We start from the raw sequence: 72,089 nt of genomic DNA, 5'->3' as shown, positions 1-72,089 counted from the left end.
CCAATTATGGCCTCCTGCACATATCCGATTTTCTTCGCCGTACCATTGGCAGCCATGCCTTGAGCTGCCGAGGCCCTAAATTCTGGACTTTCCTCCCTGAGTCTCTCCGTCTCTCTCTACCTCTCCCTCCTCCTTTAAACACGATTTAAAACCTATTGACCAAGCTTCTGGTCACCTGTCTTAATATCTCCTTATATGACTAGGTGTCAAATTTGTTTGATAACTCTCCTGTGAAGCACCGTGGGATGTTTTACTACGTTAAAGGTGCTATGGAAATGCAAGTTGTTGTTGTTGTTGTTGTTGAAGGCACTCACTATTGCTGGGGTAGGATAGCAACTGCAGTCTGGTTCTTGCCCAGGTGGTTATTATTCTTGTGTGAGCTTGAATTGTGAGTACCAGAAGATGTTTGCGCAATCTGTCATTTGATGTCCGCACGCACTAATTTTCCAGAAAGATTAACCGAATGAAGATCAGAAGCAGGAACTTTGATTGATTTTCCCTTCCTAGGCTAGGAGGTAGATACTCTTGGCTAAGATCTGCTCACAACATTGACTACAATAAACAACTTTAGAACAATTTAACAATCGGATTTAGCAACAGAGAATGCCAGCCCATATCCGCAATCGCTGCAGATTCTCCACGAGGAATGAGGGGGAAAACCCTGGAATTTCTGCCACAGTCTGGGTGATGGATTTTGAGCAAAATGGCAAATTGAGTCACAACAGACCCACGCCCATCAGTGCGCTGTGTGAGTTGAGGATTGGCCGATAACTCTGCTCCCAGGCTTATGCCAATGCAGTTCTGTAACCCAACTGCCTTGGAAATGCCAGGAGAGTATACTGGGTGACCAGTGAAGCTTCTCGCTCTCTCCACGTGAGCCACCGCCTCCTCCTGCCTACCTGTACAAGGGTACAAGATGGCAGCAGACCAACACACAGGTAAATAAGCCCCTCCCTCTGCCACTGACCTCTCCGCGCCCCCGCCCTCAATACTAAAAAAAAACAATGTAAGACTTGCATTTATATAGCACCTTTTATGACCACTGTATGTCCCAAAACACTTTACAGCCAGTTAAGTACTTTTTGAAGTGTTGGTCACTTTTGTAATGTGGAAAACGCAGCAGTCAATTTGTGCACAGCAAGCTCCCACAAACAGCAATGTGACAATGAGCAGATAATCTGTTTTTGTTACGTTGATTGAGAGACTAGAGATGTAACAATATTTTTAAGCAAGTGCAGGGACAGGAAAAGTGGGGAAGGGAAGAAAGAACAACAGGGAAGGTCTGTGATAGGATGGAAGGCAGAAGAGATTAAGCGATTGTACAAGGCAACAGGAGATGGTAATAGAACAAGTTAAAAAACAAAAGATGAGTCTAGATAGGGTGTAAATGAAGATTGCACAATCATCAACAGCTGCCGTGGGAAAGAGAAAAAAAACAGAACATAAGAAAAATATTAGGGGCAGAGATTATGGTTTGAAATAGTTGAACGTGATGTTGAGTTCAGAAGGCTGTAGATGACCAGATAATCTGTTTTAGTGGTGTTGGTTGAAGGGTAAATATTAACCAAGACACCGGGGATAACTCACCCTGCTCTTCTTCAAAATAGTGCCATGCGATCTTTTACGTCCAACTGAGAGAGCAGACGGGGCCTCGGTTTAACGTCTCATCTGAGAGACGGCCTTAATTTGGAAGTAGTAGGTGTATTTTCTCACTATTTCAGCGCACTGTAGACAAATCCCAGAAAAAAAACAAGACTATCCCAAGGCAAATTCAACAGAAAAATCTTTAAAAAAAAAGATTTTCTTTTTAGCTTTGTTCGACGTTGTATTTTACTCATCAATTCATTCAGAACGCTGCCTCTCACTACCACCCACCTCGTCCACAGCCTATTTCACTCAGTTCACGACAACTTGACACTAAGCTAGCCTGAGCTCTGACAGGTCAAAGGCCAAGTTCAATTAAGGCTTTGCCAGCAGAGGTTGATTCTTCTATGTGTGACACTGTAATTGTCCCTAACCTTTGACCCGCCATCACAGACTATTTGGTAATAATGCCCAGGTGCCATGATTAGAAAAATCCCAGGAAAACAACCATATTCCTAGTCATGGACATTTATAAATAACCAGTGATGGAATGACTGAGGTCAGGCTGTTGCGAAGGGGAAGGTTTTGTGAGGCAGACATGAGGCTAATTACAAACCGAGAGAAATGAATAAAGCAGTGTTGGGTTATTTTCAAAACAGTGAGACCTAGGATGCAGATATTTAGAACATAAGAACATAAGAATTAGGAGCAGAAGCAGGCCATTTGGCCCCTCGAGCCTGCTCCGCCATTCAATGAGATCATGGCTGATCTCCTCCCTCAAATCCACTTTCCTGCACTATCCCCATATCCCTTGATTCCCTTAATATCCAAAAATTTATCGATCTCTGTCTTGAATATACTCAAAGACTGAACCTCCACAGCCCTCTGGGATAGAGAATGCCAGAGATTCACCACCCTCTGAGTGAAGAAATTTCTCCTCATCTCAGTCCTAAAAGGCCGACCCCTTATCCTGAGACTGTGACCCCTGGTTCTAGACTCCCCAGCCAAGGGGAAACATCCCCCCTGCATCTACCCAGTCAAGCCCTGTAAGAATTTTATATGTTTCAATGAGAGCACCTCTCATTCTTCTAAACTCCAGGGAATATAGGCAAGTCTACTCAATCTCTCCTCATAGAACAATCCCTCCATCTCAGAAATCAGCCTGATGAACCTTCATTGCTGAGTAACCTGTCCACTTCTTCTCTCTATCTTCATGATTCTTTGCTCATTCAGCTTTGCTGAGTATTTTATTTGAGTATTTTATATATTCAATATCTGAGTATTTTACCTGATTGTTTTTGTGGTGTATGTAGCACACAAATCACTGACTCCACACGGTCTGGTGTAAGTCTAACTACTGTGACCTTCGTCCTTTATTGTTCAGCTCCAGAGTGCCTCCCAGGTGTGGTGGTCAGCCTTATATAGTCCTTGTTACAGGTACTACCAGGGTTTCCCACCGCAGCGCCCTCTGTGGTGTGGCATAGTACTTACATTACATTTAAGGTACTGGGACGATACACACATCATTACATAACATCACCTTCCCCCCCCACCCCCACCTGGACGCAGGACAACGATACACACATCATTACATAACATCACACTTGTCCAACGGAAGGCAGGTGGGCATAGACAGTGCATTAGTATGGTACATATTATCTGGTACATTAACTGGTTATTGACTGGTAGCGGATCCTTGATTTCCTTGTTAGCCGTTAACATTAATTGTACTTCCTCCATTATTTTACACAAATACAGTGGCCATTCAGCATAAAAAAGTAATTCTTATTATAAATTCACTATCTCACATTAACATTGCTCATTTTAGACTCGCTCTGCCGAACAGAAGTACTTTGTGGGGACCACCTCTTTGTAAGGCCCTTTTAAGACTCCCGGGTGCATTTCCTTTTTAAGGCGCCATCTTTGATGCAGGAGGATTCCACGAGGCATCTCCTTGGGTGCCGCCATCTTTGATGCTCTGCAGCTCCGACACGATGCCGCCGCCATCTTCTTCTCCGCCGCTCCGAATGCCCTCTGCCGTCGCAGCCTCTGCTCCCCTCCGCTGCTACCTGACTTGCCGCCTCTCCTGCGGCCGTCGTGGCCTCTCCAGCGGCCGCACTTGCCGCGTCCCCCGCGGCCTCCATAGCGGCCTCCCCTGCGGCTGCCATGGCCGCCGACCGACGCTACCAGCTCCTCGGCGGGGCCCGCCCAACGGCACCTTCCACTGCGGGGCCCTTCCGAACTGCCGGCCCCTGGATCCCTCAGCACCCCGCCCGCCGCGCCCCGCCGGCTCACACCCCCCCCCCCCCCCCACTAGGCCCCTCTCTGCAGGGCTGCTTGCCTATGGGGGCTGGGGCTGCAGGGTCTCTGTGTGAGATCCGGGCCTGGGACTTGCCTGTGGGCGGATTGAGGCTGCAGCTCCAGCTCGGTCGGCGCTGCTCTCTGGGGACCTGGGGCACGGCAGCACCCCGGGGAGCAGCAGCCTGTGGAGTGGTGAAGTCTTCCCAGCTCCCACGGACCGTCCCCATCCACCTCCGGCCAAGGAGTGTCGGCCCATCACCTGCAACGACCCACAAAGGTAAAGCGTGCATCTTGTCCCGGTAGGATACCTGCACCATCGCTCTGCCGAGAACAGGTATTAGTTCCCTGGTGTAGGTACGCAGCTTCACCCTGACCGGGATCAGCTTGGGTCGTACAGCTGGGTTAATCCACATTTTATCAAAAGTTCTCCGACTCATCAACAACGGACCCGATCCCGTGTCCACTTCCACACTCACAGGGACTCCGTTGATTTTTACTTCCCTTATCACTGGGGGCGAATCGTCAGTACACGTGTGCAGTCCAAGCACCTCATCTTCTTCTACCTGCTCCTCACTGAACAGTGGATCATCCCCCATCTCCTCAGCCACATGGTGAGTCTGATTTCTTTTACACATACGCTGAAGGTGGCCTTTAACGTGGCAAGTATTGCACGTGTACTCCGCAAACCTGCACCGGTGAGCCCCATGGCTTCCTCCACAACGCCAGCATGGTGCTGCTTGATTGGCCCCCCTCGGCGGACTCTGAGCTCCAGGATCCAGAGGTCCGTGCTCTCTGCCCCGGGCAGAGCCACGTTTGCAGTTTTGTCCGTGGTGGGCGCAATCCTGTGGACAGTGCCTGCCGGGTTCGAGACTGTGTGGATTATTTGCTTGGTGCTGCAAGTCGAGGTCATATGTGCCTGGCTGATGGCGATGGCCTTTGTCAGAGTGACTGTGGGTTCCGTGGCCAGCAGCTTGTGAAGGAGGCCCTCGTGGCCAATCCCCATAACGAAAACGTCCCGCAAAGCCTCGTCAAGGTGTGCCCCAAAATCACACGGCGCCGCGAGTCTCCTGAGGTCCGCAGCATATTTGGTGACATCCTGGCCCTCAGGTCTGCAGTGATGGTAAAATTTGTATCTGGCCGTGAGGATTCTCTCCTTCGGTTTCAACTGGTCACGAATGAGTTCAGTCAGCTCCTCGTATGACTTGTCCCTGGTACTCCCAGGTGCCAGCAAATCCCTGACGAAACAGTAAACCTCATCTCCACAACTGGAGAGCAATATCGCCTTACGCTTCTCTCTCATTGCGTATGTGTCCTCCGTCAGATCATTTGCTGTGAAGTAGTACTCGAGCCTTTCTGTAAAGGCCTCCCAATCATTGCCCATGGTAAAATCCTTTAGCGAGCCCGGAGTAGCCATGGTTGCGTGGAGTTCGTCCGCTTCCTCGTTGCCAACGTGGTGTATGTAGCACACAAATCACTGACTCCACACGGTCTGGTGTAAGTCTAACTGCTGTGACCTTCGTCCTTTATTGTTCAGCTCCAGAGTGCCTCCCAGGTGTGGTGGTCAGCTTTATATAGTCCTTGTTGCAGGTACTACCAGGGTTTCCCACCACAGCGCCCTCTGTGGTGTGGCATAGTGCTTACATTACATTTAAGGTACTGGGACGATACACACATCATTACATAACAGTTTTGTCCGGGTTTTTCATCTGAATTGCATCTAAGTTTTCCAATGGTGTATTTTATCTTTGCATTTTGTCTGAGTATTTTATCTAAGTATTCTGTCGGAGTACTCTATCCAATTATTCCACTTAAGTATTTCACCTGTGCACGCTACTTGTGTATTATACCTGAATCTTTCGACATGAAAATTCTACCTGTTTTATCTACCTGAGTACTCTACCTTTCACCTTAATATTTGACCCAGCTGTGGCTCAGTGGATAGCACTCTTGCTTCTGAGTCAGAAGATTGTGTATTCAAATCCCACTCCAGAAACTTGAGCACAAAAAAAAATCTAGGCTGACACTTCAGTGAAGTGCTGAAGGATTGCTGTACTGTTGGAGGTGCCGTCTTTCGGATGAGATGTTAAAAAGAGGCCCCGTCTGCTCTCTCAAATGGGTGCAAAAGATCCCATGGCACTATTTCGAAGAAGAGCAGGGGAGTTAACCCCAGTGTCCTGGCCAATATTTATCCCTCAAGCTACATAACAAAAAAACAGATTAGCTGGTCATTGTCAAATTGCTGTTTGTGGGAGCTTGCTGTGCACAAATTGGCTGCCACGTTTCCTACATTACAATACAACAGTGGCTACACTCCAAAAGTACTCCGGTGGTCGTGAAAGGCGCTGTATAAATGCAAGTCTTTACTTTACTAGTGTAATAATTCTGAGTATTCTACTTGAATACCTTACTCTTAAATCTAAGTATTTCACCTGCGTGTTCCCTAGTGTGCGGCAGCTTATTTCTACGAATTCCTTGCTACCCAAAGCATCGCATTGCAACTTACCTTGGAGAGTTAACATTTTCAGATCAGTATCTACTTATCTGTATTGGTGGAGTAAAATCAGTGCCTCCTCTGGCTCTGTCCCTCAGTGCTGCTCCTTTCTCCATCTCTTAGCCCAGCTCCCTGCTCCATCCCTCAGCCCAGCTCCCTGCTCCATCCCTCAGCCCAGCTCCCTGCTCCATCCCTCAGCGCAGCTCCCTGCTCCATCCCTCAGCCCAGCTCCCTGCTCCATCTCTCATGTGCTGCACCTTGTATCTTCTCTCAGTACCATTTGGTCCATCAACTACTCTTCCCATTAACCTGATTTTCCAATTTAACAGGAGTGCTATTGGAGAGATTGAATATCTCCAGTCATTTCCAGTGGGAAGTCCCAGACATAGTGGCAGGCTCCATGTAACTGGTGGAATGGCTTCTCCCTCTCCACACACTTCCCGTCCTTACATGCCAGGCCACTGCCTTAAGCTGGATCGTAGCAGTGGGGGAGGGGGGAGGTATTCAGGTGTTCAAAGTCCAAAACTTCTAGGGTTTTTTTTTAACAACATAAGAACATAAGAAATAGGAGCAGGAGTAGGCCGTATGGCCCCTCGAGTCATACGATCATGATCTGATCATGGACTCAGGTCCACTTCCCTTCCCACTCCCCATAACCACTTATTCCCTTATCATTTAAGAAACTGTCTATTTCTGTCTTAAATGTATTCAATGTCTCAGCTTCCATAGCTCTCTGAGGCAGCGAATTCCACAGATCCACAACCCTCTGAGAGAAGAAATTTCTCCTCATCTCAGTTTTAAATGGGCAGCCCCTTATTATGCCCTCTAGTTCTAGTCCCCTATCAGTGGAAACATCCTCCCTGCATCCACCTTGCCAAGCCCCCTCATAATCTTATATGTTTCGATAAGATCACCTCTCATTCTTCTGAATTCCAATGAGTAGAGGCCCAACCTACTCAACCTTTCCTCATAAGCCAACCCCCTCATCTCCGGAATCAACCTTGTGAATCTTCTCTGAACTGCCTCCAAAGCAAGTATATCCTTTCGTAAATATGGAAACCAAAACTGCACGCAGTATTCCAAGTGTGGCCTCACCAATACCCTGTACAACTGTAGCAAGACTTCCCTGCTTTTACACTCCATCCCCTTTGTAATAAAGGCCAAAATACCATTGACTTTCCTGATCACTTGCTCTACCTGCACACTAACCTTTTGTGTTTCATGCCCAAGACCCTCAGGTCCCACTGTACTGCAGCACTTTTAAAAAATTGGACCACGCCTTCTTTTGAATGAACATGCCCTGGATCACTTGACAGAACACAGAAAAATCAGATGTTCCCGGGATGAGGGATTACAATTACGTGGATAGACTGGAGAAGCTGGGGTTGTTCTCCTTAGAGCAGAAAATGAGGAGATTTGATAGGGTGTTCAAAATCATCAAGAGTTTAGATCAAGTAAATAAAGCGAAACTGTTTCCAATGGCTGTGGGGTCGATAACCAGAGGGCACAGATTTAAGGTGATTGGCAAAAGAACCAGAGGCGACATGAGGAAAAACATTTTTACGCAACGAGTGATTAGGATTCGGAATGCACTGCCTGATAGGGTATGGATACAGATTCAAAAGTAGCCTTCAAAAGAGAATTAGGAAGGGAATTGGATAAATACTGGAAGGAGAAAAAATTGCAGGAATATAGGGAAAGAGCGGGGAATGGGACTAACTGGGTTGCTCTCCGAAAGAGCTGGCGCAGACTGGAAGGGCCGAATGGCCTCCTTCTGTGCTGTACCATTCTATGATTCTGCCTTCCAGAGATACTCGGTTCTGCAATTTGACCAGTGAAAACCAATTAGGTTAACGCTTGTGAATATTTACCGGGATATTGCAGTGAATAGCCATGGATCATTGATAGACAATCAACCCATAACTGGCACTGGAACTTCCTGCTTTAGAGTTTTCGTCCAACAAGACTGTGTTTATTTTTCATTTGCTTTATTTGAATTGTCAGATTGATGGAAGTAATAATATTTCTATTTGAGCAATGCCTATTTGAAGCAGTCTTTGTTTGGTCTGGCCAGCTCATATCCAAATACCCCCAGAATAAAAACAAGCCTGCCTACGTCACTGAATCACAATGCCATGGGAAACGTCCCCACATGTTGAACTTGAGTACTCACGGCCTGTCCCTGACAAGCTTGACCTCCTCACGAAGGTGATTAGCAATCCAACAATCCAGATCCTTACAGCTAGAGGGAAGATTGGAGATACTATCAGCCTTGGCTAGGTCCTGGAGGTGAAAGAGTACTAATCCACCCCACTGAACCAGCCAAAAGCTTGCAAAATAAGAACATGAAACACAGTAGTTTACAAAGCACCAACATTTATTGAGAACACTATAGCGGGCAGGAAACTGGAAAAACAAAGATGTATGAGTGAAGAGGTGAAGTTTAACATCCACTTTGCATGAAGTTTTGGACATCCTACATTTATGACATTGATGGTTGACCTTAGTCAGCTTTGTTGTATGCTATTGATGGTCGTCCTCAGGCTCAGGTCAGTCTTGGATCACCCACCCACCTTTACATTCAGCATTACCTTAAGCAAACAGCTTATATGGAGCACTGGACGCAATGGTGTTACCATGCTGGACATCATCCTAACAATAAAAATATAAAGAGATGACTGGGAGATGACCTGATAGAGGTCTTTAACATTAAGTAGATAAGAACATAAGAAATAGGAGCAGGTCAGCCATTCAGCCCCTCAAGCCTGCTCTGCCATTCAATGAGATCATGGCTGATCTTCTACCTCAACACCACTTTCCTGCACTATACCCATATTCCTTGATTCCCTTAATATCCAAGAATCTGTCAATCTGTCTTGAATATACTCTAAGACTGAGCCTCCACAGCCCTCTGGGGTACAGAATTCCAAATATTCACCACCCTCTGAGTGAAGAAATTTCTCCTCATCTCTGTTCTAAATGGCTGACCCCTTATTGTGAGATTGTGACCCCTGGTTCTAGACTCCCCAGCCAGGGGAAACATCGTCCCTGCATCTACCCTGTCAAGCCTTGTAATAATTTTGTATGTTTCAATGAGATCACCTCTCATTCTTCTAAACTCTAGAGAATATAGGCCTAGTCTACTCAATCTCTTCTCATAGGACAATCCCCCCATCTCAGGAATCAGTCTGGTGAACCTTCGTTGCACTCCCTCTATGGCAAATATATTGCTCCTTAGGTAAGGAGACTAAACTGTACACAATTTACCAGGTGTGGTCTCACCTGGGTCCTATATAATTGCAGTGAGATGTTTTTATTCTTATACTCAAATCCTCTTGTAATAAAGACTAACATACCATTTGCTTTCTTAATTGCTTGCACTACCTGATGTTAACTTTCAGTGATTTGTGTACAAGGATACCCAGGTCCCTCTGAACACCAACATTTCCCAATCTCTCACAATTTAAAAAGTACTCTGCTTTTCTATTTTTCCTACCAAAGTGGATAACTTCACATTTATCCTCATTATATTCCATTATGAAGGGGTTGATAGGGTAGTCATGGAGAAGATGTTCACACATGTTTTGTTGGGTGGGATGGAGAGTGCATGTATTATGATACCTAGTATCACAATTTTATGGGATAAACTGGACAGACCAGAGGGTCTTTTCCTGTCTGTCATTGTTCATATGACCATACTTGTGGGGGAGACCAAAACTAGTAGCCATAAATTAAGATAGTCACTAAAAAATCCAACAGGGAATTCAGGAGAAACCTCTTTACGCAGAGAGTGGTGATAATGTAGAACTTGCTACCACTGGTTGAGGCGAATAGCGTAGATGCATTTAAGGGGAAGCTGGATAAGTGCATTTGAGGGAGAAGGGAGTAGAAGGATATTTTGATGGGGTTAAATGAACTAAAGTGGGAGGAGGCTTGTGTGGAGCATAAGCACCAGCATAGACCTGTTGACCCGACTGGCCTGTTTCTGTGCTGTAAAGTTCTATGGGGGAAAAATTCAGTACCTTCATGCCTCCCATTAGTGTCAGGAGCTGGAGCCAATGGGGTGCTGATGCAGTAGCGCTGGGCGAGGCGAATCCAGCGAATCACGGCAAATCCAGCCCCCTTGTTGTGCCGCCAGTTTGAGGTACTGTCGGGAACTTCAACACGGGGCAGATCATGATGTCATTGAGTGTGCCGCTTGCTCTAGAAAATTCATTGTCGCCACTTACTTTAGTGCCTTGACCAGACAGCAACAGGGAAAGCAGGCGCATAGCTGCAGGAAGAGGGATGAGGAGGGACATCTGGGCTCACACCAGGAGGTCTTACCCTCCGAGGATATTCCGACAGCACTTCTCCTTCCTTCAATTAAGCGACGAGCAGTATGTTAGACGGCTCCGTTTCACCAAGGTGTTAGTCACAGAACTCCCTGTGAAATGAGAGAGACCACAAAATATTACATACTCCTTTAATAAATGTATGCATAAATATATTGCACATATCACATTCTTTCTAATAACTAATGACCCTTGTGCATGCCATAGTTGAATAGCTGTCATTGTGTGCAAGGTGTGAGATGTGGGTGTGAGTGTTGGTCAGTAGAGATTGTTGGTGGGTGAGTGCTGGGGGTCTGGTGCTTTGTGCAGTGTGTGAAAACTGTGTTACAGGTGGTGGTATGTAGCATTTGTTGGAGCATTCAATCACCCTGACCACCCAACTGAGGTGGACCTGCCATGAGCACACCTGCTTCAGTCCTCAGGCTCCTGCTCCTTGCTGTGCTTCTCCTTGCTGAGGCAGCTGCACAGCCAGCAAAGCTGAGACTGAGGTGCTGCAGTATCAGTGAACCTCCCCTTTAAGTACTGAGAAAAGCCTGTGGCAATGATGAGTTGCGATTAGACTGCACCCAACATTGGTCCACCCTTTAAGTGCAACGCCATTGAGCTAGGCCTTTAAAACCTGACTTAGCGCTCCAATCATTTCTTTGAGCAGTGAGAATGAATTTTGTGTGCAGTCTAAAGCATTAACGCCTGGTGCTATCTCCAGCTTTTCTAATGACACCACCCATTCCTGGGCTATAATGAATTTCTAGCCCATCTTAAAGGTTTAAGAAGTTTAATATTCACTCCCATTTTCAAGCTTGATTTAAGCAAATGACCATTGCCATTGTACATGTGGTGTCCCACATTGCAACAGTGGCTACACTTCAAAAGTACTTCATTGGCTGAAAAGTGCTTTGAGATGTCTGGTGGTCGTGAAAGGTGCTATATAAATGCAAGTCTTTTTTTGAAAGGATGCAGGGAGCAACACTGCTACTGTGCCATAACATAACTTCATTACATGTAGCTCATAACTTAGTGTTAGCCTTGGCTCAGTGGTAGCACATTCAGCTCTCAGTCAGAAGGTGATATGGTTGTCACCCACTACAGAGACTTGAACACACAATCTAGACTGACATTCCAGTGCAGTTACTGAGGGAGTGTTGTTGCACTGTTGGAGATGTCGTCTTTCAGGTGAGATGTTATATTGAGACCCTGTCTGCTTTCTCAGCTGGACTTGAAAGATCCCGAGACACTATTCGAAGGAGTGCAGGGGATTTCTCCCCAGTGTTCTGGACAATATTTATCACTCAAGCAACATCACTAAAAAATGTTTTATTATTGATTATTTATCTCATTGCTGATTGTGGGAGCCTACTGTGCACAAATTGGCTGCTGCGATTCCCCATATTACGATAGTGACTACACTTCAAAAGTTTGTTGCTGGCTGTAAAGTGCTTTGGCACGACCTGATATCACTAAAGACACTATATAATTGCAAGTTTTTGCTTCTCTGAGAATTCTGAGCCTCTGAGACTTGGAACACATCACTTCCTTCCAGAGCTGAAGAAAAATAGACTGAAAGTCAGCTTCAATTGTTGCTTATTATTTGACAGAAGACAGAAGCCACCACCCAGTTTATTCAGCCTTCCAATCAAATTTTGTCAGAGCAGCCATGTCATTGATTTTTGTTCCTCCACGAGGCCCGTCCAAAGCCCATCACCGTGGTTACTATCAGAAAACAAAGCATTGACAGGAATACCTAGTATCTGACACCAAAAGTAATCAGGGCTTTCCCTTGATACAGCAGAAGAGAGGCTGGTCCATTATTTCCCCTATTTGTTCGTGACTATCTGTACTTCGATAATAGTTGCTGTGAGAACAATCCTTGGCTTAGCCTGGGAATGAACTCTGGCATTCCCAAAAGCATAGCTGTGGGAAACCAAAAAAACTTGACCCAAGTATGTAACATTTGGCAACCTGTATCACACCACCACCAGTAGGCCTGCCTGTTGGTGTCCCAAGCGATCCCAGCATCCCTTGGGAGCACTGTATATAAGCAGGCCTCGCACGCTGTACGAGCACCCTGGAGTTTAATTAAAGGAGCTAAGGTCATACTTACTCATTGCATACAGTACTCAGTTTCATCCTTTATTATAAGCGTAACAATTGGCGATGAGGTAATGAACAAGCACGTGAAAATGCAAAGAACTGTTGGTATCCTGGATAAATTCTCAGAAGGGGATGATTGGGAGGCCTTTGTGGAGAGACTCGACCAATACTTCGTGGCCAACAAGCTGGAAGGGGACAAGAACGCTGCTAAATGAAGGGCGATCCTCCTTACCGTCTGTGGGGCAACAACCTCATGAAAAATCTCTTGGCTCCGGTAAAACCAACAACCAAATCCGATGAAGAAGTGTGTACGTTGGTCCGGCAGCACCTAAAGCTGAAGGAAAGCGTTTTGATGGTGAGGTATCGGTTCTACACGTGTCAACGGTCGGAGGGCCAGGAAGTGGCGAGCTACATCGCCAAACTAAGGCACCTTGCAGGACATTGCGAATTCGATGGATTCCTTGAATAAATGCTGAGAGACTTTTTTGTGCTTGACATTGGCCATGAGGTTATCCTTTGCGAACTATTGACTATTGAAACACCGAATCTGAGCAAAGCCATAACGATAGCCCAGGCATTTATGTCCACCAGCGATAACACCAAACAAATTTCGCAGCATAAAAAGGTTTCGGCTAGTACTGTGCACAAAGTAACGTCGTTTTCAAGCAGGATTGCATATGGCAGAACGTACACGCCGGCTGCTGCACGACCGCAGATGACCCAGACTCCGCCATAAATTGTTAATGCAAGGCAGTTAACACCCTGTTGGCGTTGTGGAGGTGATCATCGGGGCCCATTAATGCCGTTTCAAACACAATGTGTGCAAAGGCTGCAGAACAATGGGACACCTCCAGTGAATGTGCAGACGAGCTGTAAATCCTGCAAACCCTGCAAACCACCACGTTGCAGAGGAAAATCGATACATGGTGGATCAGGCTGAACTAGAGACTCGAACAGGGGTACACACCTTCACCACGAAATGTCCACCGATCATGTTAAAAGTTGAACTGAACGGAATTCCAGTATCCATGGAACTGGACATGGGTGCGAATCTGTCGATAATGAGCAAAAAGGCCTTCGACAGGCTGTGGAGAAACAAGACACACAGGCCCAAGCTTAGCCCCTATTTACACCAAGCTAAGAACTTACACCAAAGAGCTGATCCCTGTAATTGGCAGCGCAGAAGTAAAAGTCTCCTATGATGGAGGAGTGCATGAACTACCACTATGGATTGTACCAAGAGATAGCCCCACACTGTTCGGCAGAAGCTGGCTGGGAAAAATCCGCTGGAACTGGGACGACATCCGAGTGCTTTCGTCTGTCGACGACGCCTCATGTGCCCAGGTTCTGAGCAAATTTCCATCATTGTTCGAGCCAGGCACTGGAAGTTTCTCGGGGGCGAAGATGCAGATCCACTTGGTTCCCGGTACACGACCCATCCACCACAAGGCACGGGCGGTATATGATGCGAGCGAAAGTGAAAATTGAGCTGGACAGGCTGCAGCGAGAAGGCATCTTCGTGCCGGTGGAATTCAATGAGTGGGCCAGTCCAATTGTCCCGGTACTCAAAGGTGACGGCACAGTCAGAATTTGTGGGGACTATAAAATAACGATTAACCGTTTTTCGCTACAGGACCAGTACCCGCTATCCAAGGCAGACGACCTATTTACGACCCTGGCTGGAGGAAAGACGGTCACCAAGTTGGACCTGACCTCGGCCTACATGAAGCAGGAGCTGGAAGAATCTTCGAAAGGCCTCACCTGCATCAACACGCACAAAGGTCTGTTCATTTATAACAGATGCCCGTTTGGGATTTGTTCGGCCGCGGCAATTTTCCAATGGAACATGGAGAGCCTGCTAGTCGGTCCCACACCGTGGTTTTCCAGGATGACATACTGGTCACGGGTTGGGACACCATCGAACACTTGCAGAACCTGGAAGAGATTCTAAGTCGGCGAGATCGCGTGGGACTCAGGTTGAAATGCTTGAAATGTGTTTTCCTGGCGCCAGAGGTCGCGATCTTAGGAAGAAGAATCACAGCAGACGGCATCAGACCCACAGTCACCAAGACAGAGGCCATCAAGAACGCGCCGAGACCATAGAACGTGACGGAGCTGCGGTCGTTCATGGGACTCCTCAACTATTTCGGTAATTTCCTACCCGGGTTAAGCACCTTGCTCAAACCCCTACATGTGCTACTGCGCAAGAAAGATAACTGGGTATGGGGGAATTCACAAGAGGCTGTCTTTGAGAAAGCCAGAAATCTGTTATGTTCAAATAAACTGCTTGTTCTGTATAACCCATGTAAATGATTAGTACTAGCTTGCGATGCGTCGTCATACAGGGTCGGGTGTGTGTTACAACAAGGTAACGAATCGGGAACATTGCAACTGCTCGCCCATGCATCCAGGAGTTTGTCCAAGGCTGAAATGGCTTACAACATGATTGAAAAAGAAGCTCTGGCATCCGTTTACGGGGTGAAAAAAATGCACCAGTATCTGTTTGGTCTCAAGTTTGAGCTAGAAACTGACCATAAGCCGCTCATATTGCTATTTTCAGACAGCAAAGGGATTAACACCAATGCCTCTGCCCACATCCAAAGATGGGCGCTCACGCTGTCGGCATACAACTATGTAATCCGCCACAGATCAGACACACAGAACTGCACTGATGCTCTCAGACGGGGTGGAAATGGAACCGCTTGCAGACTTGCTCTTGGTGATGGAGGCATTCAAAAATGAAAAGTCACCCGATACGGCCCACCAGATCAGGACCTGAACCAGCCAGGATCCTTTAAGTTTGTGGTTGTGGCCCTCCAAACCGTGGTCTAGGATCCACATTGACATTGTAGGCCCATTTCTAGGCAAAATGTTCTTGGTTGTTGTGGATGCTTATTCCAACTCACCCATAATTGCATTTGTACCGAGACGATCGACAAGGGAGCGGAAAGCCCCAGATCGTCTCACCCTGTAAATAAGTGACTTTGGGAGGTAGTGATGTTATGTATGTAACCCTTGGCAACCTGTGTCACACCAACACCAGAGGGCCTACCTGTTGGAGTCCCAACGGATCCCAGCATCCCTTGAAAGCACTGTATATAAGCAGGCCTCCCACTCTGTACCAGCACTCTGATTTTTAATTAAAGGAGCTAAGGTTACACTTACTAATTGCATACAGTACTCAGTTTCATCCTTTATTATGAGCATAACAAAATACTCTTTCTTTCTTGCGACATTTGCACTTCAGATAGAACAAGAACTTAAGAAATAGGAGCAGGAGTAGGCCATAAAACCCCTCGAGCCTGCTCTGCCATTCAATAAAACCATGGCTGATCTTTTAGCTCTACTCCATTTTAAAAAGAAAGAAAGACTGGAATTTACATAGCACCTTTCACGACCATTAGACGTTTCAAATCGCTTGCAGCCAATGAAGTACTTTTGAAATGTAGTCACTGTTGTAATGTAATGTGGAAGTGAATGCCAAAGATTCACAGCCCTCTGAGTAGAGACATTTCTCCTCGTCTCAATCCTAAATGGTCGAACCTTTATCCTGAGACTATGACCCTTAGTTCTAGACTCTCTAGCCAGGGGAAACAGAGGGGGTGAAATTAGCCCTTTTCATCGCCCCGTTAGCACCTCCAGGGTCGCTAACAGGGTGCAAGGCAGGTTTTGCCCAGGGGAGGGGGCGCTACCACCTCCCGGGACATTGGCCCCGGGCCACCGCACAACTGGCAATGACATCGTGCGCGGCGACTCCTTAACGCCCTGCGGGCTACAAACCTGGCACAGGTGGATGTCAATGTCAGCGGACATCCGCTGTCGGGTGCTGTTTAAAGGGGGGGCCTGCAGCGCCCCGGGCCACCATCTTTGTTGGTCAGCCGACTTGCCGGTCGGCCCGACCATGGTGGCCCTAGCGTGCAGCCTGGCACTCCATCTTGGGTGTCGGGCTGCTGTCCCGGTCTCGCACTGCCCTGGTGGTCCAGTGGCAGCCACCAAATGGCCATGCAGAGTGCGCAGCGGCCCTCCCTTTAATCCAAAGGGAGGGGCGTTGCAGTGTGTCAGCACTACACATAGCATCCGCATAGCATTGGACTCAGTGCCGTGCTGCTGCCCCAGCACTGCCCCCAATGGAAGCGGAGTACCGGAGACAGCGCTGCGCTTCCATTATTCCAAGTCGGGGCTGGGACTCCTGGGCCGGGCAATAAAAGTCCAGAAGGTTACCGCCCCCAATCGGGGCGTGGACCAATTTCACCTCTACACTCTCTGCATCTACTCTGTAAAGCCCTCTAAGAGTTTTATACGTTTCGATGCGACATAGGCCTATTCTACTGACTATTGCCTCATAAGACAACCCTCTCATCCCAGGAATCAATCTAGTGAATGACCTGGTGAAATCTAGATATATTTTTGGAGTCTCGGGGAATCGAGGGATATGGAGGTTGGACGCGAAAGTGGAGTTGAGGTCGATGAGCAGGCGGAGCAGGCTCGATGGGCCGTAGGGCCTACTCCTGCTCCTATTTCTTATGTCCTTATGAAGCTTTGTTGCTGTAATATAGAGCTCCCCTCGTGGACAACTGTGGTAATGCAACTGCTGATGTATAATAATAAAATGGTCATGTGACCAGGTTACCTGACACATTTTCGGTAGAGCCAGCTTGTTGTCTGTGTGCTTACGATGTCGTAAAGAAGATATCACAGTCGCACCCCCCTCAAAGGCAAGTATATCCTTACCTAGGCTGTGAAGACCATTTTTCTCAATCCCCACCCACCTCTATCTATTGATTATCAAGACAGTTTTGTAACAGATATATTTTCTCCAGATAGAAAGAAAGATAACTTCCCTCATAAAATAAATAAATGAAATAAACATCTAGGGACCACAAGGCAGGGTTATTGCTGGAATCAGTAGAAGTGACCATGATACTGTCAGATTGTTGTAAAAACCCAACGGGGTCACTAACGTGTTTTCGGGAAGAATCTGCCGTCCTCACCCGATCTGGCCTAACGGCGGCTCCAGTCCCACACCAACCTGGGTGACTCTTAATCCCCCTCTGAAGTCACTCACTCACTCACTCACTCAGTTGTATCAGGCAACTAAGAATGGACAATAAATATCGGCCTTGCCGGCGACGCCCATATCCCGAGAATGAAATCATTTTAAATAAAGGATGATGAACTTCATTCATAAATTAAATGATTAATTGGAGTCTTGTGTCCAATTCTGGGCACCACATTTTAGGAAGGCTGCCAAGGCCTGGAGAGGGTGCAGAGGATATTTGCAATGCTACCAGGGATGAGACACTGGAGAAGCTGGGGTTGTTCTTGTTAGGGCAGAGAAAGTTAAGGGGAGATTTAATAGAGGTGTTCAAAAATGATGGGGGAGTTTTGATACAGTAAATAAGGAGAAACTGTTTCCACAGGCAGAAGGGTCGGTAACCAGAAGGCACCGAATTATGGTAATTGGCAAAAGAAACAGAGGCGAGATGAGGAGAATTCTTTGACTGATTATTATGATTGGAATGCATTGGCTCATCATCATAGGTGGTTCCTCGAACGAGGATGACTTGCTTTCACAAGAGTTCACAGATGTTTCAATGAAGGACCCGATGTTCCAGTCCTGAACTCCAGTTGAGGGGGTGGAAGATGCCTGTGCGTGTATTTTTTTAACGTGTGGTGACCGTTGCACACCAGCCACCACACGGGCTCGACCGAGCTAGGCCTTTATCCACTGGCAAGGATTACCCAAGACCACTGGAGACTTGCTCTGCTGCACAGACCTAGTGTGCACACATATCGCAGTGTGGGCTGGCCCCTGGTGCCCCTGGGCCCTCGCCTCTCCTGGGCCCCATACCCTCATTCGCCGCACGTCCACCACCACTACCCTCTGCGTGAAAACATTTCCCCACAAATCCCCTCTAAATGTTCGACCAATTACTTTAAATTTATGCCCTCTCGTTGTTGACCAAAGGGAAATAGGTCCTTCCTATCCACTCTATCCAGGCCCCTCATAATTTTATACACCTCAATCAGGTCTCCCCTCAGCTTCCAAAGGAAACAAACCCAGCCTATCCAATCTTTCCTCATAGCTAACATTCTTTTGTGCTCTTAGGAGAACCCCAGCTTCTGCAGTCGGTGCACCGAACTGAATGCAGCCAGAGGCAGTGTGTGGAGCAGAGAGCGAGAAGGCCGTGAGAGAGAGAGAGAGAGACAGGGGGGCTGTGAGAGAGAGAGAGAGGAGGGGCTGTGAGAGAGAGTGTGAGAGAGAGTGAGAGTGAGGGCTGTGAGAGAAAGCGAGAATGCTGTGAGAGAGAGTGTGAGAGAGAGAGTGAGAGTGAGGGCTGTAAGAGAGAGAGAGAGAGAGGGCTGTGAGAGAGAGAGGGCTGTGAATGCATTGTCTGAAAGGGCGGTGGAAGCAGATTCAATAGTAATTTGCGAAGGGGAATCCGATAAATATTTGAAAGGGAGAAAATTGCATGGCTATGGGGAAAGGGCAGCGGGGAGTGGAACTAATTGGATAGCTCTTTCACCAGCACGATGGGCTGAATGACTCCTTCTGTGCTGTATCATTCTATGACGCTATAACTGTGTGCTTTTTCGGAAGATTCAGGGGTTTGATGACAAATTCTGACTAGAAGTCAGTAAACTAAACACCATTCCGATCTGTTGTCAGGAAATAGCTCCTTGTGTTTGAATTATGTCAAGAAAAGCATGCAGACCGGTCATTAAATTGTGGCTGCGGTGATTGCTGAATGCTCGGAGATCAGTCGTGGAACTTGGTGTCAGAAAGTTTCAGAAATAGTAAAACAGCAGCCACATCTAAATGTTTTGAAAAACGAGGTACTATTTAAATTTGGTAAGTGGACAAAGAAACTGGCACCGGCAGCTTAATATAGAGAGGGAGAATGTAAACCCGCGGTTAAAATAAATTGGTACAAATCATGTCGCATGAATTATGATTTTGTAAGTAAACTGAACAAGCATTTTTTGTTATGGGAAACAACCGTTGAAGTAATCTAACTCTCAACATGATTAAAATCATCTTACATGCAGTTATAAACAGTTTGTGTCTAGACAGAGTCTAGTTCCAAGCCAAACAGCTCAATGATACTAAAAACAATACTGTGCTGAGGGAGGAACTGAGGCATATATTTGCTAACAGCAATAAACAAACGACAGATTGACAAGAGCGGATAAACACCAAGTCCTTCACTTGTGCTGGCCATGCTATGAATGATTCAAAATAATCAGTAAAGATGTTGATTTGGAGTGTTTTTTCCTCCCCTCCGGTTCTTTCCCCTCCTCTGTTGCAGGTGTTGACCCCTGGCAGGGTTTGGCTCCTCAGGCACCGACCGACCGACTTGCCCCAAGTGGCCACGCTTCAAATGCCTGCGTCAGTCTCGGCGGCCGGCTTCAACTGTGTCTCAGTCGAACGCTGTGGCTCAGCACATTCACCTCTGAGTCAGAGGGTCGTGGGTTCAAGTCCCACTCCAGGGACTTGAGCACAAACATCTAAGCTGGACACTCGCAGTGCTGAGGGAGCGCCGCACTGTCGGAGGTGCCGTCTTTGGATGGGACATTAAACTGAGGCCCGTCTCAGATGGATGTAAAAGATCCCACGGGCACTATTTCGAAAAAGAGCAGTGGGAGTTATCCCAGGTGTCCTGGCCAATATTTATCCCTCAGCCAACATCACTAAAACGGATGATCTGGTCATTATTACATTGCTGTTTGTGGGAGCTTGCTTGTGCACAAATTGGCTGCCGCATTTCCTACATTAAAGCAGTGACTACATTGCAAAAGTACTTCATTGGCTATAAAGCTCTTTGAGACGTCCGGTGGTCATGAAAGGCGCGATAGAAATGCAAGTCTTTTCTTTCTATCCCTACCCAGCGCCTACACGCAAGTGTTGCCAACTGTCCAGGATTTCCGTGGAATCTCCAGAAATTGAAGATTAATTCCCCAGACACTGCAAAAACCGAGCAAAAACCCAGGAAATAAATCAGAGGGGGCCTTCAAAAAAATTCAGTGTTTTTAAAACATTTTCTTTGAATATTTTTGTTTATTGGTTATAAAAATATTGGAGATGGAAAATGACAGTTTGACCAGTCAGGGGCAGCTTATGATCACAGGAATACGTCCAAACCAGAGTTGGCAACCCGAGACCCAGACATGCTTTTTCCATCTGAGGTTAATGAGCAGCAGGAACCCCAGCTGATTTTCCACTTTTCCCACAGGGGTGGGTACTAAGGCCAGATGTGATGTCCCTATTTCCACCCCAGCTGACAACCAGCTAGTCCACACAGTATGGAGATGGATCCTGGGATCCTCCTGCTCCAGGTTGCTCAGTTCCACACTTACTAATTCAGTCACCGGGTAATCAAGAAAATCCTTTTAATCTACGTACAAAATGCTGAAGTCTCCTGAAAAGTTACAATGGCAGATTGTTAGTGTTGTATATCTGTAAAACATGCACTCCCATGTTCCGCCACCAGGGAGCGCATCCCCTGAAGTCCCAAGGGATCCCAGCATCCCTTGGGAGCACTGTATATAAGCCGGGCCCAAAGGCCAGTTCCTCACTCTGGAGTGTCTTAATAAAGACTGAGGTCACTGTTACTTTAACCTCCCTGTGTGCAGTCTCATCTGTGTTAGGAACACAATAACTGGCGACGAGTAAATGAATCCAACGCAAAGATGCAACAAACTGTGGGCATCCTGGAGATGTTCTTGGAGGGTGAGGACTGGGAAGCCTGTGTCGAACGGCTAGACCAGTACTTTGTAGCCAACGGAGAAGGAAGCGCTGCGAAAAGGAGAGCGGTCTTCCTCACAGTCTGCGAGGCACCGACCTACAGCCTCATGAAGAATCTTCTGGCTCCGGTGAAACCCACAGATAAGTCGTATGTGTACATTGGTTTGAGAGCATCTTAACCTGAGGGACAGCATGCTGATGGCGAAGTATCGGTTCTACATGTGCCAGCGATCTGAAGGTCAGGAAGTGGGCGAGCTACGTCGCCGAGCTAAGGCAACTTGCAGGACAATGTGAGTTTGATGGCTACTTGGAGCAAATGCTCAGAGACTTTTTTGCACTGGGCATTGGCCACGAGACCATCCTACGAAAACTTTTGACTGTAGAGACACCGACCCTCAGTAAGGCCATTGCGATAGCACAGGTGTTTATGTCCACCAGTGATAACACCAAAAAAATCTCTCAGCACACAAGTGCTAGCAATGTTCATAAATTAACTGGAACTATGTTTGCGAGCAGAAATGTACAGGGCAGAAACCACGAGTCTGCAACTGCCAACAGGCCTCAGGTGACCCAGATGACTCAGAGTTTGCAACAAAGGATGAATGCAAGGCAATTCACACCTTGTTGGCGTTGTGGAGGCTTCCATTCAGCCTATTCATGCCGCTTCAAAGGGTATGTTTGGAACAATGGGGCATCTCCAACGAGCTTGCAGACGAGCTGCAAGCTCTGCAAAACCTGTTAACCACCACGTGGCAGAGGAAGATTGGTCCATGGTAAATCAAAGCAATTTCCAGCCTCAGAGAGAGGAGGCAGATGCTGAAGTACACGGGGTGCACACATTTTCGACGAAATGTCCACCTATAATGCTAAAAGTAAAATTGAATGGCTTACCCGTAGCCATGGAACTGGACACTGGCGCTAGCCAATCCATCACGAGTAAAAAGATGTTTGAGAGGCTGTGGTGCAACAAGGCACTCAGACCAGCCCTAAGCCCCATCCATACGAAACTGAGAACATACACCAAAGAGCTTATCACTATCCTGGGCAGTGCCATGGTCAAGGTCACCTATGAGGGCACAGTGCACGAACTGCCACTCTGGATTGTCCCGGGCGATGGCCCCACACTGCTTGGAAGGAGTTGGCTGGGCAAAATCCCCTGGAACTGGGATGACATCTGAGCGCTATCACATGTCGATGAGGCCTCATGTACCCAGGTTGTCAACAACTTTCCTTCCCTTTTTGAGCCAGGCATTGGAAACTTTTCCGGGGTGAAGGTACGGATCCACTTGGCCCCAGAGGCACGACCCATTCACCACAAGGCGCAAGCGGTACTTCACATGATGAGGGAGAGAATGGAAATCAAGCTGGACAGGCTGTAACACGAGGGCATCATCTCCCCAGTGGAATTCAGCGAGTGGACCAGCCCGATTGTTCCAGTACTCAAAAGTGATGGCATGGTCAGGATTTGCGGCGATTATGAAGTAACTATTAATCGTTCCTCGCTACAGGACCAATACCCACTACCAAAAGCAGATGACCTTTTTGCGATGCTGGCAGGAGGCAAGACGTTCACCAAGCTCGACCTGACTTCGGCCTACATGACGCAGGAGCTGCAGGAGCCTTCGAAGGGCCTCACCTGCATCAACACATGATAATCCTTATTAGCCGGGAAATTGTGTTGGGGAAATTGATGGGATTGAAGGCCGATAAATCCCCAGGGCCTGATGGACTGCAACCCAGAGTACTTAAGGAGGTGGCCTTGGAAATAGTGGATGCGTTGACAGTCATTTTCCAACATTCCATTGACTCTGGATCAGTTCCTATAGAGTGGAGGGTAGCCAATGTAACCCCACTTTTTAAAAAAGGAGGGAGAGAGAAAACAGGGAATTATAGACCGGTCAGCCTGACATCGGTAGTGGGTAAAATGATGGAATCAATTATTAAGGATGTCATAGCAGTGCATTTGGAAAGAGGTGACATGATAGGTCCAAGTCAGCATGGATTTGTGAAAGGGAAATCATGCTTGACAAATCTTCTGGAATTTTTTGAGGATGTTTCCAGTAAAGTGGACAAGGGAGAACCAGTTGATGTGATATATTTGGACTTTCAGAAGGCGTTCGACAAGGTCCCACACAAGAGATTGATGTGCAAAGTTAGAGCACATGGGATTGGGGGTAGTGTACTGACATGGATTGAGAACTGGTTGTCAGACAGGAAGCAAAGAGTAGGAGTAAATGGGTACTTTTAAGAATGGCAGGCAGTGACTAATGGGGTACCGCAAGGTTCTGTGCTGGGGCCCCAGCTGTTTACCTGTACATTAATGATTTAGATGAGGGGATTAAATGTAGTATCTCCAAATTTGCGGATGACACTAAGTTGGGTGGCAGTGTGAGCTGCGAGGAGGATGCTGTGAGGCTGCAGAGCGACTTGGATAGGTTAGGTGAGTGGGCAAATGCATGGCAGATGAAGTATAATGTGGATAAATGTGAGGTTATCCACTTTGGTGGTAAAAACAGAGAGACAGACTATTATCTGAATGGTGACAGATTAGGAAAAGGGGAGGTGCAAAGAGACCTGGGTGTCATGGTACATCAGTCATTGAAGGTTGGCATGCAGGTGCAGCAGGTGGTTAAGAACGCAAATGGCATGTTGGCCTTCATAGCAAGGGGATTTGAGTACAGGGGCAGGGAGGTGTTGCTACAGTTGTACAGGGCCTTGGTGAGGCCACACCTGGAGTATTGTGTACAGTTTTTGTCTCCTAACCTGAGGAAGGACATTCTTGCTATTGAGGGAGTGCAGCCAAGATTCACCAGACTGATTCCCGGGATGGCGGGACTGACATATCAAGAAAGACTGGATCAACTGGGCTTGTATTCACTGGAGTTCAGAAGAATGAGAGGGGACCTCATAGAAACATTTAAAATTCTGACGGGGTTAGACAGGTTAGATGCAGGAAGAATGTTCCCAATGTTGGGGAAGTCCAGAACCAGAGGTCACAGTCTAAGGATAAGGGGTAAGCCATTTAGGACCGAGATGCGGAGGAACTTCTTCACCCAGAGAGTGGTGAACCTGTGGAATTCTCTACCACAGAAAGTTGTTGAGGCCAATTCACTAAATATATTCAAAAAGGAGTTAGATGAGGTCCTTACTACTAGGGGGATCAAGGGGTATGGCGAGAAAGCAGGAAGGGGGTACTGAAGTTTCATGTTCAGCCATGAACTCATTGAATGGCGGTGCAGGCTAGAAGGGCTGAATGGCCTGCTCCTGCACCTATTTTCTATGTTTCTATGTTTCTACAACAGATGCCCGTTTGGAATTTGGTTGCCTGCAGCGATCTTCCAGAGAAACATGAAGAGCCGACTCAAGTTAGTACCATGCACGGTGGTTTTTCAGGACGACATATTGGTCACGGGTCGGGACACCGTCGAACACCTACAAAACCTGGAGGAGGTCCTCCAGTGACTGGATCACATAGGGCTGCGGCTGAAGAGGTCGAAATGCGTCTTCATGGCAACAGAAGTGGAGTTTTTGCGGAGAAAGATTGCGGTGGATGGCATTCGGCCCACAGACGCCAAGACAGAGGCTATCAGGAATGCGCCCAGGCCACAGAATGTGATGGAGCTGCGGTCGTTCCTGGGAATCGTCAACTATTTTGGTAACTTCCTACCAAGGTTAAACACCCTTTTAGAGTCCCTACATGTGTTATTGCGTAAAGCTGAAAACTGGGTATGGGGAACAAACCAAATAATTGCTTTTGAGAAAGCCAGAAACATTTAATGCTCCGACAAGCTGCTTGTATTGTATAACCTGTGTAAAAAACTTGTGCTAGCATGTGATGCGTTGTCATACGGAGATGGGTGTTGCGGGGAAGTTGCAACCTGTTGCCTATGTCTCCAGGAGCTTGTCTAAGGCCGAGAGGACCTACAGCATGATTGAGAAAGAGGCATTAGCATGTGTGTTCGGGGTAAAGAAAATGCATCAGTACCTGTTTGGCCTCAAATTTGAGCTGGAAGCCGATCACAAGCCCCTCATATCCCTGTTCGCTGAAAACAAGGGGATAAATACTAATGCCTCAGCCTGCATACAAAGGTGGGCACTCGCGCTAACAGCTTATAACTATACCATTTGCCACAGGCCAGGCACCAAGAACTGTGCGGAAGCTCTCAGATGGCTACCATTTCCCACCACGGGGGTGGAAATGGCGCAGCCTGCAAACTTGTTGATGGTAGCACAACCCGCACACTTGTTGATGGTCATGGAAGCGTTTGAAAATGATAAATCACCTGTCACGGCTCGCCAGATTAGGACTTGGACCAGCCAAGATTCTCTGCTGTCCCTAGTAAAAAACTGTGTACTGCATGGGAGCTGGGCCAGCATCCCCGTTGAAATGCAAGAGCTAATCAAGCCGTTCCAGCGGCGAAAGGACGAGCTATCCATTCAGGCAGACTGCCTGTTATGGAGTAACCGCGTAGTGCTACCCAAAAAGGGCAGGGAGACGTTCATCTCGGATCTCCACAGCACACACCCGGGTATAGTAATGATGAAAGCGATAGCCAGATGCTACGTGTGGTGGCCTGGTATCGACTCTGACAGAGTCCTGTGTACGGCAATGCAGCGTGTGTGCTCAGTTGAGCAACGCGCCCAGAGAGGCACCACTAAGTTTGTGGTCCTGGCCCTCCAGACCATGGTCGAGGATCCATGTCGACTATGCGGGCCCGTTTCTCGGTAAAATGTTCCTGGTGGTAGTGGATGCTTTTTCAAAATGGATTGAATGTGAAATAATGTCGGGAAGCACCGCCACCGCCACCATTGAAAGCCTGAGGGCCATGTTTGCCACCCACGTCCTGCCTGACATACTGGTCAGTGACAACGTGCCATGTTTCACCAATGCCGAATTTAAAGAATTCATGACCCGCAATGGGATCAAACATGTCATCTCGGCCCTATTAAAACCAGACTCCAATGGGCAGGCAGAGCAGGCAGTACAAACAATCAAACAGAGCCTTAAATGAGTCACAGAAGGCTCACTCCAAACTCGCCTGTCCTGAGTACTGCTCAGCTACCGAATGAGATTCCACTCACTCACAGGGGTGCCCCCGGCTGAGCTACTCATGAAAAGGACACTTAAAACCAGACTCTCGCTGGTTCACCCCAACCTGCATGATCAGGTAGAGAGCAGGTGGCAGCAACAAAATGTAAACGATGGTCGCGCCAGTGTGTCATGGGAAATTGATCTGAATGACCCTGTGTATGTGCTAAACTATGGACATGGTTCCAAGTGGATCGCAGGCACGGTGATAGCTAAAGAAGGGAGTAGGGTATTTGTAGTCAAACTAGACAATGGACAAATTTGCAGAAAGCACCTGGACCAAACGAGGCTGTGGTTCACAGACTGCCCTGAACAACCCACAGCAGACACCACCTTCTTCGAGCCCACAACACACACCCAAAGGATCAACGACACCACCCCGGACCAGGAAATTGAACCCATTACGCCCAACAGCCCAGCAAGGCCAGGCTCACCTAGCAATCCTGCAGGGCCAACAACATGCCAGCCCAGTGAGGGCACAGCCAACACACCAGAACAGACACTTGTACCGAGGCGGTCCACCAGGGAAAGAAAGGCTCCCGACCGCCTCACCTTGTAAATAGTTTTCACTTTAACTTTGGGGGGGAGTGATGTTGTGTATCTGTAAAGCATGCACTCCCATGTTCCGCCACCAGGGAGCACATCCCCTGAAGTTCCAAGGGATCCCAGCATCCCTTGGGAGCACTGTATATAAGCCGGCCCCTAAGGCTTGTTCCTCACTATGCAGTGTCTTAATAAAGACAGAGGTCACTGTTACTTTAACCTCCCTGTGTGCAGTCTCATCTGTGTTAGGAACACAATAGTTAAATGCTATGGCATTTGTCCAAATGGCCTGGAGTTTATTGGTTTTGGGTGGTGCTTTCTAAAAGTTGTGAACGAGATGAGATGATTTGCTGGGTTCCTGCACATTCTGTTTACTGCTAATTTCGATCAGACTAAAGACAGAAATTCTCCAACTTTGCGTCAAAGTCAATGGATATAAAAGTGGGGAGAGATGTAAAACAGTCTGCCGACATGCTATCACCCATCTTAGACTATTGCACAAAGTCAAGCTCTACTCCCTAGTGTCAAAGTTTGTGGTTATGTCAAGGGATTTATCAGGGTTTGATTTATCTGTTCCCATAGAAACTTGGTTACAGTCTCCCCTGAGCTCTCTTTTCTTCAGTATAAATATTTCCAGCTATCTTACAGTGTGCTTATTCTGCAATTGTGCACTTGTTACCGATGTTAAATTTTCAGGACAAAATCCAGAATTGGGGAATAACCTGAGTCATGCAGGAAGAGCGCCCCATCAGTTTACACTGACACTCTTCTCCAGTGCGCACTGGCACTTTCTCCAGTGCTCACTGGCACATTCTCCAATGCTCACTGGCACTTTCTCCAGTGCTCACTGGCACATTCTCCAGTGCCCACTGGCACTTTCTCCAGTGCTCACTGGTACTTTCTCCAGTGCATGCTGACACTTTTTCCAGTGTACGCTGGCACTTTCTCCAGTGCACAGTGGCACTTTCTCCGGTGCTCACTGGCATTTTCTCCCATGCTCACTGGTACTTTCTCCAGTGCTCACTGGCACTTCTTCCAGTGCATGCTGACACTTTCTCAGTGCTCACTGGTACTTTCTCCAGTGCTCACTCGTACTTTCTCCAGTGTACACTGGCACATTCTCCAGTGCACACTGGAACTTTCTCCAGTGCACACTGACACTTTCTCCAATGCTCACTGGCACTCTTCTCCAGTTCTCACTGGTACTCCAGTGAGCACTGGCTCTGTTAATTTCATTCCCACCAAGTCATGCTGACAACGTTCTCTGATTTGACCCTTACCGCCTGTCCTAGCAACAACCTGATACTGCTGCTGCTTTGCTCTGGCGACTGAACCCTGGTGCATACAGTTTGCAGGAGCAACAGAGCAGGTTTCCCGCCCACAATGTGCATCAGAATTTGATCCCTGGCCAAAAGAGGAAACGGTGGTGACTGGTGAATCTGAGAATGGAGCAGGACTCTTAGAACTGAGCCACCATAGCCCATGGGATGTGTGGAGTTTGAAACTCTAATGATTTTGAACTGTAACAGTGACAAATGACACACCGATTGAACACGTAGAATGCGGTCGGTCATTAAATATGGGTGAGCATTAGCGAGGATAATTGCATCTGTTGGGTAGGAATGTCCATTGGCTAGATGATGGCCCTTAGTCCATGGGGTACCATTCAGCGAGAGCTTTCCCAATCATCTGCCACATCTTTGGTGAAAGAGACACAGAAACTCCAGAAAAATGGTGTTAACTTTGTTCATGCCATTTTTACGGGTTTCTGCAGCTTCCCATCAGATGATTGGGAGATAATCGGGAGAACCCCCACAGGAATTCAACCCCGCACCCAATGTTTTGAATACTCCGGGCTGTATATAAGAGCAGGGACGTTATGCTTAAATTGTATAATACTTTGGTTAGGCCACAGCTGGAGTACTGCGTGCAGTTCTGGTCACCGTATTATAGGGCCCAAGTTTCAGGCTGCGCCCTGGACGCCTGTCTTTCGCACCAGAAAGTGCGCCTAAAAAATACTTAACGATTCTCCGGCTCCCTGCAGGTCCTCTGGAGCTGGGCGCAGCGTAGCACGAACTGTGGGGGGCGGAGCTAGGTCCCTGGGCTGAAAACAGTGCCGGGACCACTGCACATGCGCGCTACAGTGGGCGCGCATGTGCAGTAGTTCCAGGCGCCCAAAACTGTGTGGGAGGGGCCCGAAGCACGCAGCCCCTAGCCCTGGCCGAATGGCCTCACTGGGGCTGCGTGGATCAGGCTGCACCTCCCACGCCCAGCTCCTGCTTCCTCCCGACCCGACCCTCCCCCTCCCCCCTACCCCAGACCCGAACCCCGCTCCCCCCCCTCCACCCCGGACCCGACCCGACTCGACTCCTGCTCCCCCCCCCGCCCCCGGACCGGACCCGACCCCCGTTCCCCCCCCGCCCCCAGACCCTGGACCGGACCCAACCCCCATTCCCCCCCGCCGCCCCCGGACCCGACCCGACCCCGTTCCAACCCCCGCCCCCAGACCGGACCCGACCCCCGTTCCCCCCCCGCCCCCAGACCTGACCCGACTCGACTCCCGCTCCCACTCCCCCCTATCCCCATCCCCGTCCCCGGACCGGACCCGACCCGAACAGACTCCCATTCCCCCCCTCCCCCGTCCCCGGACCCGACCCGACCCGAACAGACTCCCACTCCCCCCCCCCCGCCCGCCCCCGAACCCGACCCGACCCCGACCCCCCCGCCCCCGCCCCCGCCCCCGGACCGGACCAGAACCCCCCCCCCCCCCCAACCTGCCCCCGGACCGACCCGACCCGAACAGACTCCCACTCCTCCCCCCGCCCCCGGACCCGACCCGACCCCAGATCCGACACCCCCCCCACCCCCGGACTGGACCCCCCCCACCCCCGCCCCTGGACCAGATCCCGGACCGGACCCCGGACCCGACCCGACCCCCCCTGACCCGACCCAACTCGACCCCCGGCCACCTACCTTTAAATCAAGTCTTGGGCCCGGCCGGGCCCGGCCCGTTCAGCCTCCCTCACCCCTCTCCCCTCCCTCCCTTCTCTCTCTCTCTCCTCCCTCCCTTCTCTCTCTCTCTCCTCCCCCCTTCTCTCTCTCTCTCACTTCCCTCCCTCCCTTCTCTCTCTCTCTCCTCCCTCCCTTCTCTCTCTCTCCTTCCCCCTGCTCTCTCTCTCTCTCTCCTCCCTCCCATCTCTCTCTCTCTCTCTCTCTCTCTCTCTCTCCCTCCCTCCCCTCCCTTCTCTCCCCCTCCCCCTCTCCCCCCTCCCTCCCCTTCCCCCCCACCCTCCACCCCCCCCTCCCCCCCTCCCCTCGCTGTCAGAAACACAGACACTGATAGACAGAGAGCGAGAGAGACACACACAGACAGACAGAGAGATAGAGACACTGACAGACACACTGGGCGGGGAGGGGCGAGTGTCCCAGCATGCTGTTGGAGGGCTCCCGGTGCTGCAGTTGGTAAGTAGAAAATGTTTTATTTATTGATTTTTAAATTTTTTTAATTTTTAATTAATTTTTTTTGATTGATTTATTGGTTGATTTATTAATGTATTTATTATTTATTATTGATGATGGCTCTTTATTTGTAAAACTGAAGTGTTTAATGTTTGTAAACTTCCCTTTAAACCCACCCCCCCCCCCATTCCCGACACCTGATTTGTAACCTATGCCTGATTTTCTAAGTGTAGGCAAGGTTTTTCTGAGCATACAGAAATCTACACTTACTCCATTCTAAGTTCGTTTGGAGTAAGTTTTCACTGCCTAAACTTTCAAAACGGGTGTAAGTGGCCGGACATGCCCCCTTTTGAAAAAAAAAATCTGTTCCAAACTGAAACTGTTCTAACTGACTAGAACTGGAGCAAACTAAATGCCGAGAATTGCAATTTCTAAGATACTCCATTCTAAACCAGTTGCTCCAAAAATACAGGAGCAACTCAGGCCGAAACTTGGCCCCATAGGGGACGTGATTGCACTAGTGAGCGTGCAGAGGAGATTTACTAGGATGCTGCCTGGAATGGAGAATCTTAGTTATGAGGACAGATTGGATAGGCTGGGTTTGTTCTCATTGGAACCGGAGGAGGTTGAGAGCAGACCTCATTGAGGTGTGCAAAATATTGAGGAGCCTGGGCATAGTGGATAGTAAGGGCCTATTTCCATTGGTGGACGGGTCTATTACGAGGAGGCATAGTTTTAAGGTGGGTGGTGGAAGGTTTAGAGGGGATTTGACGGGGGGGGCTTCTTTACGCAGAGGGTTGTGGGATCTGGAATTTGCTGCCTGGAAGAGTGATGGATGCAGAAACCCTGACCACTTTTAAGAGATGGTTGGATGGGCACTTAAAGTGTTGTAACCTGCAGGGTTACGGACCTAGAGCTGGTAATTGGGATTAAACTGGATGACCTTTAGTTGTCCGGTGCAGTATTAATGGTAAGTACTGCAGGGAATCGAATTCGGCCAGGATGATCTCCTGGACTAGTTTCGATCACCTGGATGGGTCGGAGAGGAATTTTCCCAGATTTTTTTCTCCCTAAATTGGCCTGGGTTTTTATCTAGTTTTTGACTCTCCCAGGAGATCACATGGCTCCGGTTAGGGTGGAGTGTAGAATGTTTCAGTATAAAGGGTGCCGCAGTTGTGTGAGGCGGACGGGTTGGGCTGGGTGCTCTTTGCCTCTCCGGCATTGTTCATAGGTTTATATATAACCTGCAGAGCTGCTGACCAAAGGCCTTGCAGCTCTGTTGGCCAGCGTGGACACGATGGGCTGAAATGGCCTCCTTCTGCGTTGTAAATTTCTATGGGCTAGACTTTCCACTTTCAGGCTAAGGCCGAAAAAAATGGGCCTCGTTCCAGCGATGCGGGACCTGTCGCTCGTGCTGATCGCCGGCTCAAGGCCCATTTTTTTTTTTCGATTTTCCACTCGGCCTTAGCCCAGCGATGTCAAATGGGCGATGTCATTTCTCGGCGATCTCCTGATCGCCCAAAGAAAACGGAAGTGAATGAAAAAAAAAGCTTCCCTAGCAACGCATTACTGCGCATGTGCAGGTTGATTTTTTTTTTCAGCTTGATGCTTCTTCCCGCATTTTGAGAGGTCAAGGGTCTTCACACATGCTCAGAAGCTCTGGGTGGGTCTGGGAGAGCGAGAGAGAAAGAGAGAGAGAGAGGAGAAAGGAAGCAGGTCAGAAAGTCTTATCCAAATTACAGATAAATTTAAAGAAGGGAAGGAGGTGCAGGAAAGAGAAGGGCCAAACCCTTCAGCAAAGAGGCAAATGAGGCCCTTGTAAATGCTGTCAGCTCCAGGTGGGAGGATCTGACACGGGGTGGGCAGGGGAAACCTCCACCCCGTGCATATCACAGGAATTGGTCCGAAATAGCCGACATAGTCACATCGGCCTCCAATGAAACGCACACACCGAACCAGTGCCGCAAACGGTGGAACAGCCTACTGGCAGCTCCGAGAGTAGTTGAAATTTATATTTATGTATTATTTAATGATCTAAATAGTAACTAGAATCTGCAATGTTATTGGGATACATTTAAATATAACTAAATTTTACGCAACCCAGCATAAAGTTAAATGTTCACTTGTTCACTTGTTATCATTACTTAACTGTTCCCTTTCCATTCTTTCTGAAATGGTCACTTGTTGTTATGACTGAAATGGTCACTTGTTATCATCACTGAAATGGTCACTTGTTGGCATGACTGAAATGGTCACTTGTTGTCATCACTGTAATGGTCACTTGTTATCATGACTGAAATGGTCACTTGTTGTCATCACTGAAATGGTCAATTGTTATCATAACTGAAATGGTCACTTGTTATCATCACTGTAATGGTCACTTGTTAGCATTACTTAAATGGCCACTTGTTCTGTAAAATGTCTTCTTCTTATAACGTTTTTGGGATTTTGAGGGAATGGTGGGTTGGTGCGGGGGGTGGGGGGTTGGAGGGAGGGTGTTGTTCATTCGTTCTTTGTTTGTTAATAAAAAAAAAAATTTCTACAACTTTTGAACCTTCTTACCTACTTACATAAGTTTTACAACGTACAGTTCTTCATGCAGATTGGTTTGTTTATTCTGTTTCCCCACGGAATATCATTAAATAACTTCACTATGTAAAAGCTATTTAATAAATAATTCCAATATATGCATAAATAAGGTGATAATACATATTTATATTCCCTGTCCCAAATTTCTGAGTACAATTTGCATCAATTTTACTCTCTAAATATCTCAGAACAATTCTCCACCCTTCCTCAGAGGCTAAAAATGGCGTCCGTAGTGCCATTTCCTTCTCTAAGGCCCTGAAAAAGCAACTATTTTTGAGCACTCTTTTGGGCCTTGCATCGGCCCAGCGAAGTGCATGCTAAGTGCTGAAACTTGGGATGGGCCTTGTGTTGCCGATCATTTGGGCCATCATCGCAGCGATCAAAGTGAAAACTTGGGGGCCTATTTTTCCGGCGATATTTTGGGCCTAGTTTCCACTTTTTGCTCAAAATGGGCAATAGAGGTCCATTTTGGGCCATAGATAGGCCTTAGATGGGCGATGTGAAGTGGAAACTCTAGCCCCAAGTTTCTCTGTTTCCATGTATATGATACAATAGTTGTAATAGAGCTCCCCTAGTAGATTACTGATGTACTGCAACTACTGATGTAAATATTAAAGGATCATATGTCAAGGTCAAATGATGACAGGTTTTCTGTATTGGAGCCATCTTGTCGAGTGTATTTGTTAATGATGTCGTAAGAATATATCACAATAGTGAGAGTGCAAATGCCTCTATTCAAGAGCTGATGTTCCATGGTCGAACATGCACTCCCAGCTGAAGTTATGTATGAACTGAAAGAGCAGTTGTATGAACTGACCTCTTTCTGTCCAGCTCAGTATGGTAAGACGCTTGGTTTCACCTCACAATCGAAAGGGCACGGAAAGGTGACCTCCATTTTCTCCGTTAGGGAAGTTATGCTAAACCTGTATCTAACCTTGGATACACCACACATAGAGTACTGCATACAGTTCTGGTTGCTATATTATAAAAATGATATAGAGGCACTGGAGAGGGTTCAGAGAAGATTTATAAGAGTGATACCAGAAATGTGAGGGTATACATATCATGAAAGGAAAAGAGGGTCTCTTTTCACTTGAAAAAAGAAGGCTGAGGGGTGACCTAATAAAGGCCTTTAAAATTATGAAAGATTTTGACAGAGTGGATACAGTGAGAATGTTTCCACTTGTGGGGCAGAGCATAACTAGAGTCACCAAGAAATCCAATAGGGAATTCAGAGAAAATTCTTTACCTAAAAAGTGGTGAGAATGTGGAACTCGCTACCACAGGGAGTGGTTGAAGCGAATAGTATAGATGCATTTAAAGGGAGGCTAGATAAGCATATGGGGGAGAATGGAATAGAGGGTTATGCTGATAGATTTAGATGAGGAAAGACGGGAGGAGGCTCGAGTGGAGCATGGACTGGTTAGGCCGAATGGCCTGTTTCTGTGCCCTATATCCTATGTAATCCTTACGTAATTCTACAGCTGGCCAGCAAATTAACCACAAAATCTCCATTAAGTGGTCCACGCATTGACCCTTGTGAGGATTGGTTGTGATGATGCTTCATACCGTTATACAGTAGCCTCTCTTTATAAGACATAAAAAAGGCATGTTATTAAGGGCTATGATATAATGCTTCTCTATTAGTGAGGAAGCCGTAAATAATGTGCTTTATATCTGAGGTCACAATAAAGCAGAGAAATTTATAATGGGCTGCACTGTGTCAGATTGCACTGGATTGAAGGAGCTCAAGCGAAGAAAATTACCTCAGGAATAAACAATGTCCTCGATGTACTGGACCCACAATCTAAGCACATAGTCGAGGCCAGCACTTCAGTGCAGGGCCGTGGGAGCATTGCATCGTTGGAGGTGCCATTCTTTCAAATGAGACGTTAAACCGAGGCCCTATTTTCTTTTTTAAATTCATTCAAGAGATGTGGATGTCACCAGCAAGGCCAGCATTTATTGCCCATCGTTAATTGCCCTCTTGGCAACTGAGTGGCTTGCTCGGCCATTTCAGAGGGCAGTTAAGAGTCAACCACAAATAGGCCAGACCGGGTAAGGAAGGCAGATTTCCTTCCCTGAAGGACATTGGTAAACCAGATGGGTTTTTACGACAATCTGGTAGTTTCATGGTCACTATTACTGACACTAGCGTTTTATTCCAGATTTATTTAATCGTGTGGTGGGATTTGAACGCAAGTCTCTGGATTTTTAGTCCAGGTCTCTGGATTACTAGTCCAGTAACATAACCACTATGCTACTATACCCATTTATGTGGGCATGAAAAATCCCATGGTGCTTTTCAAAAAAGAATAGAGTCCTCCCGCTGTGCTGATCAACAATCCTCCCACAATCACTGCCATCAAAAATCAGATTAACTGGTCATTCATCTATCTCATTTATGGGATCTTGCTTTGCTCAAATGTTTGCCTCCATAACAACAGCAACTTCACTTCAAAAGTAATTTTTTGGTTGTAAAGCGCTCTGAACACCCTGATAAGGTGACAAATTGCTATATTAAAACAAGTGCTTTCTTTCTCTCATTGTGCAATAAGGCTTTGAAATCACATTGAAATCTGAAATTCTTCTGTCTGCTATTAGTTCAAATCCATTGACAGGATAGGCGCACCAACATCAGCATTCTGTATCAGGCCAACATCCCCAGCATCGAGGCATTGACCACGCTCGATCAGCTCCAGTGGGCGGGCCACATTGTCCACATGCCCGATACTCGACTCCCGAAACAAGCGCTCTTCTCCGAGCTACATCACAGCAAGCGAGTCCCAGGAGGGCAGAGAAAAGACTTCAAGGACACCCTCAAAGCCTCCTTGAAAAAATTTTACATCCCCACTGACTCTTGGGAATCCCTGGCCCAAAACCGCTCAAAATGCAGGAGAAGCATTCGAGAAGGCGTCAAACACCTCAAGTCTCTTTGCCGGGAGCACACGGAAGCCAAGTACAAACAGTGGAAGGAGCATACGACAAACCAAGCACCCCACCCACCCATCCCTTCAACCACCACCTGCCCCACCTGTGGCAGAGACTGTAGATCCCGCATTGGTCTCATCAGTCACGGATTGTGTTACCATCGTAATTTTTGTCACTCTCTGCCACATACTGGCAGAATACGGGCAGGTCAAACCTATGGCACAGCCCTGCCAACAGTGGTAAGTATGAAGTCCTGCAAAAAGGTCGGTTAATTTTTTTATTTTTTAATTCTCTTTCAGCGATATAGTAGGTAAGGGTCTTGTGAGTGTTTTGTGAATGTTTTTTGCAATTTTTGATATTGTTTTTTCCCCTCCCCAGGCCTCTCTCGCAGTGTTACTGGCCTCGGACTAAAGTTGCCGAAACTCGCGGTTTGCGCCGCGAATCCTCATGCAATGCCGAGCTTACCGATGGCGTAGAAATAAAGGCTGAAATTTAAGCCTAAAAACGGCAATTTTTGCGTAAAACTACCGTTTTCGCCGACAACCGAAAATCTAGCCCAATGAGACAAAAGGGATGATGGTGCAAGGCAAAAGGAGATGGTTAGGGGACAAGTTATGAAACAAAAGATGAGTCTAGATGGGTTGTAAATGGAAAAATCATCAACAGCTGCCGTGGGAAAGAGTGGAGAAAACAGAAAAAAACATTGACGCAGGGGTTACAGTCTGAAATTGTTGAACTCGATGTTGAGTCCAGAAGGCTGTAAAGTGCCTAAACAAAAGATGAGGTGCTGTTCCTCGAGCTTACGTTGAGCTACCTCTTGATGCTTAGACTTCCTCTTTACAAAGAATGTCTTTTTTGACTCCCGCCAACTAATGGCTTGTCATTCATTAAGGTTAAAAAGACAGAAAGGCTTGCATTTATATAGCGCCTTTCACGACCACCGGATGTCCCAAAGTGCTTTGCAGGCAATGAAGTACATTTGAAGTGCGGTCACTGTTGTAATGTAGAAAACGCTGCAATCAATTTGCACACAGCACGCTCCCACAAATGATAATCACCAGATAATCTGCTTTTGTTAAGTTGATGGAGGGATAAATATTGGCCAGGATAGAACTCCCAGCTCTTCTTCAAAATAGTGCTGTGGGATCCTTTACGTCCACCTGAGAGAGCAGATGGGACCTCGGTTTAATGTCTCATCCAAAAGACAATGCAGTGCTCCCTTGGTGTCAGCCTGGATTATTTGTGCTTAAGTCTACCCACAACCTTCATGAACTGAGAGGCAAGGGTGCTATCCACTGAGCCACAGCTGAAACAATGCTAACAGTACCTAAAAAAGGTCAGTACATCAGCTCTTGAGTGGAGGCAATTGCAGTTAATTAGTCACAACATTTATACCCAATGACCTGTGAATATTCGCAGTAATTTTGTGACTGAAGACCAGAACTAATGCACCATGGAAGAAAGGCTGGCTCGAGTTACAGCATTCAGGTCCCAAAAGATTTGCTCGTGTTGAGTTACCAATTATTTAACAGTAGCCCAAGCAGAATAAATCCAATTTACAGGCAATTAAAAATGATTGGAACATTGAGCTGTTTCATTGCAATTATTGGGCTGAACTGTAAAGCCCAAAGTAACTGATTTCCGTTTGATTTCCACCCAGATAACAGCTTAACCTGGGCGGGATCAAATCAAATAGCACCAAAGTTCGAGGAACTTCAAGGGTGAGTGAGTTGCACCCAATAACTACGTTGCACCAAAGTATCCTCCATCTTTTAAGTTTGTTTAATGGAGTTTTTGCCAGAATCACTCCCTGCCCATGGATCTGGCCACGCCCCCAGGGCGGATCGGCGGGTTTCCGCCAACTGTGCCCGGGTGGGGAGGGTAGGGCTTAGCACATTGCGCACCAGATACTTGGGCACACAGGGACCCGTGGTCACATGACCCCAGCGCTAATCACCTGACCTGCAGTGGCCAGCAGTCAGTTCAAGCCATGGATCTGCCCTGCCGCTGCAGAATTATCAAGCATTTTAAAAAATGGCTCATTTCTTGGCAGCCCCACTGCTCTGATTACTCTGCTGCTCCTCACACTGCTTCACGGCGCTGATTTGTGGGCGATGCTAATGAGTTTGTATGGAAATTTCGGCGCAATTTCACCTCAGCAAAACTGAGTGTCGAGCGCGATTGCGGTCCAATTTGCTAATTACTGTCGCCTAGCGGAAACTCTTGGCTCTTATTCAGAAATTAAATTACTCGTGACTTTTGATAGATGTGCTTTATGCAAAGCTTAACTCATGTAAACTAAGAACTTGAATATGGTTGCTGTTATATATGTAAACTTGCATTTACTCTGTACAGCCACCAGAGGGCTCATCCCCTGGAGTCCCAAGGGATCCCATAATCTCTTGGGAGCACAGATATTTAAGGAGGCTTCACAGGTTGGAGAGGCACTCTGGAGACCTGCAATAAAAAACTAAGGTCACACGTCATTTTAAGCTCACAGTGTTCAGTCTGTCTCTTTCAACTGGCGACGAGATACAGATAGTGAACCCAAAGATGCAGAGAACAGTGGGCATCCTGGAGAAATTCTTGGAGGGAGATGATTGGGAAACCTTTGTGGAGTGACTCGACCAATACTTCATGGCCAACAAGCGAGATGGGGAAGAGAACGCTGACAAACGAAGGGCGATCCTCCTCACCGTCTGTGGGGCACCAACGTATGGCCTCATGAAGTATCTGCTCACTCCAGCGAAACCCACGGAGAAATCGTACGATGTTTTGTGCACACTGGTCCGAGAGCATTTGAACCCGAAGGAAAGCGTTCTGATGGTGAGGTACCGGTTCTACACCTACAAAAGGTCTGAAGGCCAGGAAGTGGCGAGTTATGTCGCCGAGCTAAGACGCCTTGCAGGATATTGCGAATTTGAAGGACATTTGGAGCACATGATCAGAGACTTTTTCGTACTTAGCATTGGCCACGAAACCATAACTTTGCAAACTTTTGACTGTAGAGACCCCAACCTTGAGTAAGGCCATAGCGATAGCCCAGGTGTTCATTGCCACCAGTGATAATACTAAGCAAATCTCTCAGCACACAAGTGCTGCTACAAGTATTGTGAACAAAGTGATGTTGTTTTCAAATTGCAACGTACAGGGCAGGTCACACATGCCTATAGCTGCATGTCCGCAGATGTCTCAGAGTCCACCATCAAGGGTGATGAATGCAAGGCCATTATCACCTTGTTGGCGCTGCGGGGGTGATCATCGTTTTCATTCATGCCGATTCAAAGGGTACGTTTGCAAGGACTGTGGAACAATGGGACACCTCCAACGTATGTGCAGGCGAGCTGCAAATCCCGTTAAACCTGCAAACCACCATGTTGCAGAGGAGGATAGATCCACGGAGGATCATGATGAACCAGAGCCTCAGACCGAGGAGGCAGAGGTACATGGGGTGCACACATTCACCATGAATTGTCCCCTGATAATGCTGAATGTTGAACTAAATGGACTCCCGGTGTCAATGGAGCTGGACACGGGCGCGAGCCAGCCCATCATGGGCAAAAAGACTTTCTAAAGATTGTGGTGCAACAAGGCCTCAAGGCCAGTCTTAACTCCAGTTCACATGAAACTAAGAACTTATACAAAAGAACTGATTCCTGTAATCGGCAGTGCTACCGTAAAGGTCTCGTACGATGGAGCGGTGCACAAGCTACCACTCTGGGCGGTACCGGGCGATGGCCCCATGCTGCTCGGCAGGAGCTGGCTGGGAAAGATACGCTGGACCTGGGATGACGTCCAAGCGCTATCGCCCGCTGACGACACTTCGTGTGCCCAGGTCTTAAACAAATTTCCTTCACTGTTCGAACCAGGCATCAGGAAATTCCAAGGAGCAAAAGTGCAGATCCATCTAATTCCGGGGGCGCGACCCATCCATCACAAGGCGAGAGCAGTACTGTACATGGTGACAGAAAGGGTAGAGATCAAGCTAGACCAGCTGCAAAGAGAGGGCATCATTTCACCGATCGAGTTCAACGAGTGGGCCAGTCCTATTGTCCCAGCCCTCAAGGGAGACGGCACCGTCAAAATCTGTGGCGATTACAAAGTAACTATCAATCGTTTCTTCCTGCAGGACCAATACCCATTAACAAAGGCTGATGACGTCTTTGCAACGCTGGAGGGAAAGACGTTTACGAAGCTGGATCTGACTTCAGCTTACATGACGCAGGAACTGGAGGAATCATTGAAGGGCCTCACCTGCATCAACACGCACAAAGATCTTTTTATTTAAAACAGATGCCCGTTTGGAATTCGATCAGCGGCGGCGATATTCCAGAGAAACATGGAAAGCCTACTGAAGTCGGTCCCACACACCGTGGTCTTCCAGGACGACATCTTGGTCACAGGTCGAAACACAGTCGAGCATCTGCAGAACCTGGAGGAGGTTCTGAGTCGACTCAATCGCGTGGGTTAAAGTGCGTTTCCTGGCACCTGAAGTAGAGTTCTTGAGAAGTAGGATTGTGGCGGACGGCATCAGGCCCACCAACGTGAAGACGGAGGCAATCGAGAATGCACTGAGGCCACAGAACGCGACGGAGCTGCAGTCGTTTCTGGGACTCTTGAACTACATGGTCAATTCTTACCGGGTCTCAGCACACTGTTAGAACCACTGCATATCTTATTACGAAAAGGGGACGAATGGGTTTGGGGCAAAAGCCAAGAAAATGTCTTTGTAAAAGCGAGAAAATTGTTATGCTCAAACAAATTGCTTATGTTGTATGATCCATGTAAGCGTTTGGCACTAGCACGTGATATGTCGTCATATGGCGTCGGGTGTTATTGCAACAAGCTAATGATTTCTGGAAACTGCAACCGGTTGCTAATGCATCCAGGAGTCTGTCTATGGCTGAGAGAGCCTACAGCATGATTGAGAAAGAAGCGTTAGCATGTGTCTATGAGGTAAAGAAAATGCATCAATACCTGTTTGGGCTAAAATTCGAATTGGAAACTGTCCCTAAGCCACTCATATCCCTGATTTCCGAGAGTAAAGGGATAAATACCAATGCATCGGTCCACATCCAGAGATGGGCGCTCATGTTGTCCGCATACAACTACACCATCCGCCACAGGCCAGGCACAGAAAACTGCGCCGATGCACTCAGTAGGCTGCCATTGCCCACCATGGGGGTGGAAATGGCACAGCCCGCAGATTTAGCTATGGTTATGGAAGCATTTGAGAGTGAGCGATCACCCGTCACTGCCCGGCAGATCAGAACCTGGACGAGCCGGGACCCATTATTGTCCCTAGTCAAAAAGTGTGTGCTTCACGGGAGCTGGTCCAGTGTCCCAGTAAAAATGCAGGAAGAGATAAAGCCGTTTCAGCGGCACAAAGATGAAATGTCTATACAGGCAGACTGCCTTCTGTTGGGCAATCAAGTCGTGGTTCCCAAGAAGGGCAGAGACACCTTCATCAATGACCTCCACAGTACCCACCCAGGCATCGTAATGATGAAAGCGATAGCCAGATCCCACATGTGGTGACCCGGTATCAATACGGACTTAGAGTCCTGCGTTCACAGATGTAATACATGCTCGCAGTTAAGCAATGTACCCAGGGAGGCGCCGCTAAGTTTATGGTTTTGGCCCTCCAAACCATGGTCTGGGGTACACGTCGACTATGCGGGACCGTTCTTGGGTAAAATGTTCCTTTTGGTTGTAGATGCGTACTCCAAGTGGAATGAATGTGAGATAATGTCGGCTAGCACGTCCATTGCCACTACTGAAAGCCTGCGGGCCATGTTTGCCACACACGGCCTATCCGATATCCTGGTGAGTGATAACGGACCATGTTTTACCAGTGCTGAGTTCAAAGAATTCATGCCCAGTAACGGGATCAAACATGTCACATCTGCCCCGTTTAAACCAGCGTCCAATGGTCAGGCAGAGAGAGCAGTGCAAACCATCAAGCAAGGCTTGAAGTGGGTAACTGAAGGCTCACTGCAGACTCGCTTATCCCGAGTCCTGCTTAGCTACCGCACAAGACCCTACTCACTCACTGGGATCCCACATGCTGAACTGCTCATGAAAAGACCACTTAAGACAAGGCTCTCATTAGTTCACCCTGATCTACATGTACAGGTAGAGAGCAGGCGGCTTCAACAAAGTGTATACCATGATAGCGCAAATGTGTCACGCAAGATTGAAATCAATGATCCTGTATTTGTATTGAATTATGGATACGGTCCCAAGTCCCTTCCCGGCACTGTCGTAGCCAAAGAGGGAAGCAGGGTGTTTCGGGTCAAACTTTCAAATGGACTCATTCACCGGAAACACTTGGACCAAATCAAACTCAGATTCACAGACTATCCTGAGCAACCCACCTTGAACCCTACCTTTTTTGTTCTCCCAACATACACACCAGTGGCAACCGGCACCACGGTTGACCACGAAGCAGAACCCATCATCCACAGCAGCCCAGCAGGACCCAACACACCAGGCAGCCCAGCAAGGGCAGCTGCACAGCAGCCCAGCGAGGGCCCAACAAATGATTCAACAACACCAGCTTTCACACCAAAACAAATAACCAGGGCAAGAAGGGCACCAGATCGACTCAAATTGTAAATAGTTACATTATTGACTATGCGGAGGGAGTGTTGTTATATATGTAAACTTGCATTTAGTCTGTACAGCCACCAGAGAGCTAATCCCCTGGAGTTCCAATGGATCCCATAATCCCTTGGGAGCACATGTATTTAAGGAGGCCTCAAAGGTTGGAGAGACACTCTGAAGACCTGCAATAAAAGACTACGGTCACACATTACTTTAAGCTCACAATGTTCAGTCTGACTGTTTCTCCATACATAACAGTTGCAGGCCAATTTCCAATGCAACTGTTCTGATTCATTGTAATCTCATTCATGTGAGCACGATTGGAGGATGCTGTTACATGGGATTGCTCCCATTGATTGCTTAGGTTTCTTTCAGTAGCCTTTGAGTCAGAAGGTTGTGGGTTCAAATCCCCTTCCAGAGACTGAAGCACATAAATCTAGGCTGACACTCCCAGTGCAGTGCTGAGGGAGCGCTGCACTGTCGGATGGGAAGTTAAACCGAAGCCCTGTCTGCTCTCTCAGGTGGACGTAAAGATCCCATGGCAGTATTTTGAAGAAGAGCAAGGGAGTGCTCCCCGATGACCTGGACAATATTTATCCATCAATCAACATAACAATATCATATTATCTGGTCATTATCACACTGCTGTTTGTGGGAGCTTGCTATGTGCAACTTGTCTGCCGCGTTTCCCACATTACAACAGTGACTACACTTCAAAAGTACTTCATTGGCTGTAAAGCACTTTGGGACGTCTGGTGGTCGTGAAAGGCGCTATATAAATGCAAGTCTTTCTTTCTTATCCAATGAGTCCCACTCCCTTGCTCTTTCCACATAGCGCTGCAAATTTTTCCATTTTCAAGTACGTGCACTCACTGCCATAGTTACATTTACTGCAGTCTGAAGCACTGGATCTTCCAGAATGCACCCAGAGTAACGTTTCGGCAAGTGTGCAAAGTCGTGGAACATATTGAATCAAGATTTCACTCTTTGGAGATTAAAAAGGAAAAGCAGCAAAAGCCAGAATAGAGCAGCACCTTAGCCCGCTTCTGAATGAGCAACTTTAGGTTTGAGACAGATCTTGTTCAATGTTTCAACCGGAATCTCACGTCAGACCAGGATTTGCATTGCAATGGAATCATTAACCTTGTTTTCTCTTTCAGGTGCTGATTATCCTGTTGTTACCTCCAGAATTTTCTGTACATGTGTCTGCTGCATTTACAACAACAACAACTTGTATTCATATAGCGCCTTTAACATAGTGAAAAGTCTCAAGGTGCTTCACTGGAGTGTTATAAGATACAAAATTTTGACACCGGGCCGCATAAGAAGAAATTAGGTCAAGTGACTAAAAGCTTTGTCAAAGATGTAGGGCTTAAGGAGCGCCTTGAAGGAGGAAAGAGAAGTCGAGAGGCGGAGAGGTTTAAGCAGGGAGTTCCAGAGCTTGGGACCTAGGCAACAGAAGGCATGGCCATCAATGGTTGAGCGATTACAATCAGGGATGTTCAAGAAGGCAGAATTAGAGGAGCGCAGACATCTCGGGAGGGGGGGTGGGGGGAGGGGTTGTGGGGCTGGAGGAGATTACAGAGATAGGGAGGGTCAAGGCCATGGAGGGATTTGAAAACAAGGATAAGAATTTTGAAATCGAGGCATTGCTTAACCGGAAGCCAAAGTAGGTCAGCGAGCACAGGGGTGATGGGTGAGCGGGATTTGGTGCGAGTTAGGACACGGGCAGCCAAGTTTTGGATCACCTCTAGTTTACATAGCATAAAATGTGGGAGGACAGCCAGGAGTGCATTGGAATAGTGACGTCTAGAGGTAACAATGGCACAGATGAGGACTTCAGCAGTAGATGCGCTGAGGCAGGGGCGGAGTTGGGCGATGTTACGGAGGTGGAAATAGGCGGACTTAGTTATGCCGCGGATATGTGGTCGGAAGCTAATTTCAGGGTCAAATATGACACCAAGGTTGTGAACTGTGTGGTTCAGCCTCAGACCAGGAGTTGGGGCGAGGGATGGAGTCGGTGGCTAGCGAATGGATTTGACTCAATCGCCGCTCGAATGATGAAATGGACTGAAGTTCAAGCATCTGCTTATTGGCTCATATAATAGGCATTGCTTGCAGAAATCCTGAGGCAAATATGACATTCCTGGCCGGCAAGCCTGCATACTTTTGGGGCGCCAGTGGTGGCAGGGAATGTCTGATTGTTGTAGTAACCTTGGCAGAACATCATCTGGAACCAGGGTGGAAGGCCCAAGAAATTGACTTTGGTGCTTAATGACAGAGCGGAAGAATCTGGGCAATTTGTACTGGCTGTCAATGAGCAAAACCTCATCTCATGAGTCATCTCATCTTGGCAGGTGCATCACAGCGTTACTTCTTGTGAATTCTCAGGCTCAGTGTGAAACAGCATCAGCGGGAAATGAAGATACACGAGCGATGGTACAGCCCAAGGGCCAGCTGCTCTTTGCTCATATTTACTTTTATGGATAGTTTGGAGAGGGATTCTTCCTCTCCCTCTGTATCTACATTTGGTAGATACAGCCCCTAAGTAAGAGCTACTGAGATTAAGAAAGATTTGGATTTCTAGAGCGCCTTTTATGACCTCAGGATACCTCAAAGCACTTTACAGCGAGTGAAGTACTTTTTGAAGTGTAGTCACCATTGCAATGCAGGAAACGCAGCTGCCAATTTTCAAACAGCGAGATCCCACAATCAGCAATACGGCAATGAACCAGATCATTTGTTTTGGTGATGTTGGTAGAGGGGCCATATTGGCCAGGACACTCAAAAGCATGGACCACTTATAAGATCCTGGCAATCAGGGGGTGCATTTAAATTGTTGGGGCATAGGACACCCCGGAGATGATTACAACCTGTCGGTAAGGTAGAATGTCCTGTCCCTATCTGTGGCTTTGTACATATAATTATTCGACTGTTTAGAAAACCACGCAACGGCGAATCCATGCTCAGCCCACTTTATCTTTTCTGCCTTCATATCTTCAGGGTAGGAATCTGGACAACTTCACCTTGCTGAGATGCCAGACTTTGTGTCAAGTCTTCTTTTCCAGCTTCAAAGGAGGTACTTGCAGGCAACCAGAAGTCGAAGGACCCCTGTTCTTGTTATCAGGCATGGAGAGACGACTGTGGGTGCCTGAAACTACAACCGGCTGGACAAGAGGGGCAGCACATAGTCAGAAGTCCTGGATATAAAAGGGACTGCATCCGTTCAGATCTCTTGTGCAGTATAAAGCTCTGGTTAGACCGCATCTGGCTTACTGCATTCAGTTTTGGGCACCATACCTCAGGAAGGATATATTGACCTTGGAGGGGGTACAGCGCAAACTCAGTTAAGATACAGATCAGCCATGTTCTAACTGAATGGTGGAACAGTCGTGAGGGGCTGAATGGCCTCCTCCTGATCCAATATTCTTATCTTCCTGGTCAGGGAGAGGTGCCTCCTTTTTTGAAAAATTATGTTAAGCAGTGTTAAAAGCACTTGAAAGAAGTCATTGATTCTGATAGGGTCATTTGGGAACTGTGCTCCTCTCATGCTTTAGCCCGGCTAGTATGTTCACTGTTTTGCTTCAAAGGATTACGATGGGATGGCACTGCGAGAGCATTCAGCTGACCCTTTGTATTATTAAAAGCTGTCTGGGATCCTGCCAATGCTTGGTTGGCATGGGTCTACTCCAGCTGTTTAGCACTGGGTTCCCAGTTAATATGCTTTAGACACGGTAACAGAAAGGTTTTCCCTCTCCAGAAGCTTTTCTTGGCCTCTTCAATAGTAAAGTATTCAATCTATTTAGATGACTTTGGAATTCTCTTCCCCAGAGGGCTGTGGATGTTGAGTCTCTGAATATATTTAAGGTGGAGGTAAGACAGATTTTTGGATGCTTGGGGAATCAAGGGATATGAAAATCGGGCAGGAAAGTGGAGTTGAGGTCGATGATCAGCCAGGATCTTATTGAATGGCGGAACAGGCTCGAGGGGCCGTATGACCTGCTCCTGCTCTTATTTCTTATGTTCTTATGTCACTGGAAGTGTTTGATGGGACAGTATAGAGGGACCTTTACTCTGTATCTGAGCTATGCTGTAATGTCCTGGGAGTGTTTGATGCGACAGTGTCAAGGAGCTTTACTCTGTATCTAATCCGTGCTGTATCTGCCCTGGAACTGTTTGATGGGACAGTGCAGAGGGAGCTTTACTCTGTATCTAACACGTGCAATATTTGTGCTGGGAGTGGTTGATGGGAAAATGTACAGGGAGATTTACTCTATATTTAATCCGTGCTGTACTTGACTTAGGAATGTTCGATGCGACAGCGTAGAGGGAGCTTTACTCTGTATCTAATCCATGCTGTACCTGCTCTAAGAGTGTTTGATGAGACAGCGTAGAGGGATATTTACTCTGTATCTAACCTATGCTGTACCTGCCCTGCTGCCCTGCCAGAAGAGGAGCGGCGAGGTTGGGGCAGAGAGATCGGGGCCCAGGAGCGACGTAATCGGGGCCCAGGAGAGGCGAGAGTTCAGGGCCCAGAAGAGGCGATGGCCCAGCGGCAGCACAGGTCAGCCCACACTGTGATCTATGGATAGTAGGAGTATGTGTGCGCACTAGGTCCGAGCTTGGTCTACAGTCGTCCTGGTTAACCCTTGCCACTGGACCAAGATCTAGCTCTGTCAAGCCCGTGTAGTGGCTGGTGTGCAACAGCCATCCCACGTTAAAAAGAATCCACACACAGGAATCTTCCAGCCTTCAATATGTCATTTGGGACCTGGAATATCAGGTCCCTCATTGAAACACCCGTGAACTCATCGCTTTTTGGAGTGGAAGCAGGTCATCCTCGACACGAGAGACTGCCGAATACTATACTAAATACTCTTATGTCACTGAAAGTCTTCTGTTTCAGCATGGAGTTTCCTGAGTAAAAGAAAGTGTTGTATTTCTATAGCGCCTTTCGCAATGTGATAAAGCACTTTACAGCCAATGAAGTACTTTTGGAGTGTAGTCACTGTTATAATGTAGCAAACACGGCAGCCAATTTGCGCACGGCAAGCTCCCACAAACAGCAATATGAGAGCGACCTGTTTTAAGGTGTTGTTTGAAGGATAAATATTGGCCCAGAACACCCGCTCTTCTTCAAAATAGCGTTGTAGGATCTTTTACTTCCATCTGAGAGAGCAGACATTTTAACGTCTCATCCGAAAGACGGAACTGCTGACTGGGCAGCACTCCTTCAGTACTCTACTGCGAGTTTCAGCCTGATTATATGTTCAAATCTCCGGAATGGGAGTCCGAATATGCTTGCAATGACAACCTTCGGTCTCAGAGGCGAGAGCGCTACCAACTGAGCGACGACTGACGCCTCATTTTGTATCAGACATTGGTCACAGTGGTAACGATCTTGTATAATATAGTCCGTGACTATCTGTGGCATGATCTGGCTGTGTTATCGTGTCAATCGCTCCGTTGTAAAAAAATGGAGATCCTCTTGACTTGTTATTTGAAGGGGTCGTATTCAGAGGTGTAATGTATGCACCTGCGAGGATGCTCATAGGTTTGCATGAGCAGAGTGGTAAAGCGGAAGCATGCCGGGCCCATAACCCAGAGGTCAATGGGTCGAAACCATTCTTTGCTCGCAGCAAGATTAACTTCTGGTGTCCACCGGTGCGCACGTGGTCTTCCGCGAGAGGTGGGTACCAGGGACTGGAGTGCATCATCACCCACGGCAATCAAATTTTAATTTGATGTTTGTTGTCTAAAGTTTAATTTGTTTATTGTGCCGGTTTTAGTACCCCCCACCCCCTGCTTTTAGCCAGGGGGCATTTGTATAATTTGTGTTTTTAGTGCCCTCAAAACCCCCCCACAAAAAAAAAACAAGGGGGCACTTGTTTGAAAATGTTTGGAGTGTCCACCTCCCCCCCCCCTTTAAATCAGGGGGCGCAACTTTGATTTAATGATTTTTATTGTTCACAACAAAATAGTTGTAGAGCTGTTGAATGGGAGTGGCTTAGGCAGTCACGTGATGTTCACAAGACTCCATAAGCCTCCAGAGATGAGGGGGTTGACGTATGAGGAAAGGTTGAGCAGGTTGGGCCCACATTCATTGGAATTCAGAAGAATGAGAGGTGATCTTATCAAAACATATAAGATTATGAGGGGGCTTGACCAGGTAATGCAGAGAGGGTGTTTCCACTGATAGGGGAGACTAGAACTAGGGGGCATAATCTTAGAATAAGAGGCCGCCCATTTAAAACTGAGATGAGGAGGAATTTCTTCTCTCAGAGAGTTGTAAGTCTGTGGAATACTCTGCCCATAGAGCTGTGGAAGCTGGGTCATTGAATAAATTTAAGACAGAGATAGACGGTTTCTTAACCAATAAGGGAATAAGGGGTTATGGGGAGCGGGCAGGGAAGTGGACCTGAGTCCATGATTGGATCAGCCATGATCGTATTAAATGGCGGAGCAGACTCGAGGAGCCGTATGGCCTACTCCTGCTCCTATTTCTTATGTTCTTGTGTTTTAAACCCCAGCCAGTTGGGTTTGGGGATTCCACGATTAGGCAGGTGGCTGTGAGCCTGGTGGATGAACTGGTAATGTGTCGTATGATTGTTAAACCTTTGCTAATAAACCAACTCGTTCTTAGTAACAGTGTGCTAGAATTTCCTATCAGCCCGCTAGTACTGCCCAAAAGACCGCTAAGACTGTGAAGATTATCGCTGGCAAAAACTTCCCCCCAAAAAATAAAAGAATACGTTGAGCAAAAACATGGGCCTTGCACCCCCATTCTGGGTAAAAAATGCAATTTAGGGTCAATTGGGCGGTTCGTAATCAAAATGGGCGAAAAATTAAAAAATCAATAAAAATTTACCCCGAGGCTGTGGGTTGGGCCTAACATCAGAAAAACAATAAAAATAACTTTTCAAAATACATCAACTAAAAAAATTAAAAAAAACATTCCCAAGACACTTTACAACTAAATCACCGCAATACATTTTTAAAATAATTAGTAAAAAACCAATTACTAACCCTTTTCTTGCAGAAGTACTTACCTACCGCCCAGCTCTGCTGATCCTCGTGGGCAGTTTTTAAAAAACTCATCTACGGGTCACCGCTGACCCAACTATCGCGCCAGGATGTTCTGAGGACAGTACATGCCAGCAGTCCACTCCCCAGCTGTACCTCGAAACGGCCGGCGTAACTCAGGTATGGAATTTTTTGCTCACCTGATTACCACCCACAATGGTCAATACTTCCCAGAAACTGGGCGGTAAGCCCTAGGAAATTCTAGCCCAATGTGTTGCTATGATTTCTTAAGCAAAGAACCCATGAAGCAAATACATTACAAGAGGGAATGGCTTTTTTCACATGTGGTACGGGGGGCAGAAAGATGGTCATTGTTGATGTATGATGGCAATTGTGTGCCATCGTATATCAAACTCTGAGGCCCTCGTAGTGTTGCTATTGACACTGTATCATGGTCAGTGGATTGACCCTGAAATACCGGTCGGAGGCTTCTATCGGACGAACACCTCCGACCGGAGAAATTTTCCAAAAGTACCTGGCGGTCCCGGAGGAAAGTGGGCTTCCGTTGGGGAGGCCTTCTCTTCCCGAGCTGTGAAGCACACTCCCGTCCTCGAGGTTCCCACGCAGAAGATGCAGTCACGTGTGGCTGCTCTACCAATCAGGTACAATATTCTCAATTAATAGCAATGGGTACTCCGTATCTACGAGTTCTCATTGCTACTAATTGAGAAAAAAAACAAACACAATAACACCAGATAAAAAATAAAAAGCAGACCTCACAGAATTAAAATTAATTGAAATTAAAGTTAATAAATATCCACGGGAAAAAAAATTCCCGAGTTTTTAAAAAGTATTTTTAATTATGGTTTAAAATAAATTTAACGTTTTAAAAAATAAAACGTGTCTTTGAAATTTTATTTTTTATGTCTTAAGTGTGATTTAAAACTCTTACACCTGTAAAAGTAGGCTATGCGCCTGCTTTTATCAGGTGCAAGAGTTTTGAGGACATTTGCTGGGCAAGAGTTGGGTAAATACCGCAATCTTGCCCTTGTAAATATCCTCGCTCCCGAGATGTAGATGATTGTCAAGCTGGAGCTTGACAGATCGGAAAAGCCGGTTTTCAGCGCATGTGCATTGTGCGCTGAAAACCGGCTTTTGTGATGCCTTCCCGGGTCTGTGCACACCCCGTACGGACCCGGGGAGGCCAGAATTTCTGGGCCAATGTAGCCCCTGTACTGAGTAAGTAGGCCACATTTCTCGTGTCACTAACAGCCCTCATGTCTCACTGCTTCCTTCGAGAAGTTTGGGTATTAAAGCTGCAGCTGTGTTGTCAACTAGGGTCAAGCAGCCTAGGCAGTTTAACATATTAAAGGCACAGTGCTTATCATCACAATTTTCGGGCTTGCTAGGCATGATATCTTGCTCGCTAATCTTGCACCTGCGTTGGATAATCAGAGTAACAGAGATGGGAATCCGTTGTGCTTCCTCTTAGCAAAGGCTTAGAGAATTTAAACTGTTTTCTGCAGACACAAAACTTTTTGCAAATTCTCCCACAATATATCCCGTTACACTCTGAGGTTGATACGGATGAGCACTGGCATTAATTCGGATCTCACGATTTAGACTCCTAAAAGTCACATTGATTCAGTTCCAAGATATAAGGTCAGAATGTGCACATCATTGGCTATGTCATCAGTGGCTCAGTGGGTAGCACACTTGTTTCTGAGTCAGAAGGTTGTGGGATCAGGGACTTGAGCACAAAAATCTAGGCTGACACTCCAGCGCAGTGCTGAGGGAGTGCTGCACTGTCGGAGGTGCCGTCTTTCAGATGAGATGTTAAACCGAGGCCCCATCTGCCCTCTCAGCTGCATGTAAAAGATGCTATTTCAAAGAAGAGCAGGGGCATTATCCCTGGTGTCCTGGGCCAATATTTATCCCTCAATCAACATAACAATTAAACAGATTATCTGGTCATTATCACATTGCTGTTTGTGGGAGCTTGCTGTGCGCAGATTGGCTGCCGCGTTTCCCACATTACAACATTGACTACACTTCAAAAGTACTTCATTGGCTGTAAAGCGCTTTAAGACGTCCGGTGGTCGTGAAAGGCACTATATAAACGCAAGTCTTTCTTTTTACACAGACACGGGTCCCAGACCAAGGTATCCCACTGTCAAAAACACAGACTTTTGTAAATGTTATGTCCAAATAAATTCTCAAATCAGTGTGGTAATAACAAGTTGATTTTATGTTCAGATCCTCTAGAATATTTTGTGACAGAGTAACGAAAACAATACAAGAGAGACCTTGGAGTTTGAACTGCTCCAACGGCTTACTCCCAGCAGGGGGACATCTAGTGTTCAGTTAACGCCATACAACTGCCACACGTAACAGTAAAGAGGAGACTGACACGGAAAAATCCGCCTATGTTTTGGGGCCCAGGTGCGACCAGCGCGCGCCCAAACCGAGAGGCCCAAAGATCGATGGAAACTGTCCTCAGGCCTCATTAACATACTCAGTGCGAGCTGCCCAAACAAAGAGAGCAATATCGGGCCATCATCCTTGCTGGCAGCAGCCCTCGGGTAAGTCCCGTGAGGCGGGTATTGGAACATAAGAACATAAGAAGTAGGAGCAGGAGTAGTCTATTGGGCCCCTTGCACCTGCTCCGCCATTCAAGAAGATCACGGCTGATCATCGACCTTAACTCTACTTCCCTGCCCGCTCCCCATAACCTTTGACTCCCTTATCACTCAAAAATCTGTCTATCTCCACCATAAATATATTTAATGACTCAGCCTCCACAGCTCTCTGGGACAGAGAATTCCAAAGATTCACGAGCCTCTGAGAGAAGAAATTCCTCCTCATCTCCGTTTTAAATGGGCGACTCCTTATTCTGAATCTATGCCCCCCTAGTTCTAGATTCTCCCGCGAGGGGAAACATCCTCTCAGCATCTACCTTGTCAAGCCCCCTCAGAATCTTATATATTTCAATAAGATCACCTCTCATTCTTCTAAGCTCCAATGAGTACAGGCCCAACCTGCTCAACCTTTCCTCATAAGACAACCCCCTTCTTCCAGGAATCAACCTAGTGAACCTTCTCTGAACTGCCTCCAATAGAACGGGCTACAGGAAAAAGCTAAAGAGCAGATCACAACCACTCTGGATCCAGGGGCACACTCCTGCTCCTCCGGCTCCACAAGAATGTGTAAAGATTCACCTATCTCTGGATGGCATTCCGCCCAATGTTCCTGAGCAGGCAGGACCGACACCTCCCTCTCCCATCAGCGACAAATTTCTAGATGCAAGTCCTTCCATAGGTGTTAGGCCACTAACTTACACAGGAACAGGAAGCCATTTAGTCCCTCGAGCCAGTTACACCATTCAACAAGAGCAAGGCTGATCTGTGATCTAACTCCCGCTGTACTATATGCACCTGTGAGTATGCTCGCAGGTTTGTAGTACTGTTGTTGTTCACAAGACTCAATAAAACCCCAGTTAGTTGGGTCTCGGTCATCCACAATGAGGTATGCAGTTGTGAGCCTAGTGGATGAACTGGTAATGTGTAGTGTGATTGTTAAACCTGTGTTAATAAACCAACTAGCTCTTAATAGCAATGTGTTGCTATGAATTCTTAAGTAAGAACCCATGAATCGAATACATTACCTTTGCTCCTTAACACCCTTGGTTAACAAAAATCTATCAATCTCAAATTTTAAATGAACAACTGTAGGGTGTTCGTTTTCCACTCTACTTTAATTCATAGACCTCGGGAATTACAGGAAATGCTCCACGTAACGCAAAGTTTAGGCTTAAACCCAACTGTTAGTTTATTACACAAAAAACAACTAAAAATTGCAGAACAAGACTTCTTAGAGATTGATCGAAGACATACAATCACCCATCCAGCCAGTTGCTACTGTTGTCGATTTTGTAGGCTCGTGGAGCTAGGGAAGATGTTGGGTCCCAGCTGCTTGCTTCATGGTCGTTGTTCCTTTTCACCTGTTGTTCTGAGGAGTTTCTTCGACCAGTTGATCTGCGGTGTTGTTCTGCGGTGTTGTTCTGACCTGTTCCTCTGAGCTGTTGTTCTGAGCTGTTTGATCTCTGCTCTTACATATATATCCATTTGATTATACAAATCTCCTACTGGGCTGCTTTCAAGTTAATGCAGATGGGTCTGGATCTGTTTGGATGGCCACAATTCGCACCTTGTTCTGTGCACGGAATCGACAGGGCAAAAGATAACTTTCTATCTTTTGTGCCCCGTTATCCAAAAAGTCACGCCTTGTGGGGTCCTTTGTTGTCCTGGGTTTTCGCAGACTTATAGTCTCCATAGGGAACTGGTTTTTCCCCTCTGGCCAATTAATCCATGGGCTTCTCTTCCTGATTGTATCGAAACCCTTTGTCGCAATGTTAAAACCCTTTGTCCCGATGTTCATCAGGTCTCGCTCCTGACTGCAGAAATTGCATGAATCAGTTATGAGTCACCACCTGCCCCAGGCTGGCGCTCTTTCTCCCACCCAACAGGCCCAAAGGTTTTCTTTTAAACCATTTTAGTCCGTGGCCTCTTGCTGTGCCTTTATCATGAAATGTGTAATCCTTACACAACTGACCTAGCGTCAACTGCTGTTTGCGGAAGAGAGTTCCAATGGGTCTCATGCCTGTTTTAGACGTCCGTCTGGAATGCTCAAAAAGACCCCCATAAATTTAGCAGTGGGGCAAAACCCTAAGCATCCTGGACGTAGGCCTTGCGCCTATTTTACATCTGAAAAAATGTATACCAATTTCTACCCCTAAATGCAAAAGATTTAGAACAGAGGGCAGAAGAAACAGCATCTCAAAATGCTTCACTCACAGAGAATTACATTGAAATGGGGTGATGTGGCGGCCATTTTGCATTCAGCAAGGTCCCGCAAACAGCAGTGAGATGAATGATCAGTTACTCTGCTTTTACTCGTGTTTATCGAGGGAGGAATGTTGGCCAAGGCACTGGGCAAGCTCCCTCCTGTTCGTCGAATAGTGTGGCAGGATCTTTAACATCCACTGGAAAGAACAACAACGCGCATTTATACAACGCCTTTAACGTAGTAAAACGTCTCAAGGTGCTTCACAGGAGTGTTATCAAACAAAATTTGACACCGAGCATCATTAGGAGATATTAGGGCAAAAGCTTGGCCAAATAGGTAGGTTTTAAGGAGTGACTTAAAGGAGGAAAAAGAGGTAGAAAGGCGGAGAGATTTAGGCAGGGAATTCCAGAGCTTGGAGCCCAGGCAGCTGTAGACACGGCCGCCGATGGTGGGGTGATTGGAGGGATGGGAGTGGCTACATGCATGTGAGTGTGTGTGTGGGGGTGTGTGTGTACGCATGTGAGTGTGTGTGGGGGTGTGTGTGTACGCATGTGTGTGTGTGTGTGGGGGTTGTGTGTATGCATGTGAGTGTGTGTGTGGGGGTGTGTATGTACGCATGTGAGTGTGTGTGTGGGGGTGTGTGTACGCATGTGAGTGTGTGTGTGGGGGTGTGTGTGTACGCATGTGAGTGTGTGTGTGGGGGTGTGTATGTACGCATGTGAGTGTGTGTGTGGGGGTCTGTGTGTACGCATGTGAGTGTGTGTGTGGGGGGGGGTGTGTACGCATGTGAGTGTGTGTGTGGGGGTGTGTATGTACGCATGTGAGTGTGTGTGTGGGGGTGTGTGTACGCATGTGAGTGTGTGTGTGGGGGTGTGTATGTACGCATGTGAGTGTGTGTGTGTACGCATGTGAGTGTGTGTGTGGGGGTGTGTATGTACGCATGTAAGTGTGTGTGTGGGGGTGTGTGTGTACGCATGTGAGTGTGTGTGTGGGGGTGTGTATGTACGCATGTGAGTGTGTGTGTGGGGGTCTGTGTGTACGCATGTGAGTGTGTGTGTGGGGGGGTGTGTGTACGCATGTGAGTGTGTGTGTGGGGGTGTGTATGTACGCATGTGAGTGTGTGTGTGGGGGTGTGTGTACGCATGTGAGTGTGTGTGTGGGGGTGTGTATGTACGCATGTGAGTGTGTGTGTGTACGCATGTGAGTGTGTGTGTGGGGGTGTGTATGTACGCATGTGAGTGTGTGTGTGGGGGTGTGTGTGTACGCATGTGAGTGTGTGTGTGGGGGTGTGTGTGTACGCATGTGAGTGTGTGTGTGGGGGTGTGTATGTACGCATGTGAGTGTGTGTGTGGGGGTGTGTGTACGCATGTGAGTGTGTGTGTGGGGGTGTGTGTGTACGCATGTGAGTGTGTGTGTGTACGCATGTGAGTGTGTGTGTGGGGGTGTGTATGTACGCATGTGAGTGTGTGTGTTGGGGTGTGTGTGTACGCATGTGAGTGTGTGTGTGGGGGTGTGTATGTACGCATGTGAGTGTGTGTGTGGGGGTGTGTGTACGCATGTGAGTGTGTGTGGGGGTGTGTGTACGCATGTGAGTGTGTGTGTGGGGGTGTGTGTGTACGCATGTGTGTGTGTGTGTGTGTGGGGGTGTGTGTGTACGCATGTGAGTGTGTGTGTGGGGGTGTGTGTGTACGCATGTGAGTGTGTGTGTGGGGGTGTGTGTGTACGCATGTGAGTGTGTGTGTGGGGGTGTGTGTGTACGCATGTGAGTGTGTGTGTGGGGGTGTGTGTATACACATGTGAGTGTGTGTGTGGGGGTGTGTGTACTCATGTGAGTGTGTGTGGGGGTGTGTGTGTACGCATGTGTGTGTGTGTGGGGGTGTGTATGTATGCATGTGAGTGTGTGTGGGGGGTGTGTGTACGCATGTGAGTGTGTGTGTGGGGGTGTGTGTGTACACATGTGAGTGTGTGTGTGGGGGTGTGTGTACGCATGTGAGTGTGTGTGTGGGGGTGTGTGTGTACGCATGTGTGTGTGTGTGGGGGTGTGTGTGAACGCATGTGTGTGTTTGTGTGGGGGTGTGTGTGAACGCATGTGAGTGTGTGTGTGGGGGTGTGTGTGTACGCATGTGTGTGTTTGTGTGGGGGTGTGTGTGAACGCATGTGAGTGTGTGTGTGGGGGTGTGTGTACGCATGTGAGTGTGTGTGTGGGGGTGTGTGTGTACGCATGTGAGTGCGTGTGTGGGGGGGTGTGTGTACGCATGTGAGTGTGTGTGTGGGGGTGTGTATGTACGCATGTGAGTGTGTGTGTGGGGGTGTGTGTACGCATGTGAGTGTGTGTGTGGGGGGGTGTGTGTACGCATGTGAGTGTGTGTGTGGGGGTGTGTATGTACGTATGTGAGTGTGTGTGTGGGGGTGTGTGTACGCATGTGAGTGTGTGTGTGGGGGTGTGTATGTACGCATGTGAGTGTGTGTGTGTACGCATGTGAGTGTGTGTGTGGGGGTGTGTATGTACGCATGTGAGTGTGTGTGTGGGGGTGTGTGTGTACACATGTGAGTGTGTGTGTGGGGGTGTGTGTGTACGCATGTGAGTGTGTGTGTGGGGGTGTGTATGTACGCATGTGAGTGTGTGTGTGGGGGTGTGTGTACGCATGTGAGTGTGTGTGTGGGGGTGTGTGTGTACGCATGTGAGTGTGTGTGTGTACGCATGTGAGTGTGTGTGTGGGGGTGTGTATGTACGCATGTGAGTGTGTGTGTTGGGGTGTGTGTGTACGCATGTGAGTGTGTGTGTGGGGGTGTGTATGTACGCATGTGAGTGTGTGTGTGGGGTTGTGTGTGTACGCATGTGAGTGTGTGTGGGGGTGTGTGTACGCATGTGAGTGTGTGTGTGGGGGTGTGTGTGTACGCATGTGTGTGTGTGTGTGTGTGGGGGTGTGTGTGTACGCATGTGAGTGTGTGTGTGGGGGTGTGTGTGTACGCATGTGAGTGTGTGTGTGGGGGTGTGTGTGTACGCATGTGAGTGTGTGTGTGGGGGTGTGTGTGTACGCATGTGAGTGTGTGTGGGGCTGTGTGTACGCATGTGAGTGTGTGTGTGGGGGTGTGTGTGTACACATGTGAGTGTGTGTGTGGGGGTGTGTGTACGCATGTGAGTGTGTGTGTGGGGGTGTGTGTGTACGCATGTGTGTGTGTGTGGGGGTGTGTGTGAACGCATGTGTGTGTTTGTGTGGGGGTGTGTGTGAACGCATGTGAGTGTGTGTGTGGGGGTGTGTGTGTACGCATGTGTGTGTTTGTGTGGGGGTGTGTGTGAACGCATGTGAGTGTGTGTGTGGGGGTGTGTGTACGCATGTGAGTGTGTGTGTGGGGGTGTGTGTGTACGCATGTGAGTGTGTGTGTGGGGTGTGTGTACGCATGTGAGTCTGTGTGTGGGGGTGTGTGTACGCATGTGAGTGTGTGTGTGGGGGTGTGTGTGTACGCATGTGAGTGTGTGTGTGGGGGTGTGTGTGAACGCATGTGTGTGTTTGTGTGTTCATGGATGTGTGAGAATGTGTTTGTGGGTGCATCTTGCTGCAATGTGATTCATCTACATTAAACAAGCACTTGCCTCTGACCAAAAGGAAGAGAATTGCTTTCATGGTTCAACTGTAGGAAGGCACCATTTTTAAAGAGGGTTGACATAGAATTATAGAATGGTTATGTTATGTATTTTACATTATTATATATAACTGTATCCTAACATGCTATACATGACTGTAATAAGATATGACCTGTAACCACCAGCATACCTTACCACCAGGCGTGCACTTGCCTGAGACCTGCCCTTATATACCTGTCTCTTGCAAGTGCACCTCTGGTGGTAAGGTATGCTGGTGGTTACAGGTCATATCTTATTACAGTCATGTATAGCATGTTAGGATACAGTTATATATAATGATGTAAAATACATGACATCTGTATCTTACATTATTATATATAACTGTATCCTAACATGCTATATATGACTGTAATAAGATATGACCTGTAACCAACAGTTATAAAGTGATTTGAACATCTCTTTCAGCCAGGTGTGGGCACTTTCAAAGGGGCCAAAGTCAAAATCTACATCACACAGGATGTTAGACCAGTCCATCACAAGGCCAGAGCTGTACCCTATGTGATGAGGGAAAAAATTGAACACGAACTAGACAGGCTTCTGCGGAAAGACATTATATCACCTGTGGAATTTAACGACTAGGCAAGTCCCATCGTCCCAGTCATGAAGCCTGATGGATTCGTACGAATCTGTGGGGACTACAAATCTACCATAAACAGAGTCTCCCTACAGGACCAGGACCCGCTGCCCAGAGCGGAGGACTTATTTGCCACATTGGCTGGAGGTAAACCTTTCTCAAAATTAGACCTCACATCTGCGTATATGACGCAAGAATTGACCAAGGAATCCAAGCTACTCACCACCATCAACACACATCGAGGCCTTTTCACGTACAATCGACGCCCATTCGGCAACAGGTCGGCAGCTGCCATATTCCAGTGCAACATGGAGAGTCTGCTCAAGTCCATCCCGGGGACGGTTGTATTTCAAGACGACATACTTATCACGGGCAGGGACACCGACTCCCATCTCCGTAATTTGGAGGAAGAACTAAAGCGGTTGGATCGGGTAGGCCTACGAGTCAAGAAATCCAAGTGCCTGTTTCTCGCACCCGAGGTTGAATTTTTGGGCAGAAGGATTGCCGCTGATGGAATCTGCCCAACAGAGTCCAAAACAGAAGCAATTCGCCTGACACCCAGGCCCCGGAATGTCTCAGAATTTCGCACCTTTCTCGGACTACTCAATTACTTTGGGAACTTTATGCAGAACTTAAGCACGCTGCTGGAGCCTCTCCACGTGCTACTCAGAAAGGGGTGCGATTGGTTTTGGGGGGACGCCCAGGAACGCGCCTTCAATAAGGCACGCAACCTTCTGTGTTCCAACAGTGTTTTGACTTTCTTTGACCCAGGTAAAAAGCTAGTTCTCACATGCGATGCGTCAGCGTATGGGGTCGGGTGCGTTTTGCAACATGTCAATAATGCAGGCAAATTACAACCCATAGCTTATGCCTCCAGGTCACTTTCGCGGGCGGAGCGCGGGTATGGAATGTTAGAGAAGGAGGCGCTCGCGTGCGTGTACGGTGTCAAAAAGATGCACCAATAACTTTTTGGGCCAAGTTCATGTTAGAAACTGACCACAAGCCCCTCACGTCCCTCCTATCCGAGAGCAAGGCAATAAACGCCAACGCCTCAGCGCAAATTCAACGGTGGGCACTCATGCTGGCATCCTACGACTATACCATAAGGCACAGACCAGGCACAGACAACTGTGCCGACGCACTCAGCAGGCTACCCCTGGTGACCACGGAAGGCCTGACGAACAGGACTGTGAGATAGTCATGGCAATCAATGCCTTTGAGTCCACAGGTTCGCCCATGATGGCTCGCCAAATCAGAGCCAGGACGGCCAGCGACCCCACGTTATCCTTAGTAAAAAGATGTGTCCTAACCGGTGACTGGGCAGAGGCTCACGATGCCTGCCCCAAGGAACTAAAACCCTTTGACAGACGCATGCATGAGCTATCACTACAAGCAGACTGCCTGATGCGGGGCAGCCGAGTAGTCATGCCTCTGCGAGTCAGAGAGGCATTTATCCGGGAGCTCCACTGCGAGCACCCGGGGATCATTCTCATGAAGGCCATAGCCAGATCCCACGTCTGGTGGCCTGGTATTGATGCGGACCTGGAGCTCTGCGTCCGAAGGTGCACCATTTGTGCCCAACTCATCAATGCCCCCAGGGAGGCTCCCCTGAGCCCCTGGTCCTGGCCTACCAAACCGTGGTCGCGGGTGCACGTAGTCTATGCGGGCCCATTCATGGGCAAAATGTTCCTCGTAGTTGTAGATGCATTTTCAAAGTGGATCGAATGCACCATTTTAAACTCGAGCACAACCTCCACCACTGTGGAGAGCCTCGCAACCATGTTTGCAATGCACGGAATCCATGACATATTGGTCAGTGACAATGGTCCGTGCTTCACCAGCGCAGAATTCCAAGACTTTATAATTGACCACGGCATAAATCATGTCAAGACGGCACCGTTCAAGCCGGCCTCCAACGGCCAGGCGAAGAGAGCAGTGCAAATCATTAAACAAGGCATGCTTAAAATCCAAGGTCCCACGCTGCAGGGTCACCTGTCGTGACTGCTGCTGGCATACAGATCTCGTCCGCACTCATTGACTGGGATCCCCCCGCGTAACTGTTGATGAAAAGGACTTTAAAAACAAGGCTCTCATTAATCCTCCCAGACATGCACGAAATCGTTGAGGCAAAGTGCCGTAAGCTGACTGAATACCATGACAGAAATTCGAGGGGAAGATGGAATGAGATAGGGACAAAGTGCTTGTACTAAACGATGGCAGGGGTCCCAAATGGCTTGAAGGAACAATAACGGGCAAGGAAGGAAACAGGCTACTGGTAGTACAAATGGACAATGGCAAAACCTGCCGGAGGTATGTCGACCAAGTCAGATTTACCAACAACACTGCGGAACCAGAGGCAGACTACAATGTGGAACTCGCACCACACCTGATGGACAGACAGAGGGAACAACCTGAGGAAAGGGCAATCCCAACAGACAGCCCAGGCGAGTCAACAACAATCACAACAATTGAAACAGACAGGCGAGATACCAGCAACCACACCCAAAGAAAAACAGACACCAAGGCAAACAACTGAACCACAACTCAGATACTCCATGCGAGAGCGTAGACCACCTGAGAGACTGAACCTATAAAGTCAATCAGACCTTGGGGGAGGGTGATGTCATGTATCTTACATTATTATATATAACTGTATCCTAACATGCTACACATGACTGTAATAAGATATGACCTGTAACCACCAGCATACCTTACCACCAGGGGTGCACTTGCAAGAGAGAGGTATATAAGGACAGGTCTCAGGCAAGTGCAGCATTCCAGAGCTGTGAAATAAAGGTGCAGGTCCAGAGTGACCTTGACTTCACTACATGCCTCGTGTGAATCTGTACTGAGGGGACAGGACTTTACAGGTTACAGCACGGAAGAAGACCATTCGGCCTGTCGAGCCTGTGCCAGCTCTCTGGAAAAGTGCTTCAGCTGGTCCCATTCCCCCACCCTTTCCCTTAGCCCTGCAATTTTTTTTCTTTCAGATACTTATCCAACTCTTGTGATTGAGTCTGCCTCCACCACTCGTACAGGCAGTGTACTCCAGATCTTAACCACTCGCTGCGTAAAAATGTGTTTCCTCATGTCGCCTTTGGGTCCTGTTTCAGAAGGGCTTGGGGCCGAAATTGTCCACTGCTGGAAACGGGACGCACCTACCGAGTTTCTGTTGATTTTACCAGCGCGGTGGATGTGGTAGCCTCCTGAGCGAAATTTCGCTCTTTGGCTTTTTTTTCCTGGTGGACCGCAAGTCAGTCATAATGTGACAGATGCGTGGCGGTCAGCGGAAGTTCGGAGTCTGGAGGGGAGGAAGTTGGGTGTGGGCGGAATGTCCGCCGCTGTCAGTCATCAGCGCAGCGTGATGATGTAAAAACAGAGATCAATGTAACATATCACTAATGTTAGCATCTTCCTGAATAAATGGCGCCGCATCACCACGGCTCTCCCCTTCGCTTAAAGGGGAGAGCCTGAGCGATTTTTTAAGTTCGGTCCACTGGGCCAGCAGGGAGGGTTTCATCCGGGACAGCGGCCTGGCACCCAAGACAGGGGTGTAATCGTCGGCCTGACATGGCAGTTGGCCGACAAAAAAAAAATGTCAGCAGCGGCAGTGCACCCTCCCCTTTAATAGGAGCTGCACCGCCATTTTACAAAGACTGCAGCCTCACTGCAATGGCAGAAAAAAGCAACTTTTGACACCGTCCGGCGGGGGCAAGATTTTTCGGTGGAATTTCACGATGGGGGGATGAATATCAGTAGTGCGCGCTCTGATGACGCACTTAGGACAGATCATCAGCAGTGGAGCGGTGGGGAGGCGGTGAGGGGAGCGTGTCACCGCCAGGATACCGCAGGAGCGGGATTTAAAAAATGGCGGCCATTACTTGAGAAATTGGCGGCCATTGCACCCTGCAGCGTGGCCGCTGATTTCCGACAGGAACAGACCTTAATGGAAGGAGCAATTTCGGCCTCCATGACTCTACAGCTGAGCTCTTGGGAAGCACTTCTCTCTGGCTTCAACTTTCCTGCCTGAAGTCATAAGGACTGGAGTAAAATACAGTGCATACGCTTGAAAAATCGCAGACGCATTATCTGCAATTTGACATACAGATACAGCCTGCCTGCAAAAATATGTTAATGTAAAATACTACAAACTTAATTGAAGAAACTATCGGAACTTTGGTAGTCAATTATTTTTTTTTAGTGCTGCGTCAAACACTAAGCAGGAATGCCTAAACCTTTCCATGATATACTGGTAATTCAGTCAAGGCTTATTCTCAGTGGTATTAGTTTATTAAGCCTTTGTAATGCAACATTGGAGAAGCTAAAGAGTAAGACTTGCACTTATATAGCGCCTTTCATGACCCTAGGAAGTCCCAAAGGCTGCGCTGGCACGCTGAAGGCAGTATTGGACCTCATCTTCGATGTCTGCCCTTGTAGGCTCCCGAGATATACAAAGCCTTGTCCAAGGCCAAGCCATGGATTTTGATGACCCAGGGGGCAGTGCTGTGTGGTGGGGTCAGGTTAGTAGAGGACCTTTGTCTTACGGATGTTTAGTGTAAGGCCCATGCTCTCATACGCTTCGGTGAAAGTGTTGACGATGGCTTGGAGTTCAGCCTCCAAGTGTGCACAGACGCCTTTCAGGCAGTGCATTCCAGATCAACTTGCTGCGTTAAAAAAAAAAATTCTCATCATCTCTCCCCCCTGGTTCTTTGCCAATCTGTGTACTCTAGTTATTGAACTTTATTACTGATGTGGAGTCCCATTCTGTCACTCTGTTATTGTCGGAGTCCCAGACTGATCCCGATACTCTTCTGGGCTTGGATCAGATACAGCTCGTCCACACAATTACAGATGTTGGCTTGAGGTGGAATAAAATAATATCGATCAAAAAATATTCAGAATAATTCACAGAGCCGATTTTGTCAGCACAATTTACACAGGACACCTCAGAGTACACAAGTTGTTACAAGAACCAATTTCAGTGGAGTGATGCTTCACATCCCAGGAGTCCGTTTGAAGCTGGGCTCGGAAACTATTTCAAGATGGACACTATTTTTTCAGTGTCACCTTACCATCGCATTAAATTTAATGTTATGCGATCAGCTCCACGTAACCAAACTAAACATGATATAACCCTCGGTTATAATGGTTTCTAAATGTTCCTTTCCTGTCCTCCCTCCAGGGTTCAACCTTGACAAATTTTTAACAGTTTATGTTTTCCACAGAGGTAAACTGGGTCGCATATAATCAGGAGCTGTTATCGAGCAATACTCACTGTATTATCTGCTCAAGTGTAGCTCCCAGTCTGCCCTTTGAATTGATTCCAGACTCGCAACTGAGGGGCATGTAATTGCTGTGGATCTGTGTATTGATTGCTAGTTAACCCGTTGAGGAATATGGTGCTGGTTTAAAATAATAAACATAAACTGGCATTAGGGGGGAAAATCATAGAATGAGACAGCACAGAAGGAGGCCATTCGGCCCATCGTGCCTGTACCAGCTCTTTGAAAAAGCTATCCCATTAATCCTATGCCCCTGCCCTTTCCCCATAGCTCTGCAAATTTTTCTCCTTCAAATATTTATTTAATTCCCTTTTGAAAGTTACTTTTGAATCTGCTTCCACTGCCCTATCAAGCAGTGGTTTCAAGCAGAGTCGACCTACATTGGCTCCCGGTTAAGCAACACCTCGATTTCAAAATTCTCATCCTTGTTTACAAATCCCTCCATGGCCTCGCCCCTCCCTATCTCTGTAATCTCCTCCAGGCTCATAAACCTAGAAGATATCTGCGCTCCTCAAATTCTGCCCTCTTGAGCATCCCTCATTATAATTCAGCCTCCTAGATCCCAAGTTCTCCCTCCCTAAACCTCTCCGCCTCCCTACCTCTCTTTCCTCCTTTAAGACACTGCTTAAAACCTACCTGTTTGACCAAGCTTTTGTTCATCTGCCGTAATTTCTTCTTATGGGGCTCGGTGTCAAATGTATTTGTTTTGTCATAAAACACACCTGTGACATGCCTTCGGACGTTTTAATACGTTCAAGGCGCTATATAAATACAAGTTGTTGTTGGTTTCCAGATTACAACAGCTTGCCTATGACCTTAAATCTATGTCATAAGAACATAAGAAATAGGAGCAGGAGTAGGCCATTTGGCCCCTCAAGCCTGCTCCACTATTCAATAAGATCATGGCTGATCTGATCTTGGACTCAGCTCCACTTCCCTGCCCGCTCCCATAACCCTTGACTCCCTTATCATTCAAAAATTTGTATATCTCCACCTTAAATATATTCAAAGACCCAGTCTCCACAGCTCTCTGGGGTAGAGAATTCCAAAGATTCACGACCCTCTGAGAGAAGAAATTCCTCCTCATTTCTGTTTTAAATGGGCGACCCCTTATTCTGAAACTATGCCCCCTATTTCTAGATTCCCCCACGAGGGGAAACATCCTCTCTGCATCTACCCTGTCAAGCCCCCTCATAAATCTTATATGTTTCAATAAGGTCATCTCTCATTCTTCTAAACTTCAAGGAGTATAGGCCCAACCTGCTCAACTTTTCTTTATATGACAACCCTTTCATCTCAGGAATCAACCTCCTGAACCTTCTCTGATGCAATGCAAGTATATCCTTCCTTAGATAAAGAGACCAAAACTGTACGCAGTACTCCAGGTATGGCCTCACCAATACCCTGTACAGTTGTAGCAGGACTTTCCTACTTTTATACTCCATCCCCCTTGCAATAAAGGCCAGCATTCGATTTGCCTTCCTGATTACTTGCTATATTTGCATGCATTCTAACTTTCATGTACAAGAACCCCCAGATCCCTTTGTACTACAGAATTTTGTAATTGCTTCCCATTTAAATAATAATTTGCTTTTTTATTTTTCCTACCAAAGTGGATAACCTCACATTTTCCCACATTATAATCCACCTGCCAAATGTTTACCCACTCACTGAGCCTATCTATATCCCTTTGCAGATTATTTACGTCCTCCTCACAACTTGCTTTCCCACCTATTTTTGTACCATCAGCAAATTTCACTACATTGCACTCGGTCCCTTCATCCAAGTCATTAATATAAATTGTAAATAGTTGAGTCCCCAGCAGTGATCCCTGTGGTTACCGACCTTCCCGCCAGTAGAAACAGTCTCTCCTTATTTACTCTACCAAAACCCTTTATGACTTTTAACACCTCGATCAAATCTCTCCTCAAATTAGTCTCCTCTGTGGAGAACAACCACAGCTTCTCCAGTCTCACCATGTAACTGACGTCCCTCATCCCTGGTACCATTCGGCTGAACATCCTTGGCCGTTTTGGTGGATTCCCAATGTGTCTTTGGCCAAACTTGGCTGGGACCTGGTTCCTGCAAGTCCTAGCTTTACATCGGGGCTTCCTGTACGGCCTTGTGGTCCTGTTGCCTGGGTCCTAAGCTCTGGGATTCCCTCTCCGCCTCTCGACCTCTCTTTCCTCCTTCAAGGCACTCCTTAAAACCTACTTCTTTGACCACGTCACCTGCCCTAATTTCTCCTTATGTAGCTCGGTGTCAAATTTTTTGTCTCATAATATTTCTGTGAAGAATCTTGGGACATTTCACTACGTTAAAGGCGCTATATAAATACAAGTTGTTGTTGTTGAAAGGCGGTGGGGTAGGGCCAGAGGCAAGGACTCCACCTAACTTGGGAGTTCCCACAATATAATGTATTTGCTTCATGGGTTCTTTGCTTAAGAATTCATAGCAACACATTGCTATTACGAACTAGTTGGTTTATTAACAAAGGTTTAACAATCACACTACACATTATCGGTTCATCCACCAGCCTCACAACCATCTGCCTCATCGTGGAACCCCTGAACCCAGCTGACTGGGGTTTTATTGAGTCTTGTGAACATCACATGACTGGCTCAGCCACTCACAATGCAATAGCTCTACAACCCTGTGAGCATCCTCACAGGTTCATATGTTACACACACCCTGGCCCTCAATTGGTACCTGTACTCGGCTTCAGCAAAGCGACACCTGATCTCGCTTGTCGCTCATATCCAGCAGAACTGGATCAGGAGCTCAGAAGGTTAGGGATGCAATTAGGTTTTTTAATTTTTAAAGGATTCCCCTAACATGGCAGCCTTGTCAGTCTTTCCCGGGCAGAACGGAGGATCCTGACACCATTCGTCGCCTGGTATGTTTCGATCAGCGCTACTGGTCTCCAATCTACCAACGCTCCACTCCTCCTGGCCTCTCCCCCCAATGCCTGATGTCTTTAAGGGCCACTATCACAGAAACAGTCCATTTGAGACAGCTGATGTTTATGCTCCACATGTGCCTACTGCCAGTCTATTTACTTCATCCAACTCTGTCTGCATATCCTTCTATTTCTTTGATCCTCTTGTATTTATCTAGCTTCCCCTTAAAGGCTATTCGTCTCAACCACTCCATGCGGTAGAAAGTTCCACATTCTCACCAATCTCTGAGTAAAGTCATTGCTCATGAATTCCTCATTGGATTTATTTGTGACTAACTTATATTCATGGCAACTAGTTTTGGTCCCCCTCACAAACATCTTCTCTATGTCTACCCTATCGAACTGTCTTTTGGATTAGACACTAAAGCGAGGCCCCGTCTGCCCTCTCAGGTGGACGTAAAAGACCCCATGGCACTATTTCGAAGAAGAGCAGGGGAGTTATCCCCGGTGTTTTGGCCAATATTTATCCCTCAATCAACATAAAGAAAATCAGATTATCCGTTCAGTATACATTGCTGTTTGTGGGAGATTGGCTACACTTCAAAAGTACGTCATTGGCTGTAAAGCATTTTGAGACGTCCGATGGTCGTGAACGACGTTATATAAATTAATTCTTTCTTTCTTTCTTTCTTTCTTTCTTTCTTTCTTTCTTTCTTTCTTTCTTTCTTTCTTTCTTTCTTTCTTTCTTTCTTTCTTTCTTTCTTTCTTTCTTTCATTCATAATTAGGTCACCTCTCAGTCTTCTCTTTTCCAGAGGAAAGAACCCCAGCCTGCATTATGTCTCTATTGCAAAACTTACCAGTGAGCCCTGGCTGGTGTGATGCAGAGGGATAGACACAGGCTTTTAAATCAGGAGGATGCCTGCTTCAGATCCCTCTCACTGCCAAAACATTCCTCCACAACTGATGACCTTGAGCGAGGGAAATATTATCAGTGGACTCCAATCTGCCCACGTGCCATTGCTAGGAAGTCAAACTTTGAATGGAGGTCAATCTTTGAATGATGGGCCTATGTAAAGAAAAGAAAGAAAGATTTGCATTCATATAGCACCTTTCATGACCACCGGACGTCTCAAAGTGCTTTACAGACATTGAAGTACTTTTTAAGTGTAATCATTGTTGTAATGTGGGAAACGCGGCGGCCAATTTGCGCACAGCAAGCTCCCACAAACAGCAATGTATAATGACCGAATAATCTGTTTTTGTTATGTTGATTTAGGGATAAATATTGGCCAGGACACCGGAGATAATTCCCCTGCTCTTCTTCAAAATAGTGCTATGGGATCTTTTACATCCACCTGAGAGAGCAGACGGGGCCTCGGTTTAACGTCTCATCCGCAAGACTGTACCTCTGACAGTGCAGTGCTCCCTCAGCACTGCACTGGGAATGTCAGCCTTGATTTATGTGCTCAGGTTTCTGGAGTGGGACTTGAATCTTCTGACTCAGAGGCGAGGGTGCTACCCACTGAGCCACAGCTGACACGTAGGTTCCAGGCCTACAAGGGACGGGCTCTCCCTCGATGGCTACCTTTTGAATGATGGCTGGCTGTCGAGCAGTAAAGTTCTCAAACAGTTAACGAAAGGGTTAACGTGCAGGCACGTGCAGTGGCACAAAGGGTCAAAGCGGCCAAGGGACACAATTTTAGTACGTGTGCAAGAACGAGTGCAATTAGCACTAATTCAACAGGAAACCAGTGCTGGGGTTCAGCCAGGCTGTGCGACAGGCGTGTCTCTCAGAAGGATGAGATGTTACACTGTGAAGTGAGATTGAGTTGACGTTTTAAAAAAAAATTCCTGGGCAGTTTTCCAATTCAGCAGATTTTCACCATAATCACTATTTCAGTTTATGAAGTAAAATGGGAATTTATGTTCCCAGACATGCAGGAGTTGGCAGCCTGCTTATGTACGTCAAACTTGTTACACTTGTACAGCTACATATTAGAAGGTACAGCTGCCAGCACCTGAGGTTTTAAGTGCTTTAAGGTTAATAAGTTGGGGAAATCTCATGGCAGGGTTTCACTGACTGGCAATACAAGTTGAAGAGAGGATAATATTTGGACCTGCGCATCTATCTAATGAGACTCTGTTCTGGCAGTGCAACTTTCCTGAATACTTTATTGACTGTTCCCAGAAGATCTGGAATGGAATAGTTTATATTTGGTCTTTAGTTTCTTTGGGCTCGAAATTCGGTAGCGCCCACTTTGAGGCGGTGATGCTGCTGGGGCCTACTTTTAGCGCTGGGCAATGTCTACTGCCTCAATGTGCGATATTCAGCTGTATCACCCAAGGAGGAGAGTGGAGTGCTATGGGAAGCTCTGCACATTCCTTATAGGGCGCTAAAGGCCCATCGCAGGGCTGGCACGGGAGCTTGGGATACTGGCATCCTCACGCCTAAAGAGGAGGTGAGGTCGACCATGTGAAACCTGCAAAAAATGGGAGGGAGGCTACCCACAGCCTTCCACGGGTAAGAGAGGTAAGTAAATTGTTAAAAATTTGACAACACTTACCACTTCATTCCCTGCGATATCGCCGCAGTATCCTCTGTGCACCGTCTGCTTCCCCTTGTCGAGAGTAGCGCAGGGCGTTACGGCAGGCGAAAGCAGTCAATTTCGGATACGCGTCACAAGGAGGGCGTTGCACACTCCTGATGTTACCCAGTAGGTGGTGTTAGAGCGCGCAGCGCTAAATGACAGCACCGCCGCTAAACCAGCAGTGAAGTTCGCGGCAGACTGTAACAGCGCAGCGCTCGGGCAGGAGATGTTTAGCGGTCCTTTAGCGCCCCTTTCTGGCACTAATGATGGCGCTAAACCACCCAATTTCTCCCCCTTTGTTCCTAGCTCTTGCTGCGGTCTAGTTCCACCATTGCCAACGGCCTTCAGTACCCTCCCCAGTGCCCTTTGTCCATGTGCGATCCTTGACATTGAGTGTTGGCAGCTGCAGGGGCATCACCGCTGACCACCTGACATCCAGACACACATACAAGTGCCGGGAGCCTTGGCTTTCACTTCCCCCCCAGCCTCGGGATGATGAGGTGATGCTGGTTTAGGTCAGCTACTCAGCACAGGCCGGAGATCTCCACCACTCACCGCTGACAGTGGGAGGGTGGTGAGGTACGGGGTCCTGATGGTGGGACTTGTTCTTTAAAGGGGTCCTGATGGTGGGACTCACTCTTTAAAAGGGTTTGTGGTGGTGAGACCCTCTCTTTAAAGGGGTCCTGATGGTGAGACTCTCTTTAAAGGGGTCGTGATAGTGACTCGCTCTTTAAAGGGACACTGATAGTGAGACTCTCTCTTTAAAGGGGTCCTGATGGGGAGTCTCTGTTTTAAAGAGGTCCCGACGGTGAGAGTCTGTGCTGGCACTCTTTGTTGTGACATCTAGTTCCTACCTCCAGCTGCTCCAGCAGATTGAACTCTGCTGTGGGCTTTGTGAACCCTGACGATCGGAGGCAGGAATGACACTGGTGGACATTGCTGGGAGTGAGTGTTGACGGGAAGGTCTTCAAGTGCCATTGACTTTGCTTGGCTGTGAGATGTTGCATCTTCCTCCGACTCAAACAGCTGACAGATGCCACGGCCTGTTTCCACACTGCACTTCTAAAGTCACTGTGGGTTTAGAATAAGGGTGAAAGCCCCTCTTGTTGAATCGACTGTCTCTTTCCCCACGCCCAATACAGAAAGCCCTACCTCCATCTTGTGCTCCACAAGATTTGTGTATTCAGAGTATATTCAAGGTTGAGATCGATAGATTTTTGGACACCAAGGGGATCGAGGGATATGTATTCGGGCGGGAAAGTGTTGAGGTCAAAGATCGGCCATGATTTTATTGAATGGCAGAGCAGGCTTGAGGGGCTGTCGGGCCTACTCCTGCTACTTCTTGTGTTTTTATGTTCCACTCCAAGGCTGGCTAAGTGGGATCATACCAGTGTCCACCCTAACATAGTGAAATGTCCCAAGGCGCTTCACTCGAGTGTTAGCAAACAAAATTTGACACCGTGCCATATTAGGAGATAATAGGACAGGTAAGGTCACAGGGATAAGTTTTAAGGAGCGTCTTAAAGGAAGAAAGAGAGGCAGAGAGATTTAGGGAGGGAATTCCTGAGCTTAAGGCCTTCGCAGCTGTAGACACAGCCACCGATGTTAGATGGTGGGGCTTCTGCTGCAAATAATATCATTCCCACTGGCCGAAGTGAACGCGTGTGGGTGGGAAAGCAAGTTGTGAGGAGGACGCAAAAAATCTGCAAAGGGATATAGACAGACTAAGTGAATGGGCAAAAATTTGGCAGATGGAGTATAATGTGGGAAAATGTGAGGTTATCCACTTTGGCAGAAATAACGGAAAAGCAAATTATAATTTAAATGGAGAAACATTACAAAGTGCTGAGTACAGAGGGACCTGGGGGTCCTTGTGCATGAAACACAAAAAGTTAGTATGCAGGTACAGCAAGTAATCAGGAAGACAAATGGAATGTTGGCCTTTATTGCAAGGGGGATAGAGTATAAAAGCAGAGAAGTCCTGCTACAACTGTATAGGGTATTGGTGAGACCATACCTAGAGTACTGCGTACAGTTTTTGGTTTCCGTATTTAAGGAAGGATATACTTGCATTGGAGGCTGTTCAGAGAAAGTTCACTAGGTTGATTCCGGAGATGAGGTGATTGATTTAGCAACATAGGTTGAGTAGGTTGGGTCTATACTCATTCAAAAGAATGAGAGGTGATCTTATCGAAACATATAAGATAATGAGGGTATAAAGTCCTTACTCTACAGTATGAAACCACACGAGGCACATTCTGAGGATAAGGTCACTCTGTGACCTAAACTCTTTATTCACAGGATTCCAAAGACAGTGACCCTGCGTGGGACCTCCCTTTTAATACCTGAGTGATCAGGTTAGGAGTGTCTCCCATAAGTTCACCCCTTGTGGTCAAGGTGTGCATCTAGGTTGAGTGTATACAGTAATACAGTGGCGTTACATTGTGGTTACATACATGACATCACC

The sequence above is a fragment of the Pristiophorus japonicus genome, chromosome 12 (genome assembly GCF_044704955.1).
Source record: "Pristiophorus japonicus isolate sPriJap1 chromosome 12, sPriJap1.hap1, whole genome shotgun sequence".
Classification (NCBI taxonomy): domain Eukaryota; kingdom Metazoa; phylum Chordata; class Chondrichthyes; family Pristiophoridae; genus Pristiophorus; species Pristiophorus japonicus.
The sequence above is the reverse complement of the archived record's forward strand: the minus strand, read 5'-3'. Positions refer to the sequence as shown.